Here is a 60,948-nt window from a genome sequence, read left to right on the forward strand (position 1 = left end):
CACTGCGTATGGCTGCTAAAGTGTGTTGGTGCACACTGTTTTGTATTATTATTATTATTATTATTATTATTAATAATAATAATAATTCTTATTATTATTATTAATTATTATCATACTGTTTCTGGTTTGTTTGTTTTTTGTAGTAGAGAAACAAAGAAAGGTTATATTTTCATTAGTTATTAAATGTAATTATTTGACTATGTATTACTTTCGGTGAATTACTCTTTAGACTATTAAAGGATATTTGATTTACTGTGTTTGCCCCCCAAAAAAACCCTGTCAAAGTGACTTCTCAACACATTTCTGGAGTTTTTACTGAAAGTCATGGCACAACAATGGTAGATATTTATTTTAGGGCTGTCTTTGAAATGAATAAAGATTTACTATTTTATTTCTGATGACAACACCCAGTTAAATACAAACTAAGCTTCACAGATTTGAGTTGAATCAGATCCCATTAGAACTGATAGATGGATGAAGTGACCTTTAACACGTCACCATGCTACCCTGTTCGTTTGATTAAAATCCCAAACAAATGCCTTTTTTGCACATTTTTTTTTTTTTTTCCAATTTCAAGACATTTTCAGCATGTATATGTATATGTTGACCCATTATTGTCACTTTTAACATCTTTTTACCATATTTCATGCCTATTTACACCAATTTAACCACATTAATGATTTGTCAAGCCTATTATTCACCGGTTTAAACTAATTGTTCCAATATTGACACTTTGAAACCTTTTTACCACATTTTCTGTCTGTTTTTGGAAACTTTAATTTTTCAGCTTTCAACCAATTTCTGTGGTTTTTAAAATCCCATTTTACCACCTTCTCCACCATTTATGTTCACTTTTAACCCATTTTATCTCTGATTAAAACAAGGATGTACATCTTTAAGATGACTATATACTATGGTGCAAGTAATAATAAACTACCTGGATAACAGTGGATGTTTTTCAGATAAATAAATAATAAATGTGTTTATCACAGATTCATAGAACAATGTACCATCATTTTGCTGACTTTATGGATGAACCCCAAAAATCTCTCCCCTTTATTCCCCCTTATTGATGAACCTGTCTCCACATGACTGTTCTTCAATGTTCATGTCTGTGTTCAACCACCTTCAGGTACAGTGGGGGTCCCCGGTCCCTGGAACCTGTATTTTGAGGGTCGTGGGCTGAAAAGGTTGAAAACCATTGCCTTAGACCATCTAATCTCTCTGTCTCTCCACTGTGATGAAAAAGATAATGACTTTTCATTAAGAGCTAAGCCCCGCCCCATCCTTTCATCACACTTCAAATTTCCCTCCTGCATACGCAGAGTTTGCGGGGGGCAGGGGGGGCAATACCCCCATCCCCCCCAAAGTGGTCAAAAGTTTTCATTACAGTTTTCCTAAATTCATTCAAATAAATTTTTTTTTTAATAAAATAGTTTTGATTCTAACATATTGCTGTTAGTTTCAAGGCACAGACGTTAGTTCTACCTCAGGTGTGTAGTATAAGTTTGCAGTGAAATGGTCCCAAACTTTTGAGACTTTAGGTTGGTTCTTCTTCTTTTGCGTAATTCTGGCTTTATTTTATCATGAATTTACAACATTGAACAACGCTTCAATGCAAATTTTTTGAGTCAACATTATCAATTATGTTACTAATCATGTTTGCATTATTGTGTTACACACTTTGTGGTTGGTGCGAATCTCGAGACAGTCTATATATTTAATTCTATTTTTTCTTTTGCCCCCCCGGCAAGATCCTCAAACTCTGCCTATGCCTTCCTGTCTGATTCTGTCTTTCTTTCTTTATTTATTTTCAAGGTTGAAGCTTTTCAGTCGCAAAAAAAGTCTGTTCTTCGATGTCTTTCCCCCCCACCCCCCACCCCCACTGTACTATTTATTCAGCCTTCATTTTTCTCCCCTTACATCTCTCTCTCTCTCTGTGCCGGCCTTCATCTCCCTCCTCCTCCTCCTCACTGCAGCTGGTGAGGCCCTTCCATTAGTCCTGACATGCAGTGGCACTGATTCTGTAAAGGTCGCGACCCCTCGCAGCAGGCTTGGCCAAGGCTTAGTCCTGCTCACTCTCACATCTGCCCGCAGTGTGCACAACTCGCCCGTTTTCCACCCAAACACACGCACGCACACACACACACCTGTGGCATGTAGGTGAAAAAAAAAGAGATGACAAAAATGTTGCGTGTGTGTGTGTGTGTGTGTGCGTGTGTGAAATCCGGTTTAATTGGACTGCAGCAGGCTTGGGAACGACCTGCACACACACTTTTTTTTCTATTTTTCTCACGCCTCTCTCACTTCATCTGGTTTCCCTAGAATAAATTACCCGACTACATAAGAAGTTGTATGATATAAACATTCATATCATTCATTTTAGTTTTTTTTTTATCTCAATTGAAATCATTTTATACAACTGTATGTTATGTTCATATATGACAGAGGGGGGCCACTTATATTACACCAGGGGCCACAAAAATGTGTTTGTTTGATCGAAGGGCCACATTATCAACATTGATAATAATGACCGATCTGAGCCTTAGTAGTTATTCTTGTGTATATTTCATGAAATATTTTGTATTTTTGTTATTCCATTGTACTTTTTTTTTTTTTTGTATATTTTTTAGCTATTTTTGTATAGATTTCTCAACGTTTATTGTATTATTTGGTATGTTTTTATTTTGTATATATTTCACTTATTTTTGTGTCAATGTCGACATTTTTGTTATTCCTTTACATATGTTTTTATTTGTCATTTTGTATATTTTTCATCCACTTTTGTGTACATTTCTTGACATTTTGTACATTTTATCTTTTTATGTTTTTCTTTTGAATTTTGTATATTTTTCAGCTATTTTTGTGTCAATTTCTTGTCATTTTATGTATTTTCGTTATCCCTTTGTATACGTTTTTATTTGACATTTTGTAATTTTTTTTTCAGTTATTTTTGTGTAGATTTTTTGTCAGTTTGTATAATTTTTTTTTTAAATTTATATATATATATAAATGTATAACCTTTCCAACTAAAAAGGAATATAAACAAATAAAAACTAAACTATAACAATAGGGTGTGCAGTAGATCCTGTCTTCTTTTTTAAATTAGAAATTAATAAAAGTTTAAGGTAACTTGATGTGGAATTAAACTTTTTCAAAGGTTAAAGCTACTGTACATATTTGCCTTTGATTGACACATCCTGTCATTTCCAGAAAATAATCACATCAAAATGCAATCTAAATTTTGGAAGAAAATTGGCCTGAAATTCAAAGACCAATCAACAATTCATGTGTTAAAATGCTGACATAGACGGTGAAACAATCAGGTGACAGAACGGCTGATTGCAAACTGTTTATTTCATCTCATGGTATTTTGAATGTTCACGAAAACTGATTTCAAACAGTTGATTCATATGAAAAACTAACGGGCATGACGTTCAGTTTAATCCGTCACATTTGCTGATGACACAGTTCTGTATGTTTGAAAGAAAACTACAGAAACAATTTGTTTTGATTAAAGTTTGACTGTTGAAGTCGAGTCTTGAACTGCGTGTGAGTTTGCTTTTCCTCTAAAGCAGAGATGGGAATGTATTTTTGCTGTGTTTTGTATATTTTTGTTATTTTGTGTGTATTGCTTATCATTTTGTGTATTTTTGTTTTCCCTTTGTATATATTTTTGCATTTTGTTTGTATTCAGTTATTTTTGTGTAGATTTCTTCACATTTTGTGAATTTTGTCATTCCTTTCCATATGTTTTTATTTAGCATTTTGTATATTTTTGTGTAGATTTGGTTTCATTTTGTGTACCATCTTTAATGCATAGTGCAGGTAAATTTTAAAGCAGACATCGAAAGTTAATCCTTGTGTAAATGTTTTTTTTTTTGTCCTTTTATGAATTTACGTGTGACTATTTTGTATGTAGGTTTTGCACATAAATTTGATAAACATCAACATGTTGAATTTTTTTATAGATAAAATAAGTTATTTTCTGTTTTACCTAAATTTACACGTAGCTTTAGTGTTCCGCGTTTATTTTGAACAGTTTTGTGTGTAAAATTGTTCTACATGAACATCTGAAATCGTCTCCAAATAAAAAAAATATCCATTTGTGTTCCTTTATGGCGCTGCTTCTTAAAGTGTGTGGTGCGCCCCCTTGTGGGGAATGAAGACATGACAGGTGGGGTGCGACAAACAGGAGGGACATTTTCTATTTCATGCCAGTTTTCTTCATTGAGAATAAAGATCATTAACGCTACAAAAGGCCTACACACAAAGAAAGTAATGACGAGAAGCCTAAAAATGTAGAAAAAATGAAAAGAGCATTAAATTACTAGACTTCATTAAATATGCGACCAGGAAAAAAAAGTAACGTGGAATGAAAGTTGAAAATCAATGATTTACGTCTGTGTGTGAAGTGGAGCAATAAACAAACTTTCAATAGCTGACTTTAAAAATGTACCGTGTTTCCTTTTTTGTTTTCTTAAGCTTTTTGTCACAGATTGTAGATAATGATTTTTTGGTTCTTGTAGTTTTTTTTACTGCTGCACTTTTACATTTGTTTTTTATGCAGGTATTCAGTTTAATTTAGTTTTTGTGTTTTTATTTATTCGTGCATGATGAAACATGATGTTACTTGTTCGCTGTTCGTTTCATTATTGCACTGAATCTCCTTTTTTCCCTTTTACATTGGTTTTCTATAATTAGTTTTGTTCAGTTTTTGATTTATTATGAAATATGAAGTTACTTGTTTCCTGTTAGTTTAATGAATTTTTTTTTGGGGGGGGGCGCGTAGGTGGGATAGGATCTCAGATTTAAACATTTCGATGAAAATATGGGGGCAATAGCTGCAAAGTTGAACAATTCTCTAGCCATTTTTTTTTAAACTTCTGAATCTTTTTTAGGTGAATAAAGATATGATGTTCTGAGGAAAACTCATTGTGAGGGGCTGATATGTCGTCACAGTAGGAAAACACCCACTAGCTCCTCCCACTCTGTCCTCATATTCCCATCTCCCAATAATCGTCTCCTCTTTTATCTCCCTGTTCTCTCGCCCTCCTTGTTGCTACTCACTGTAAACTGGCAACTTTTTTAGCGAGTGGGGGCCCCCTCCTTTTGTGGCGTTGACAAAGGAAGCCGATGCCCTCTCACAGTCTATGTTACAGACTGTCACATGAGGCGGACACTCTGGGACGGCCCAACGTTATCTACTGTGACAACTCCGATTACTTCCACGGCCTCCTATCTGATCAGCACATCCAATTCAATTAGTGCCAATTAGTCCTGGTACTCTGACCCCTGGTCCCCCCCCAACTCACCCTCCCTGCGCTCCTTCCTCACCCGCCCGCTGCGACTGCCCAGAAAAAGCTGAAAAGGTTTGAGCAACTCGCTCAACAACTTTGGATCGACCCAACTTCCCCCTCCAATTACCCTCACACATGCATGCACGCACGCACGCACGCACACACACACACACACACACACACACACACACGAACACACAATGACTCATTCACACATTCACAGTCTTTTGCACCAGCAGAGAATATCCAAAGTGACACATCACATAGAAAAGCAGAGTTTTTCCTTTACAGGGAAAAATCCCACAGGTTCCAATTTAGCAGCGACACAGATGGACGTGTATGAGCTTAAAATGCATCGCAAATATTAATAAACTTCCTGGATAACAGGGGATATTATTCAGATAATTAAATAAATGTGGTTATCAAATTTTTGAACAGCAATTCCAAACTTACACATTGGTTTTTTGAGCAAATGATCTGTGATTCGTTGATGTATGAGGCCTAACTCCTGGTTGGTTCTGGTCAGAGGGCCCTAAGCAGACCAGATACCATCGCACACTGATAGCATTCACCAAAGTCTCTGCATGAGGAGGCTCGGCTATGTTTTGACTACCGCTATCAGCAACATGCTGGAAGCTGGTTAACCTCTGAATCCCAGACCGGGATTTGGGTCTCAGTTACCAATACTGGTGGAAATGCTTGTTTATAACTTGAAAATTAGAGAATGAATGTTACGTTTCATGCAATCATGGAGGTTTGAAATGCTCCGTAGGCTTTTATGTGTGATTTATTTGGTTACTAACATAATACAAAAGCTTAGTTTCTGCAGTGCATTGATACGTTCAAACAAATTAAGCTTTTTTCCACCCACTAATCAAATTTCTGAGGTTTGAGATTTAATCCTTACCTCACTAAGTCATCCAAACATAACAGTTGGGATCGTTACAGATATAAAAATTATACAAAAATCTTATGTGGATAATTCTCTAGAGAATGCAAGAAAAAATTGCAACTTTTTTTTAATGGAGAACCTTTGTGTAAGGTCCACCCCTCCTTTGTCATGCTCACTCTTTCTCACCCCTCCCAACCCTCTCTGTGGGTCCCTGCACACCTGGCCTTCACAAATTAGGGCCCTGGAAAGCTAGCAAGCAGAGAGAGAGAAAAGCGGGATGTATGTGGTGCGAGAAGGCGGGGTGGGGGGAGGAGGGGGGGGGGGGGGGTGTTTGGTGGTGGGCTCGCTAAGCATTCCGATGGAGCAAAAAGTTAATGACGGCCCTTTTGTGTTGTGAGAAAGATGCCGGAGGAGAAGTGTTACAGGGAATAACCGCCTGTGCCAGTGAGCAGCGACAAAAGGGGGCCGCCCATCAGCGGCTCACAGACTTTTCTCTCCATATTTATATCGCTTACATGCTTGTTTTTTATTTGCGGGGCTGAAAAAATGTGCACTGGCTCGTCATCGGTTCAGGCAACCGAACAACGCCCGCCGACAATGAGCGCACTTTGTTTAGTTCAAAACAAAGCATGCAAGGGGAGCCCCGATGAGTTTGAGGCTTTAAAAGTGCGGAAAATTTAAAAATGCGAGCCAGTTTTCAATCATATCCCAATCCTCAGCTGCCTCGCCGGTCGCCTCCCTCTCGGGCAAGGCCGGACTAACATGCCCGCCTTCCCTGCAGGCCCTAATGCATGCTGACAGTTTCCCTCCGTAATTGGAGATCACACCCAGATGGATTCTTCCTTAATTTGGTGTTCAGGGGGCGGCTCAGGAGCAAAGAGGCACTAGTGGCGGTAGTGGTGGTGCGGGGGTGTAGTAGCTGTAGCGGTGGAGGTTGGGTTATGTTGGTTATAGATACAAGAGCAGTAAACACCCAAGGCTGCAGGTCCGACAGTTTGACCAGGCTTTTGTTCACACTTCTGTTGGAAACCAGAAAGGGCCCCGCCCACCACCTCCACAACCTCCACCACCTCCTACTCTCCTCCTCTCTGCTCTACTCGCTCTCTACACCAATCCCTCTGTTTTTGGTCGTGCCCAGAAAAGAGCACTGCGTGAGTCCCGGTGTGTGTGCGTGTGTGTGGGCGTCCATGGGTTTGTTATCCGTGGGCAGCATGAGGAAATGATCGCTTGTGTCCATGTGTGTCCCTTTTCTCCCCTTTTTTTCTCCGGCTAAACGGATTGCGGGAGAGCGAATGAAAGAAGCATGAATGGAGGCAAAGAAGTGAAGTGAAGTCCCTGAGGTTATAGGTTAGGATCTGGCCTGGAACCTTGGAGCATGTGTGGTCGTCTTGGCTCTTATTGGGAAGAAACACAAAAAGGGTGACAGAGCGGGTAGAGAGGGAAACCCCCCCACACCCCTCTGTTACTAATGAGGGCAACCTGCTGTGACCCCCAGCCAGGCCGAAGGGTCAAGGCGAGTCTGTGGGACGATTCCAGAGAAGAAACCTGAAATCTGTTTGATAACTCACGGTGTAGCAAAATCATTTCAGTCATTTTGGTTTGATTTGACTCATGGATTCATCTCATAATGCATCAAAACTAGTGAACATTCACTTCCATCTAAAGTCACATAGTCACCAAAGTTCAGATGTAACTTCAAGTTGCTCTCGACTAAAGTGGTTTATCAGATAAAGAGAGTGTGGGCCTCATAGATCAACCAAGATTTATTGTGTTTTCTCCCAAAGTGACTTTCCAACACATTTCTGGTGTTTTCACAGAATAGTTAAATGTCACAGAGTGAGGTGATGTCACCAGAAACAAACAAGAACAAAAACGGAGTTAAGCAAACACAAGAAAAGACAGTAAGAATGAAGTGAGAACACTTCTACATGCATCCGTTTACGGGTCTCCACATCCCACAATGCAATGTGCAAAACGTTTACGATGGAGATTAAAACAAACTATTGAGTGTAATGGTAGAATTATATGCACACTATAATTCTGAGCTTATAGACGTCAATATAGATCTTATTTAGGTATATTTCTCCCTCCCTTCATGTCAGAGCTCTGTTTCTCCAACGTTATGCTTTCCTTCATCAAGTTTACAAACACGTCTTGTTCTCGCAGAGATTCTCTCACTACCAGACAATCCCATCACAAAGCTCATGCAGGTGTCCCTTCCCCCTGTTATGTGATTAGCCAATAGCAGCCTTTCACCCCAGTTTTCCTTTTTCTACCCTAAAGGAAATCTGTGCTGTTACTGGGTGATTGACACTTTTTTCTTTTTCCTTAAGACATCTTCATCTCTACCCTTTTTTCATGCCAAAGCTCTGGAATAAAATCCACAAGAAGATATGTTGATCTATTTTGACTTTATTTCATCAGACATAGCGTATGCTCAAAGAATTTTATAACATGAGCAAATTATCTTTGATGTATTGATCTATGAGGCCTACATAGTCTTTATCTGCTTAAAAAAAGATTGTCTCCAGCAACTTTAATGAAATAAATATGGTAAAGAGGTTTTTAAATATATATACAGTATATAGGTTAAAGAAATATATTGTTGATGATTTATTTCAGAGATTTAAGGCATCTGTGTGCGTTACTTCTGCCAAATAAGGAAGTGGTGTGCACTCACGCCAAAGTAGGTTTGAAACAAACTAGAACACTTGTGAAAATTAAATAATTTATTTTCATTTTGGAATAGTAAAAAATCATATACACATCTATATATATAAAAAATACACAAAATCATTTTAGAAACAGTTCTGCTGATTTATATTTATTACAAGTACATTCACTGTTACGATTAAAGCTGTTTAGCTTTTTAGATGTTGTTTGGGAGCCCCCAGTTTGTATAACTAAATAGAGAAATTCCTAATCCATTTAATGGTTCATGAACTACTGATAGATTGATGGATTTATTTCAAACCTTTTATTGAGAGGTACCCGTCAATCATTCCCAGGATTCCTGACTTTGGAGTGCAACGATTTTGACTTACCGTAGTTCCGCCTCAAAAACACAAACCACAGCTGAATATGGACGTTGGTCGTGTTCTTATACTCCACATGGTTTTCTAGGTACAGTTGTGTGCGAAAGTCAGGGCACCCCTTTAAAAACAGCATATTTTATATATTTAAAAAGTTATATTCATATTTACTGTCTCTCTGGTATATGGGAAAAAAAAGACAATATTGTCAGGAAACATTAATGCATAGTTAAATTTTATTTTATAAATTGAACAAAATTACAAAAATGAAAAACATAATTTTGGCATGTGCAAAAGTCGGGGCACCCTACAGCATCAGTACCTTCAGTACTTAGTAACACCCCCTCTGGCAGATATCACAGCCTGTAAACGCTTCTTATAGCCAACAACAAGTCTCTGGATTCTATTATTTGGGATTTTTCCCCATTCTTCCTTGCAAGAGGCTTCCAGTTCTGCAATATTCCTAGGACGTCTTGCATGCACAGCTCTTTTAAGATCTACCCACAGATTTTCAATAATGTTTAAGTCGGGAGACTGTGAAGGCCATTCCAAAACCTTCAGCTTGCGTTTCTTGAAGTAGTCCATGGTGGATTTGGAGGTATGTTTAGGATCATTATCCTGTTGTAGAAGCCATCCTCTTTTCAGCTTTAGCTTTTTTACAGATGCTGTGATATTTGGCTCCAGAATTTGCTGGTATTTAATTGAATCCATTCTTCTCTCCACCCGAGCAATGTTTCCTGTCCCACTGGCTGCAACACAACCCCAAAGCATGATGGATCCACCCCCATATTTAACAGTTGGCAAGGTGTTCTTTTCATGAAATGCTGCTCCTTTTTTTCTCCAAACATACCTTTGCTTATTGTGGCCAAAGAGTTCTATTTTAACTTCATCAGTCCACAGCACTTGTTTCCAAAAGTCATCAGGCTTCTGTAGATGTTCTGTTGCATATTTTTGACGTTGTATTTTATGATGAGGTCGTAGATAAGGTTTTTTTCTACAGACTCTTCCATGAAGGTCTTGTTTGTGCAAGTATCGGCGCACAGTGGAAGGGTGCACCACCACTCCTGAGACTGCTAAATCTTCCTGGAGGTCTTTTGAAGTCAAATGTGGGTTTTGGTTTACCTTTCTGACCAGACTACGAGCTGTTCTCTCCGAGAGTTTCCTTGGTCTTCCAGATCTCTTCTTGACCTCCACAGTTCCCCTCACCTGCCATCTCTTAATTATGCCTCGCACTGTGGAAACTGCAAGCTGAAGGTTTTGGAATGGCCTTCACAGTCTCCCGACTTAAACATTATCGAAAATCTGTGGGTAGATCTTAAAAGAGCTGTGCATGCAAGACGTCCTAGGAATATTGCAGAACTGGAAGCCTTTTGCAAGGAAGAATGGGGAAAAATCCCAAATAATAGAATCCAGAGACTTGTTGTTGGCTATAAGCAGCGTTTACAAGCTGTGATATCTGCCAGAGGGGGTGTTACTAAGTACTGAAGGTACTGATGCTGTAGGGTGCCCCGACTTTTGCACATGCCAAAATTATGTTTTTCATTTTTGTAATTTTGTTCAATTTATAAAATAAAATGTAACTATGCATTAATGTTCCCTGACAATATTGTCTTTTTTTCCCATATACCAGAGAGACAGTAAATATGAATATAACTTTTTAAATATATAAAATATGCTGTTTTTAAAGGGGTGCCCTGACTTTCGCACACAACTGTATATAAGAGATGAATACAGCAAAGCTATTTTCTCCTCAGATCAGAATCAGAAATACTTTATTTATCCCAGGGGGAAATGACGCTCTGTTACAGAAAACTCAAGAAATATTACAAAAATAAAAATAAACGCAAAACAAAGAAATAAAGATAAAAAATAAAAACGTAGATAATTAAGAAAAATACTGTTAATTAATAAGGATAAAAAAAACGACATCGTCGTCCTATACGTCTAAGGCTACAAGTGTCATTAGAACTTAAGGAGCAAACCTGAGCAGTATTCATTTAGTTGACAAAACATGATACATTTTTAAGTGAAAATAACCAAACTGACTAAATTAAAAGATACTTGTGAACGGAAAGTATATGAAAATGTAATGTGATTTCTGTTGTTAACGGATAAAAACAAAAACGATGATTTCGTTACGTGACAAAATCCAATCAGACTTTGACTGAACCTAAATCAAAATTGAAGCATGTGATAAAGACCATGTCAAAACAAAAAACTGCTACCATCAGGTAACACCATAAAACCACTTTTGGTTTCTTGAAGCTCCATCAGGATCCGTTCTACTGTTTTAATCTGAGAGTGTGTTTGTGATTTGCCTAAAATCAGTCGTAGCCACTTTGTTGTTTTCTGCCTCTGCAGAAACAAAAAAGCTTTGTAGACACAGAGAAAGCGCTTAGCAACCACCAATTAAAACCTAATGAAATGAATGAAGACAAACATTGAATCACCTTCGACACAGACGTTCACAAAGAAAACCTCGTCCTCTGCGGCGTAATGACGAGGACAAAAGCAGAGGTTTGTATTTGTGAAATAGAAACTCCAGGACTTTAATAACCATTAAAGTCACAATTATCCCCAGCAGCCCATCAAATGAAACAAGTAATCTCAAGCTTTTCATGAGATACTCAAGACTCGTACATACAAGGACGATCACGCTCCTACTGAGACCATCTAAGGAAATCTCCAGCACTTTGGTCCCTCGTCTCCTTCTTTGAAGATGAATCCTGTCTCTATCACAGCTCCACGCACCTTTTAGTTGTAAATGACTCAGCCCTTTCCAAAGTCTGGGGATTTACCTTCAGAGGCTTCAGACGATAAGACGTGACAAGCTTTCCGCATTCATCAGATGAGAAGCTTTTGTGCAGCAAGTACATTACACCGCCAGAGCACCAGGGGGACACCGATACCTCGTGGAGTTTCTTTTCAAATGTTCACGTGTGTTGAAGGTGGTGAAACTTTCATCACTGTGGTATGTGCTACCACCTCAGAGAGATCCATTAGGCGCCATAAAGTAGTCTAAACCAGATCCTCCTACCTACGGAGTCAAGCTTTAGGGCTGCTGGTCAGATGCAAACTCAGGGTTTATTGTGTCAAAGGGTTTTGGGAAACAGACCTGAAGCTTGACTGGGATTCGGAGGTAAATGAGCCTTTAGCGTGTGTGCCCCAGTGAATCTGCTGCTCTTCTGTGTTCTCAGGGTAATGTATGTTGCTGATTGCGGTAGTCGTAACATAGCAGAGCCTCCTCAGGCAGAGGCCTTGGTGTACGATGGTATCTGGCCTGCTTAGGGCAGTCTCACCAGAACTGACCAAGAGAGAGTTCTGTATTTATATATCAGCTACATTCTACATCTCTACAACCGTGACTCAGCGAGTTAGAACTTTACAAGTTATCATATCTGTGGTGAAGATCCTTTAATAAACCTTTAATGTGCCACAGATTACTTTCATAACCACCAAGTTGTGTGTGTGTGTGTGTGTGTGTGTGTGTGTGTGTGTGTGTGTGTGTGTGTGTGTGTGTGTGTGTGTGTGTAAGCTTGATTATGCGTTCCCACAAAAATGTTGATTGTCCTCGACAAACGCGCCACCATTATTGTCATATCTGCAGTAGAATACAAAGTCATTCCTTTTAAGGAAATGAACCTGCAAAAATATCAAACAGCACCAAAAAAAACACAAGTTTCCCTCCATTTTAAGCTATAACTCCCCCTACTCCATGTTTGAGTAAAAAGGATCAAATGAGGATAAATACATATCTGTCATTAACCCGTGTTTAAATATCTTTAAAAGTCATGATTTTATAAATGTCAGGGTTGTCCTTACTCACTGCATCATCCGTTTTTCAGGTGCTGAAGCATTTCCGGGTCACTTGGACTCTCAGGAATGCAGCCGGGAATCTTTGGATGTTCGTAAGCTCGGTTCTTGTGTGAATCGTGTCAAAACATGCAGACGTCACTTAGTCCACAAGAGCTGAGCTGGGCTGAGAGATGCAGGGTTCTCTGCCTCCAAGGTCAGTGGACGATTAACCTCTGAGGGCGCAGCATATCCTCGCCCTATTACTTCCTCACATTATATGCTCTTCTAATGCACATAAAACTACTGCACAGAACTCCAAATTAAACCTTCTCTGAGTCACTATTACTATCATTTATGCTGGTTAATCAGATTCCATTGGGTTAATTATTTTGCTTGTAAATATGAAATATTTTTCATTTTATTAAATTGCAATGTTGGCTTAGCATTTTTTATACATTAGATTATTTTTGTCCAAAGTTGGTTTTTCCATATTTTTTCACAGAGGGCAGCCAAGTCTGATCCGAGGACCACGTTATAAAAATTCATGTCAGCGTTTAAATTGACACAGAAAGGAACAAAAGGTTTTTATATATTTAGATTTAGCGTTTAGTATAATTTTGTTGTTATTTTATGTTTTATGCATTTTCTTGTAGGTGTTTGTGGAGTCCGTGTTTTTTGTTTTCATTATTTTATTTTATTTTAGGTAAGCTTTGCTTTGGCTGATAATTTGTGTGGTTTGGGGGTTGATTTGTGCATTTTTAAAATTATTTTGTGTATTTATGTGATTGTTTGTGTGTTCTGCATCTTTTTTGTAGTTATTTGTGTAATGTTTGTTATTTTTTGTTTATTTGTGTTGGTATTTTGTGTATTTTTGAATCATTTTCTTTTTGTTTTGCTTTGTGTATCACACAAATGTGTGTATGTATTATTTGTCTTGTTCTGTGTATTATTGTGTTTTTGGGTCGTTTTGTGTATTTTTAAAATCATTTTCTGTATTTTTTCCATTCTTGTTTATCTGTATTTTTTGTAATAATCTATTTTTTTTGTTTTGTTTTGAGTTTTTTGTTGTTATTCGAGATGTGATTTTGTGTATTTTTGGGGTTGTTTTGTGTATTTGAAAATAACTGTGTATTTTATTCTTTGTTTGTATTTTTGTCATAATTTTCTATATTTTTTGTTGTATTTTATTTGAGTTGTCATTTTGTGTATCTTTGGAGTCATTTGGTGTATTGTGTTGCGTTTCATATTCCTAGATGGACAGGAACCGTGAAAATATCCCTAACATTTTTATTTCTAAAATATTCCTGGTCAGTTTCTTAAACCTATATTTAAATAACTGCATAATGTTTAATTGTGTACCAGGTTTGGTTTATAACATTTGCATTTTTCCCAATAATTTCCTATAATATTTCCCATATTTTCCTTGAGCACAAGCCTGGTAGGTGTTTTTTTTTTTTTTTTTAAACTAATTCTCTACTTCCTGTTCCTGTTGTGTTGACTCGTAGCCTTCCATGTCCATACAACCCTCCCAGTCAAATATAATCCGCACCCCTCCCACCATCCAAACTAAATGACCCTTGACCCTCCGCACCTCTTTGAAAGTCACATGACCACGCAGGTGTGGAGGGGTCTCTGCCCTGGTCGACCTCCAATTAGTGACCCTAATTAGTGAAGAGGCCCCCCGATGGGTCGCTGAGCCGCTTTAAAGGAGGCGGAGGTAGGGAGGGAGGAGGAGTGAGGGGGTGAGGGGGACTAGTCGGACAGTGCAGCATTCCTTAAGGTCTGTAGACCCTCCGCAAGGAAACGGGAAAGCAAGGCCGAGCAAAAAGGAGAGTTTATTTGTTGACCCACAACAAACAGCTGCTGAGTGTTGAAGTAGAATTGATCTGATGCTCAAAGACAGCGAGACGTCAGAAACCACAGGGTCACTGGAAACCTTATCTTTACCATAACAGTAATCTATGACTTCATGTGCATTAATGTGAACTCAGAGCACATAGTCTTCAACTAAATAAGTCATTCCATGGAACTTCAACAAATGGCCAACGCACTTCGACCTTAAAATGTTCCGTGATTACTCAGTAGGCAAACTGTACATTTTTGATTTGATCGGATCAAGACTTTTTGAGATATGGACAATTTAGTGTATGTTGATTTTCGCGTGTCCTTATTTTTCTTCCATTTTCAGCTTTCAATACCACAGGAACTACATCACACAGGAACCTACATTTTGGTGTACTAATAGAGCTCCACCTACTCTCTCAGAAAATACAAAAACATCTGCTATACATCCTATCTGGTGGACATGCCAGCCCCTCAAATTTGGAAAAAAAAAATTTGTCGAGGGTTTCGGGCTGGAACATGTTTTGGAACTACCTCCATTGTAGGTTTTGGGACGATGTCATAGATTTACTCACTGGTTTCTCCCTCAAAACCAGTGACTGAATGTCTATCAGGTTTACAAATTCACCAATATGTCCAATTTTCGCAATTTATCTCCTTTATTGTCCAGTATACGGTTGTAAATATAGCATCGACCAACAAATGGATCAACTATATTTATAACAAATTGCTTCATTTCCAATGAGAACAGGTGTATTGTAGATTATCTGACCTTACTTTGAAAATATCCTTAAACACAGTTAAAAAATATTGCTCACAATCGTGTACTGTCATTAGTTAGTGTGTTTTTACAACTGAATGGTCGTCATAATTTGGTTTGTGCAATGTTGGGGTGAAAACTGGACTCTGATTGTTCCAGCTGGAAATATTATGCAGAAGTCAAGGAAACATCAAAGCGATCAGCAGAAGCCTCTGAAGAAGACTGACTAGATCAAAGTCAATTTCCTGAAAAAAGTTCCAACAAAACTTTACATTTCAAGCAATGTCTGACTTGAAACAATTTTCAGTGACACAACAAATTATTTCAAGGCGTTTGGGGGTTGAATTTACTGCCAAGAATGAATTTTTCATTTTATTAAAGTCAGTCATCAAAAAATATATGATATTTAAATAGTTTTTTGGAGCATTCAAATAAATTTTAATAGTTTATAATGAAAATATTTGAGGGAAAAAGGGTTTGTTGCTTTCATTGAGCTAGATGGTTATTTATCAGCTGATTTAACCTACAAAGCAGGCCATCTTTCCCTGTGCTCTATGAGCGGTTTTTACAGATTACTATGTTCCTCTGCTGCTCCACAACAGGCCACCCATCTGGTCCCTTTTTCTGCAGCCCTCTCGCCTTCTCCTCGCTCACATAAAGGTGCCAATCACTCTAATTGGCTCCCTGTGGGTCGATTGTCCAGGGCCAGAGGACCGGCCCTCACCGTGAGTCTGTGCTAACACGGCCACGATACAGTGTGTGCTTAGTTAGCACAGCAAGATGGATGGATACAGAAAAAGAAAACATCAAAAAGAAAAGTGTCACATTAAAGGGTTGGATGTTGGCGTTAGGTGGGAAAACTGATTAATGCCATTTGTTGGAGAAAAATATGTTACAGGAACTATTGTGGGATAATATTATACCTTTTTTCTCTATTTGATTAAAAAAAAAAAATATTCTCCTCCCAAGAATTATTTATTCGGACAACTGTTCTTCAGGAAATCCACTTTGATCTCCAGACATGTTTCGACTGTCAACTGCCAGTCTTCTTCAGAGGCACCTGCTGATTGCTTTGATGTTTTCGTGACTTCCGCGTAATAAGTCCAACAAGTTCATTTTGTTTTCTTTTTGAATAATATGTTATGGTTTAATTTACTCAGACAACTTTTTTTCAGGAAATTTACTTTGATCTCCAGACATGTTTCGACTGTCAACTGCCAGTCTTCTTCAGAGGCGTCTGCTGATCACTTTGATGTTTTCGTGACTTCCGCATAATAATTCCAGAAAGTTATACTAAGCAAAACAAGCAATCACAACTTTCAGCTCCTTTTGGATAAATTCAATTCAACTTTATTTATGTAGCACAAATTACAACAAAGTCAAACTCAAAGCGCTTAAAATAAACATGTTTAATGTATCTTTTTTTTTTTTTTTAAAAAAAGGTAATATAAATAAACCATATTTCATTTAATATTTAAATTAACTTATTGAAGCATTTAGCTTCCTTTCAGAACCAGGAACTTGCTATCACTTGGTTCTCAAACTTTTTTTTGTTGCATCGTTTTTGATGAATAGCAACAAAATAAAACAATTAACCGTTATAGAAAAACAAATAACAAAAACAACCAATGATTATTCTTCAAAACTCATAAAAACCTATGAAATGTGCAATGTCAAAACTATAGATTTTCAGTACTTTGGGTAATCTTGGCGGCAGGTTTAGAATTATTTTTAAATATCAGTTTAAATATCAAACTTTTAAATTAACCCTAACCCTAACCCTAACACAAACTGCTGTAAAATAGGTCAACCGGATGTAGACGTGTTTACATCAGGCCCTAACAGGCACTTCTATCATTAACAAGTGCATATTGGTTTGCCACTTGCATTTTTTAGATTTTGGAAATGTTTATGCATTTATTGAATTCAGCCACCTAAAACCCAACTCAAAACCATAAAAATATTTCAGGCCAATCATCCCAAAACGTGCATAATTCTCATTTATGTGATTCCAAACTAATTTTCAAAACCAAAAATTGAAAGATTTTCACGTACATACTTATTAAAAATGAAAAATCAGAGCTTACCTGCATGTCACAGTTAGAGGCTGAAGTGCTGCCTTCACAGGTGTCTGAGCTGCTGATTGGCTGATTACCTACAGGTGTGCAAAGACCCTCCCCCTTTGTCTCCTCCCACTCCGTTGGTTTATTTGTTTGCTTTGTTGCTGTAACTCCACACTTTGGGAAATGGCTGGCTTAGAAAAATAATTAGGTTTATTTGAAAAGCTGACCTGAAAGCAGATAATATTTAAAATGGTGAAATGTGCACAAAACAAGCTGTTTTACAGTTTAACTCATATCAGAAGCAGGCGTCACCTTTCTCTACAAATATAGGCTAATAATAAAAAAAATTTTTGTCACAAATGGTTGGTTTTGCTCACAAAATTTTTTTACACACTTATTTTAAAGGTATATTTGCTACATTAAAAAAAAAAATGTAGCTATTTTAATCTTCTTTTTTCTGATCTGGTCAAACGTGAGCATGAAGACATTGAGTGGTTTTAATATCAATGTTTTTAGACCCTTCCATCCATTGATTCTCTTTTAATTCCACCTCCATCCTATATCTATATAAGTCATTCACTCACAGCTGCACCTGACGTCCTTGGATAGAATAAAGTCTCAGAGGGAAGACGACATCAGGCGGGAGGCGGTAGATCTCCAAGGACTGTTGGGATTTAATCCTGTGAGTTCACTCTTCATCTCTGTGGTCTTACACTATGCAACATCTGGCCTCGCCAACGTCAGACTGGCTGAAATCTATGAAAATGGTGATCCGACATGATGTGAAGGATGCCGTCAATAAATAGATAAATTACAGAGTAGCTTGATAATAATTTAAAAAAGGAAAAAGAGAGACAGAAACATGTTAAAAGAAAAAGGGGGAAAAAAGAAAAACAGATTGAAAAATAAAGAAAAACGGTTAAAAGGGGAAAAACAGCATAAAGTATTATACAACAAAAAAGGAGGAGGAGGAGGAGGAAGGAAGAAGAAGGAAGAAGAAGGAAGAAGAAGAAGAAGAAATAATGACGAAAACTGCTTAAAAAAGGTCTAAAAAAAGGATGTAAACAGGTCAAAAAAGAAAAAGAAAGAAAAAATAGAAAACAAACTGATTAAAAAATAATAAAAAAAAAAAAACAGTATACAAAATTTTAAAACATCAAAAAGAAGAACAAACGATCAAAAAAGAGAAGGAAAAAATAGAAAAAAACAATTAAAAAAAAAAAGAAGAAGAAGAAGAAGAAGAAGAAGAAGAAGAAGAAGAAGAAGAAGAAGAAGAAGAAGAAGAAGAAGAAGAAGAAGAAGACCATTTTAAAAACAGGTAAAAAAAAAAAGAAAAAAAAAGAAGATAAGGATAAGTCCCCCGCAAAAATTAAAAAAACATGTTAAAAAAAAAGGAAAATGTTTTTTCTACCTATTTCTTAGTTCGGGTTCTGTTTTTTATATATATATACTTTTTATTACAACTTTTTTGTGCCATCTCAATATTCACCTTAAACCAATTTAAACTAAACAATATTTGGGGGCTTGTCCGCATCTCTATTACACACAGTATTTAAGCCTGACTTTGTAGTTTTGGTAACTCTTGCAGCCCCGCCTTTCTTTTTTTTTTTTCTCCACTTTTCTTTACGTCATAGGGTTTGGTTACGTTTCAGATTTCATTTATCCCCTACGTGTGATTGTAAATTTCATGTTTATTGAGGAATCTGACAAAACATGTATAATTTTCTGAGTCTGTTACACAGTTTGTGAACTTATGTACTGTATGTACGTGTAATAAAACCCTTAATAGAAACATAAGATGTAAGAGTTGACTTTTATCTCTGCCGTTTGCTTTTCTGCTTTAATTAAGGATCAGATTCTTCATTTCCAGACAAAATCAAGCTGTATTTTCCAACCACAAGGGCAACTCAGTCCAGCCTGAGCCTTTATTCAAATTACAAACGGCACCTTCACTCGTTCACTGCTTCAGAACCAGCAGAGGCCAAGGATTTTAATAACCCACACCATTAGTGGCACATTGAATAGAAAGCGCGCAGATATGCAGATGCCAGCCGCGTTTAGTGGCAGTAAAAAAAAAATGGTTGCTGGAAATTTAGCTTAATTTGAAAAATCAGTGAAAGAAAAGGAAAAAAAAAAAAAACCTTGTTACGACGTGTGAAAGCATAAAACCGTGAGCAAATTACATAGACATTTATTTATATGCATGAATAAAAATACATATACATATTGTACAATATGTTGGCTGAGCGTGAAAACACAGCTCCGTCAGCCCACGGACAGAAGACGCCTCTTTAAATAAGTGCAAAATGTTAATGAGACAAAGAAACGTAAAGCATATATAAAGTCTTTTTTTTTCCTTCCAAAGTTTCTTCCACTTTTTTTTTTATTTTTAATTAATTTCCTGTTAAAAATCATCACACATGAAGAAGCAGACATGGAGAGAACTTGTGCAAAGACCCATTTATAGATATTTATATATAAATTTATATCTATGTACATACAGTTTGTTCATCAAAGGCTGGTGCCATTAGATTGACCTTGAGTTTTTTTTTTTTTTTTTTAACTGCTCTAAGAAAAAAGAAGTGGGGGCCCGTCCAGGACCTTGGCTGTGCGTAACAACGACAACAAGAACAACAACAAAAAAAGCAAGAAGCTTAGAAATAAAAAGGGACGTTTTCGTAACGTTGATATCAACCAGATGAGTGCAATGTGACTGAAGAAAAGAGAAATCATCATCTGAAAGAAGAAAACTAAACTGCAGAAGAACTGAAGGCTTTGTTCAAAGAATACAAGGCTTTGATATTTCTTTCTCTTTTGAAGTGACGTATCCGACTGTCTCCCTTCAGTCCAATGAGAAGAAAAACCCAACCAGTGCTTGATGTCAAGTGAAAACCAGAGAGAACTATTAACACTGGCTTTGTGTGACATCGGTTGAGAAAAGGAACTGAAAATGAGCAGGTTTTTACCATCAAGACAGTCCCCGACTTTACAAACATCCCATTATACAAACACACCAGCTGGTGGTGTTTCGTCACGTATACACTCAGAGCTCGGTCGAAGCACATTTAAACACATCCAAGAATGAGCGGACACTGTCTACTACAGCAGAATACAACAAGGTAACAATATCAACACAACATGGAACCTACAAACATATTGACTCACCGACGGACCCCGATGGAAATGACGCTGTTCGTTACTTTAATTCAGTCAGAAATAGACAGGGTCATGTCTGCAAGGTACAAAATAAAGCTACACCAGGGAAGTCCAACTCAATTTACTTCGGGGGCTTTGTACGACCTTGTTTAATGACCAAAAAAAAAAACACAGATTTTTGTGCGGTAATCGATTTCAACATTTTTGTACTTGAGAGTAGAAGAAATCTCTGTAATTCACAAATATAAGCTACTTCAGGGTCTCATACTTCAGAAGTCAAGCAAGTTGGTGACATTTTTTCATGTAAATGAAGAAATTATCAAAGAGAAATTGTAGGATTTTAGAAGAAAGAAAAAAACAGTTCTTGGAAACAAAATTTTAAGCAATCAAGTAACTATTAGAAAATGGGAAATGACAAGCCCCCGTATAGGAAGTGACATTATTTTTGTGACTTTGGAAAGACTGGGTTTCTAGTACCAAACTTTATGGTGATTGACATTATGATTGTAAATGTTGGTGGTAAAAACTACAACAAACAAAATCCATTGACAAGTAATTCAACTTACAACCTGAATTGGAACACTGTTTAGTCGTGTAACAAATCTTTTCGAAAAGGCGCATTTTAAACCACTGACATAGTTAGTGTCAAACAGAGAAATATTTGACAATTGTGTCAAAAGATTTTGTTTAATTAGTGGATCTTTTGGATTATTTGAAGTGTTTTAAGCGCACCATCAAGTGAAAAGAACAGGAAATGTTTACCAGATAGGTTAGTAAGTAATATTTAGATTTTTGAGCAGCCTTCGGGGACATTCTGTGTTTTTTTATTTTGAATTTAAACATAAATATAAATGAGTGGCTCATGTAAATGACAGATATAGCTTATAATAAACAAAGGAAAAACCAAATACTGAGTTACGACCTTAATAACACAAATCGCAATTCATGAACGCAGTTTTTTTTAATCTCTTAAATATCAAGCTTAAAAGTTGGCTTTGGGGGCCTTTAGAGGCTTTTTGGGCCCTATGCAAGTGCACAGTCCACCTATAGCCAGAAACGCCAATGGTAACGTCGTAGAAACTACCTTAGCATATACGTTTCATTTGAGTAAGAATTTTCTATTAAAATTGTTTTAAATCAAGTTACTTGTCACCAAAGTGATGTTTTTTTTAAAAAAAAAAATGAATTAAATGGCAAAACATTATGCAAAGTTGCTCATTTTTGAAGAGTAGTAACACAATTTGGTCTTTTTTTTTTTTAATATTTTGACATTCTGAAGAAGATTTTGCTGTTTTTGCTGAAACATTATTGCAAAGTCTTCTATGGGATGATGTTTTTTGGGTCGAACCAGCAGCTTAATACTGTTAGCAAACAAATTTGTGGAACTAATGAAGAATTGTCTTATGATGTCCTTTCTTAAATGGTCATAAAATTGTGTGATTCAATTTTTGGACAATTTGTCTTTGACGACGCCTTTTTGAATCCAAATTATTTCTAAATAGAGAATAGTTGCAAATCCTGCATGTGGATGATAAATGTAAACATTGAAGCAGTGAGAGTAGGTGGTTGTAGCTACAGCTACAGCAGGCCTCCTGACCTCTCAGCTCCATCACTCCGCTCAATATTTGATGCCACGGTCTGTGAATTATAGATGGTGCTTATAAAAAATAATACAGCGTTCAACAACAAGCTCAGGTGCATCGCTGCAAAGTGGATAACTCGGTCAGGGACTAAACACAACAGCAACAAAAATCAGCAGTCGTCCGCCGCCCGCTACAAGGGTGTAAAAAGGCCCTGGCGAGTCAACGGGGCGGAGACGTTTCATTGGCCGAGGTCGAAACCTCCCCATAAGAAAACGCATCTGGAGCGCGGCTGTTTCCAATGTTTCCCATTGATGTCACCGGATTGTCCGATTCTTCTTTTTTTCTTAATGCACCGCCTTCAGAGAACGTGAATAAAGAAGGCTGCGTGGAGGAATGAGGCCTTCTGTTTGGAGGCATCTCGCATTGAATGGATCGAAAGGGGGGAAACAGACTTCCCCGTGACACCAGTTAATAGAGGGCAAACTGGTGTGAATGGCAGGTTCTCTGAGGCGATAGATGATTTTCTTTGGACAACAAGGAAACCTGAACAAGCATCTCATTGCGGAATTGTCAGCTAATCCATTCGTTAATACAAAAGTACTATTTTCAAACACGTCGAGGTCAAATTGTCTTTGATCAGCCGATTAAAAAAAAGAAAGAAACCCTGCCTGAGGTAAAACCGTAGCCACTTTCTTCATTTGATCTCAATAACAAGTTAATGAAACAGCTTGAAAAACGACGAAGAGAGACGGGAGGATGTCTGAAAACCTGCGAACGTAAAGTGCTTTCAACGAAGGTCAACCAGCGAGAAAAGGAGGGGCAAAATGTCACTGCAGAGGATTTGAAAATCAAAGGTGAAAACATGAAAAAGGACACATTATCTCTTGTGATCCCGCATCTTAGTACACCCTGAAAGAATGACATTCAGATTATAAACATTGCAACTCAAAGGGATGGAAAAGTTACAAAGAAAAACTCAAACATCAAGTAAACTCACTGACTTGAGGTGATTTTTTACTGGTGTCGAGTTAAAAGCGTGCTATGAGTGCTATTTTCGGACGATCCGTTATTTTCATTGTTATTCATTCAAATGCTTCAAATAAAAATCAAGTGCACATAACTGTGTAAAATCCCTGTTTAGTAACTTCACCTTGAAGAAAATCATACGCTAATCTTACGCATCTCAATCGATGGAGGTATCACAATGAAGGCTGTTGTTAACATAATCAATGTCAACTGAAATGCTTTGAAGTCAGCTGGAAATGTTTAAAAAATAAAAAGAAGTACAATCAATGTTTTGAGGAGAATACATTAATCACAGAGATGTCACATCGCAAAGGCGGAGCCAGGTGGTAGCCAACGGTAACTATAGCTTTCGCTCCTCCTCTTTTTTCCGCAGAACTGGTTCCGTTGTCCAACATTTTCACCCGGAGGTAATTCAAAGGCACAACTTTCCATTAATCACCAAAATGTTCTGCTTTTCCACCCAAATTTCGTCTGTGGTAGTTTTCTCAACAGAACGATATTTGCCCCCTAGCCAGGTGTTTCGACACCTTAAGAATTCCGCTCACTACGTGACTCACTACGCAAGTAACAACAGTGGGTCAAGGAACTCACCAAAAATTAGTCAGGAGCGCCTGGAACTCTTTGTCCTTCCCCCATTTGATTGCGTTGTTGGTTGAAGCCTTGTTCCACACTGTATTACTGCTTCGTCCAATCAGACGTTAGCTCTATGAACCCAATTATGTTTTTGCTGGTGTTACTAAACGTAATGGACGGATTTTGATGAAATCTTCTAGGAAATATCCAAAATGGGAAAGAGAAAAAGAGATTAGATCTCAGGGAGGATCCAGATCAGTATCCGGAAACTCAGCGTTGAAGTGACAATGCATTTGGGGGACTGCTATGACAAGGCGGAGGTCTGCGCCACCTAGTTTTAAAATTATTTCCCAAATGTTGGATTCAATTACAAAATTCACACTTCTGGTTTCAGCGCAGATAGTTCAGAGGAAATTTTGGACAGTGGAATAGCACCAATAAATAAGGAAGTTGCCATTATGTTAGATTTAAAGTTGGTGTCCCCTATGTGAGCGATGCACACCCTGAAAACGGCCTGGCTCCACCCCTGCTGACAGCTAACAGTTGATTAGCATTTCTATTCTCCTAAATGCTATGAAACAAAACCCGAAAAGGGACACGGATATATTTTTTAAATACATGAGTTTTATGTGCTTGCGTGAAACTTTTACACAGAAAGTTGTTCGTAAATGTACTGCAGAAAAGCATAAATGTGAGACTTTTAACAAACATGTTTGTATATTTTGCTGTTATGTTTACCACTCAATGGAAAAAATACAGAAGCTGAAGTGACGCACGAGTAAACTTTGGTCACGTGTATGTACAATATGTTGTTTACATACTTGAGTTAAGGAGTTTTTTGGGCGCATGTAAAAGCTTCAAGCGAGCACGTACAACATTTTTTAAACTCCCATGTCCCTTTATGAGTCACAAAGCTATAAGATATGAAGGCTGTTGGTATTTGAGTATGAAAATAAAGTTGAGAACTTGATGTCTTTCTATGGAGCTGTGTTGAGAAAATAGTACATAACCCAGCGCGAGTTCTCAACGTGTCCGTAAACTGTCATTTGAGGAAAAACCTGGGCTTATTTGTCTAACCTTGACCTGCGTTTGTACATCGAAGGGTGCAGACGTGGCAACCCTCCACCCCCAAGTTAAAATGCTTTGGCAGAGCCCCACCATCGCCCGGTTGTGTTCACTGACATTAAACTGTCGGATCCAGATATGTGATTCTGCACCGTTTGTCCAGATCCTACCACACGTCGATTTATACACAAACACAAACAAATAAAGACTTTACAAAAGCTACAGTTGGACACCAAACAGACTGATATTAAAATGCTACGATTCTTCTTTCTCTTTTTTTTTTTTTTGCGTTTCTATAGTGATAGCACATGAACTAAAATCAAACATGGCCACTGGTACGTCCATAGAAATGTGTACATACTGCTTGTTTTTGAAATGCCATTCTTCTCATTCAGACTCTGATCTGAACTAAGTATGTCAAGTATTATTTTTTTTTAATGTTCCTGAACAGTAAATGTAGGCCTGTATTAAAGTCACACACGTACGCACAAACTCACAGGACAAATAAAAAGAAACCGCCACAAAGCGAGCGGCGATAAAAACATCTGTCTGTCGGGGTTATCGACAATTTACGAGTTTTTGTTTTACGATGAGAGTCACAGTGTCACGCTCTTGCCACATCAAGTTCGCTTCAAAAGTTAGTTTGAGTGCCAGAAATGCTGTAGACAGCAGAGTCTGTTGGACCCTTTTTCCTGGTCCGGGATCTTTCATCAAGAATACAAAGAGTGACAGACCACTTAAGAAACCGTCTTCTTCCCACCTAGATCAGTCTCCTTCCTGTCCAATCGCATGTACGGCTCGAAGGCCGAAGACCCGCAGCCGTAAGCCGACGTCAGTTCATGATGAGCGCCCCCAAGCAGCGGCATGGAGAAGCACAGGGTGTGCGGCGGTGGAACCCCCAACCGCGGCGAGTGTGGGGCGCCGGCCAGTGACGGCAGGGACAACCCGAACGCACCGCCTGGTAGGGAGGTGGGAGGAGTGCTGCTGCTGATCCCCGGAGACGAAGAGGAGCCCCCGCCCGGGCTGCACAGCAGGGAGCCGTTGGCCGGGTGAGACGGTGGCCCCAGGAGGGGGTTTGGAGGGGGGGCGGGGCCTGACAGGAGGCGGCCCTGTTCCAGGAGGCGCAGGATGTTGCAGGTGGCCAAAGACTCTGAGGACGAGGAGGAACGCTTGTCCGAATCCTTGGTGGTGTCCTTCTTCTGTTTGGTCCTGCGGTTCTGGAACCAAACTTTGACCTGTGGCGACAAAAACAGTAAAAAAAAAAACATTTAGTGAGGAAATCACAGAAAAAGCCTCTAAAATAAAGAAGACTCCTCTGAGTAAGACAATTCTTTCGCACTCTAAATCATTGTTTTAACTTGACTTGTTGTTTGTACTCAATAGGCCAGTGGTTCTCAAACCTTTTTGGCTCAAGTACCCCTTTTTTCTTATTTCTGAACCCATAAAAAAAAACCGAGAGCATCATGATGAAATGAATGAGTGATAACACGTTTTAAAGAATCTCATGTTGTAAATAAGTGGAAAGAAACAGTATTCAGTGTCTGAATACTGTTATTTCTATAGTTTTTATGATTGTGGTCATCTCCAGCCTGGAGTGGGACCAAGTCTGACCCTTGTGTTTTCAGTTCATGTTCTAATCAAGATTATTATGATGTTCATTTTTAACTAAAACCCCATATTTTTAATGCTTTCATTTGTTAATTTTCCAATCTCTCCCTCTCTGAAGTACCCCCTGTAGTGCCATCACGTTCCCCCATTTGGCGAAGTGGATCAAAGTGTATTTCCTAAGTAACAGTTCTCTGAATAAATGAAACCTTAACATACTATTACAAAAAGAAGACAAAAATAATCTTGATGGAATTACTACGCGGAAGTCAAGGAAACTTCAAAGGACACATCAAAGCGATTAGCAGATGCCTTCGACGAAGACTGGCAGTTGACAGTTGAAACATGTCAGGAGATCAAAGTGGATTTCCTAAAGTAACAGTTGTCTGAATAACTGAAACCTTAATGTATTATTACAAAAAGAATACAAAAATGATCTTGCTGGAATTACTACGAGAAACAGCAACAGTTTATTCCCATGCAGCTCTGACTTATTATCTCAACCCTAACGAGTGTTTGAAGTAGAAAACGTCTCGTGTAAATTCTTGCAAAGACGCTCCATTGCACAAACTCTTCCCCTTCTCACACTCTCTTTACAAGTCCCAAAGTTGGTTGTGTTACAGTGTGTGTGTGTGTGTGTGTGTGTGTGTCTGACTTCTCTGTGACCCATTTTCTTTGATGCACACACACACACACAGTGTTGCATGATCGCTGATTATGGAGCTGACAGCGGTGAGAGCACGCAACATCTTTGCGCTACACCCAGCGTACACGCATAAGTCCCTGCAGAACAGGTGGAGACGCTGTAAACCACGTGTCAAACTCAAGGCCCAGGGCCTAATTCAGGCCCTTCAGAATGTCCGATTTGGCCCGCAGGAGAAAGTTCAATTGACAGAAAACATGAATCATTGTGTAAATCAGCGGTTCTCAACCTTGGGGTCGGAACCCCATTTGGGGTTGCAAGAACCTGGGAGGGTTTTAACAATTTGCCCTCATTTTTGCTTATTTTTTTTACCCTTTTTCTGCAACTACACCAAACTTGCCATATTTTAACCTATTTTCATCACTTTTTCTTGCCATATTTTTGCTACATTACTCCCATTTTTGTCACTTCTTTTAAACCCTTTCCACCACTTTTCCCACCTATTGTTACATATGTTGACCCATTATTGTCACTTTTAACCTCTTTTGACTATTTAATGCGTACTTTTGCCAATTTAACCACATCCACCATCTGCCATGCCCATCATTTGCCAATTTAAAGTAATTGTTGCTAATTTTTTCTTAAGCCAAAATTGACACTTTGTACCATTTTTATCCCTTTTCTGTCTGTTTTTGGACACTTTAATTAGCAATTTTTAACCAATTTCTGTGGTTTTTAAAATCCCATTTCAGCACCTTTTCCACCATTTTTCGTCACTTTTATAGCATTTTATTTCTGATTAAAACATGGATTTACATCTTTAAGATGACTATATACTATGGCCCAAATAATAATAAACTTCCTGTATAACAGTGGATATTATTCAGATAAATAAATAAATGAATAAATAAATAAATAATAAATGTGTTTATCACAGATTCATAGAACAATGGACCATCATTTTGCTGACTTTATGGATGGACCCCAAAAATCTCTCCTTTTTATTCCCCCTTATAGATGGTCCTGTCTACACATGACTGTCCTTCAATGTTCATGTCTGTGTTCAACCACCTTCAAGTACAGTGGGGGTCCCTGGTTTCTGGAACCTTTATTTTCAGGGTTAGGGGCTGAGAAGGTTGTCACTAATTGCTTAGATATTGTTGATGCCTTACATACTTTATGTCTAATTTACAACTGGAGGTGAACTTGGGCACATTAATGTTAACATTTTTTGTTTTCCTACCTAAATCCTGCGGACCACTTGTAATCAAACTGGTCCGTATTTGGCCCCTGGAACTAAAATGAGTTTGAGACCCCTGCTGTAATCAGCTATGTCTGCATGTGTGAATGTTTACACCTAAAAATATGTTTTTTTTAAATAAAAAGAAGACGGAGAGTCAAAAAAGCAATGAAAGTCTGTTTAAAACCTTGATTTTACAACTAAACCCAACAAGAGTCGTGACCTCCTGTGCATCTTCATCCGAAGTCATGACAGCAAAACCAAAAACGTTTTCCCTACACAAGCCGTCACGCCATGACAAAAGCTCGCTGAACTCTGCATGTCCTTGTCGGCCATGTTTAATTGATGTAACGCAGCGTGACTTCAATGTATAGCGTGTTGGAAGATTTGGGGCTTTGATTGGAGGCCACGGCGAGGTCACAGGATATCGCTGCACGGAGAGAATCCGCTGAGATGAATCACACACATGAAAAATGCATCTCCTCCTGACCGAGATACGAGCAGCGAGGCCCCGCGTTTCTCTGCGGATTGGACGCATCTCACAGCGTCGCATGCCAGGAGTCGACCAATCAGCAGCCGCCGTTAACCGCTGTGTGCTGCTGACAGGGAGAACACAAACTAACAGGGGTCCGTGGTCTTTCTACGGCCCTGATTAAAACACTGGGATACAAAGATGGTCTGAAAATAGAAATGTTGTCTGATATGTACACTAGAGAAAGATAAATACCTCCAGAAAGGTCATTTTTGTCTTCTTTTTGAATATGTTTTTACTATAGAACATGTGTCAAATTCACGGTCCAGGGGCCAAATCCGGCCCTTTGGAGCATCCAATTTGGCCCGCAGGAGAAAGTAAAACATACAGAGAAAACATGAATCATTGTGTAAATGAAACTCAACCACATTTGCAGGTGCTGACAGTTCTCCCAGTGCTTATATCGCATGATTGCAGTCATTTTATTGTTATATAGTTGGAAAAATTCAAAATTCTTACAAAATGTTTCAATTTTTCTCAAATTATCATAGTATATATAATTGGTTACAAGATCTAGGAAATTTAAAGTGAATATCATGTTGGGGCTGATATCTATCTCTTATTGCTTGGATATTGTCAGTTCCTCACATATTTTGTATTTTATGTATATGTAGAAGTAAAAACAAGAGCACAATAATGTTGAAATTACTCGTTTTCCCACATAAAACCTGTGGCCCACTTGATATCAAACTGCTCCGTATTTGGCCCCTGAACCAAAATGAGTTTGACACACCTGCTGTACAATATTTACTTTGATCTTCTGACATCTTTCGACTAAACATCAAAACATGTCAGTAGATCAAAGTAAATTTCCTAAAGAAAGAGTTGTCTGAATAAATTAAACTTCAACATATAATTCAAAAACAAAACAAAAAAACTTGCTGGAATTATTATGCCTCTGAAGAAGACTGGCAGCTGACAGTCAAAACACGTCAGGGAGTCAAAGTAACTTTCCTGAACAAAAAATTGTCTGAATAATATACTTATATACAAAAAAATCATCATTGGCAGGCCCAAACAACAAACTCCTAAACTTGCAAAAAAAATATTTAAAAATGTTTGTAATTTGACACCAGCCTCACTGTTGTGGGAGCTCCGGCTCTTCCTGCAGCTGATGTGATTAGGTTGTGGATTTACATACATTCAATGAGTGGCCTTGGAGCCACATGCGGCTCTCAGTCTAATTTCATGCGGCTCCCAAATCAAACGTGCAAATATTACAGGTAAATACACAAAATATATAACACACAAAATTACAGCAACAATAGACAAACTGACTTTAACACACGACAACTACTAAATGAAACAAAAATGACAGAAAAAATAACTCATAAGGTCTATTTTTGGTTAAGTATTGTCAAAATCGGTGAAATGTTTTTGAAGTAATCGTACTAGCTAAGAAAGAAAAAAATAAATAAATAAATAGACCCCAGTGAAAACAGAAAAAAACAAAGAAATTATGCAAAAAAAAATGTAAACATTCAAAGATAGAGCAGTGCTAGAATAAGCTTCTCTTTGATCTATTCTACAAATAAATGAATAAATAAGACAACTATGACTCTTTTCAACAGTACATCCAATGGTTTCTACCAATAGAGGTTTACAATTGTAGCGATCAGTCACTTAATCCCTGATAAATGCAGATTGGCAACTGAAGACTTAAAAGGGGAAACTCCTGTAACAGCAGAATGGTGTAAGCCTCTAAACAGCTGCTAGCTTACATTAATATCAATGTAAAACGAGACTCTCTGATGAAACCACAGGTTTGGGATTTTAGAAGTTGCAGGTTTGAAATGCCAGTCTGGTGTTTGTGTTTCCCAAAGTGAGTGTTTTGTGCCTAAATTGGCACCGCGGAGCTCCATAATAGGCTTTTTCTATCCCTGTAATTTCTTTAAAAGCAACGCCGAGGGAGCAAATCACAGGAAAAGCGCTTGGAAAAATTTCTCGGAGGCTCAAAGTTGAGAATCCGTCAAAAGGTTTTAATTTGAATTTGATGTCCTACAGTTTTTCCAGTCGGAGCACGAAGGCGCGTGGCCTTCTCTTCTTTTGAGGTTTTGATTGTGTGTCATTTAATAAAAGCCACAAATGGTACAAAAAGAAAAGAAAAAGAAAGAAAGTGTCTCGGGGTCAGCGGTGAATGGTTGGTCATGTTGCTGGGATTCACGGCGGTAGAAAAGAAAAACACGGCGACAAAAGAAGTGACCGCGGCTCACAAAGGCAAGGCAGACGTTTCCAGGAGGGAGTGGGTGTAGAGCAGATAAAGTGAAGGCTATGGGGACACGAAGCCGTCACCAGGTGTGTGTGTGTGTGTGTGGAATAACATGAGCGCTCTTTAACGGGAAGGTCAACTTAGAAATATCAACAGTTTTTATTACTGTGTTGTGTTAGGCTTTAAAAGGCCTGCTAATAGCAATTATTTCACAAGTTCCTGAAAGTCGAAAAACATGCCTGTTGTGTTGATTGGAACTGAAATGTGTTCATCTGTGGTTGTTAGTCCTACGATCTATCCTTGCCTTTGATTTTCCGTAATTGCACAAAATTGACCGAAATTACAGAAAACACCTCTAGAAATGGCTTTTTTTTTTTTTTTAAAAAAAAAAACAAAATCAAGCAGGAATTGCAATATGACTTGACGATACCATGCATTTACACAAAATATTTTATCTATTCAGACAGCTGTTTTTCAAGTAATTTACTTTGATCTCCTGACATGTTTCCACTGTCAACTGCCAGTCTTATTCAGAGGCGTCTGCTTGTCGCTTTGAACAGCTGCCTTCCCTGTCCTCCTCACACCTGTTAAACTCAAGGCCAGGAGGATAAATTTGGCTCTTTAAAGCCTTCAAACCAGCCCTCACAATACAGTTGTAAAATTATTGAGATGCACGCCTTGACTTGAAGATGATCAGATGCCTCTGAAGAAGACAGGCAGTTAACAGTCAAAACATGTCAGGAGATCCAAGTAAATTCCCTGGCAAATGTGTGTATTATTCAGAAAGAAGACAAAAAGAAATTGTGTTAAGGTTTCTATTATTCAGACAACTGTTCCTAGGAAATCCACTTTGACCTCCTGACAAGTTTTGACTGCCAGTCTTCGTCAGAGGTGTCTGCTGATTACTTTTGATGTTTCCTTTGAAGTATCCTTGACTTCCACTAGTAATTTCAGCAAGATTTTGTCAAGGAAGTCAAGGAAACCTCAAAGGAAACTTCAAAGCAATCAGCAGATGCCTCTGACAAAGACTGGCGGGTGACAGTCTAAACATGTCAAGAGATCAAAGTGGGTTAAGTAAAAGTTGTCTGAATAAATAAAACTTTAACATACTTTTCAAAAAGAAGACAAAAACAATCTTGCTCGAATTACAAAATGAACTTGCTGGAATTATTACGCGGGATTCAAGGACATCAAATCAATCAGCAGATGCCTCTGAAGAAGACTGGCAGATGACAGTTGAAACATGTCAGGAGATCAAAGTGGGTTTCCTATGTAAAAGCTGTCTGAATAAATAAAACTTTAACATACTTTTCAAAAAGAAGACAAAAAGAATCTTGCTGGAATTACAAAATGAACTTGCTGGAATTATTACGCGGAAGTCAAGGACATCAAAGCGATCAGCAGATGCCTCTGTAGAAGACTGGTAGTTGACAGTCGAAACATGTCAGGAGATCAAAGTAAATTTCCTGAAAAATGTGTTTGAATAAATGAAACCATAACATTATCCTAGTTCTGTAAACAGAGCTTCTCTTCTCTTTTGGAAATAAAACTTCAGCAGAGTTAATCTGAGCCACTATATCACTCAGCCGGGGAGAATGAGAACATATAGTTTCAGCCACTGACCACGACACAATTAATGAGATCTGAGAGGATCCCATGAGCTCAGAAAGAATACTGACACCAGAAGAGAAGCCACTGGGCAGCAGATTGTGGAGGAACGGGATAAGATGGAGGGATTGACGGAGGCTTTTTGTCCTCGTTTCTGACGTCACACCCCATAAAAGGCTTGTCTTTATCCCAGAGCCGTGTGTGTGGCTCCGCCCTCTTCTTCAGGTTTTTGTTACGCTTTTAGAGAAAAAGGTGAGGATGAGGAGGGAACTGTTTCTGGGTGTTTTACAGGGGTTTTATTTGAGGGTGGAGAGTGATAAGAAGAGAAGAAGGCAAAGCTCCCTCTGGAACATCTACACTATCGGATGTAAATCCTTTTTAATGGGATCCAGGGTTCAAAGCTAGGGCAGAGATTACTGTGAATCTGGCCTGATCTGCATTTGCCTCAGGCTCACCCTTTGCACCCTGCCTGGTGCACTCTGGCCTATAGGGCCCTCTTTGGGCCCCAGAACCTTTTCTGAGCACCGTCAGTGGATCTAAATAACCAAACATCTGCTAATAAATGGATTGCATGACTTAGAGATTTATGGTCATGATATCAGTCCAATTCTTTAAAAAAAAAAAAAAAAATCAAACCTGTTTGTGTGCAAGTGCTAATATAGCATGAATGCTAATAAATACAGCAGATGCATGAATGAGAACAATAGCCTTTAAAACTATTGTTCTAAAACAGTTTAGATTCAGAGTTGATTTAAAATATTTCAAAATGCAGTAAAAAAAAAAAAAAAAGTTAATTTTGAGGATTTTTCAGAATATAAAGTGATTGTTACAATATTATAAACAAAGAAGAAGCAGAAGAAAAAAGAAAAAATATAGAACAACAACAACAACAATAAAATAAGAGGAATAAGAAGTGAAATAAGTGGAATAAAAATAAGAAGAATAAAATAAGAAGAATCAGAAAAAAGGAAGAAAAAGGAGAAAAATACAGGTAATGAGAAAAATTTAAATAATAATAATAAGAAGAATATATGTAATAATAATAACAAGAAGAATATATGTAAGAAGAAGAAGAAGACAAAAAAATGAAAAAAGAACAAAACAATTGTAATAAAAAAGAAGATGAAGAAGAAGAAGAAGAAGGTGGTCTTGGGTTCAAGCCTCAGGGTGGTCAGTTGTGTCCTTTCTGAGTGTAGTTTGCATGTTCTCTCTCTGGCCTGTAGGACTGAATGAGAGTGTGTGAGTTATTGTGTTGGTCTAAGAGCTGAGGACAGAAACGAGCAGACCCCCGATAAACGAGCAGACCCCCACGACCCTGAGCTGGACGAAGAGAATCAGAAGACGAACATGAATGATAAACAATCGTTTACCGGACTCTGTAAACACTGCATGGACAACATGAGGGAAGGGGTATAAACACAAATCAAGGATGGGGTACAGTCAAGGTCAGGGGTAAATGAAGAGGCCGGCATGCATGAACACACAGAGGCCCGTCGGAGAGAAACCAGCCAATCAGAGGGCGGCGAGGCCTAGCCGTGTGCAGCTGTGACCGTAGTGAGAGGAAAACTGGGCTAGAGGTAGAAAGGTTAAGCCAGATCAAGGTCCTGTGGCAGATCAAGTGGGCATCCATATGTGTGTTCACTAACTCATCTAAGCTGCACCGCGTACGCCGTTCACACTGGAAAAAAAACAAAGAAAGTACTTTTTTTTCTGTCTATATCATAGAAAACAGATTTAACCCCCCCCCCCTTTGTATCTTTTTAATCACTTGACCTTTGTGCTCTACTTAAAAGCCATAAAGCTGAACTGACCTGAGCTAGCCATGATGGAGAGCATTAACTAAAACATCATAAACCTAAACCGCCCTCCGCTCCGACTGCCCCATAATGCAAAGTGAAATGCAGGATTGTGCGCGGTTAAAGTCTTTAAGAAGGACACCTGATGACTCTTTCACACTTTTCATGACCTCGCCGTTAGCTTGGCGCCCCCAACGTGACCCCGATCAAAAACCGCCCTGATCCAAGGCATGTGATGAACGCAGAATGAAAACGCTTTGCAGGGGACGTGGTACCAGGTACCTTGGGTTCAACATTGGAGACTCAACCTATGTGTCGTATAGCAAGTCATGCTAGCTTCCAGTTAACTGTACTGCCAGTTAGCTGTACTGCCAGTTAGCTTTACTGCCAGTTAGCTTTACTGCCAGTTAGCTGTACTGCTAGTTAGCTGCCAGTTAGCTGCCAGTTAGCTGTACTGCCAGTTAGCTGTACTGCCAGTTAGCTGTACTGCCAGTTAGCTTTACTGCCAGTTAGCTGTACTGCTAGTTAGCTGCCAGTTAGCTGTACTGCCAGTTAGCTGTACTGCTAGTTAGCTGCCAGTTAGCTGCCAGTTAGCTTGACCAATCAGGGGAAAATTACGCCTTAATTAGGGTGACCATATTTTGACTTCCAAAAAAGAGGACACTAGGGCCGAACCCAACAGTATTCGATATTTTCTGAATTTTCTTGTAACCGCAAAATACAATAAAGAAGATAAATATGTTATTGTCCATAAGGTTTAAAAATAAATGTATCTCTTTATAACAAAGACTTCAGGTCAATCACATGTATTGTGCCTTTTTACAATTGGTTCTTGAAAAATATAAACCTTCTTAAAATCTCTCAATAATTTGAAACAATATGAGAAACATCACCTTCTAGAAAATAAAACTACAACAAAGAACGTGGTGCTTACAGAACATCAAATAATCATTAAATATACACTTCAATAAATAACCTTTTCAAATAAATCCACTGCTATTTGGTCACTTGTAATCTTTCTTTCTCTTGGACTTTGGTCCTCATGTGTGATGATTTTGTCAAAACAAAGCGGTATCTTTAAATATTTCTTACGTAAACTTGTGTCATTGACTTATGATTAACTGTAGAGATTACAACTCCATCTCAGGACTGTTGGTTTATGTGTTTTAAATAAAGTTTGTAGGTCTTGAAAGGCCGTTAAAAAAAAAAAAAAACATCTGATTAATTATGTCGGCTGATGCGTTCAGGGATGATGGAAGTCAAATAGGAAACATTTGCTGTGTTTGAAATGTCAAACTCCGTACTCCACACTACAATGAGTATACAGTATATACTGTCTACTACATACTATAAGTATGATTAGGATGATGAGCATCCCCACTGAAGTATACTTCCAAGTCTCCCAAGATGCATTTGGATTTTGGAACCTACAATGACAAAAACGTGAAGCACACTGAGAAAACTAACTTCAAAACAAGAGCCCTATTTACAAAAGTGTTAAAAAGTCAAGAAGATACGCTTTTATTTTGAAAACGGGATGTTTGATTTTTAGCTTGAAGCCGGTGTCACGGACTGAGTTTGCCTCATACTGAGATCGATTATGAGCATGCGCACTACCGGAAAATACATTTTTGCTAGTTCCGCTGTCATTTATGCTACTTCCGCCGTGCTGACAATCTCAGTCAACAACTTGAGTTTAGTAATAGTGTCACATGCAGCATTCTCAATACGAACAGGAATAGTTTATTCTCCAAAAAAAACATGATTATAATATACATTGTAATAAATGTTACTATACAATAATACACTGTTGTACTCATATATATATATATATTAGCAATCTGATCATGACAGTCATATATTTTTGTTTTATTATTGGTCGATTTTTTATTGATGGTCGACTGATGTGATGTTTTAAGCATTATTTTAAAATCAGTACAGTAATCTTTGTATGACATTGCGCATGGCATTTCCAGCACGAGTACATCTCAGTACGTAGCAGTCACTTACTGAGATTGTTAGATAATCTCGGTACGGAGGAAAACTCAGTACGTGACACCGGTCCCAGGACCATTTTACGTTCCTCTCACAATGCATCATGGGGCGGTTGAGTATGAGATGAGATGAGTTTATTTGTCATTGCACATGTTACAAAGCAACGAAATCACATTTCAGTTTCATCCCGTCCAAGAAAACATGAAAAGACAATCATAAACATGGGAGCACAGGAGCGGGAGAACTGTGGTTCGCCACCAGGGCGGCGCCCCTTATTCAGATGAGAAATGGGATAACAAACGATGGGGAGGAAGAAGAGATAAAAAAAAGGCAAAAACCAAACTAGGCCCTTGTATTATGACTAGTGTGCGAACCGTGCATACTTAAAATATGTCCCCATATAGTGTACATCGGGGTATTTCTACATACTCAGAATATTATCATAATATCTAATGCTTGACGTCAGACTTAGTATGAGTAGTACGTTAGTATGACGTTTCCAACACAGCCTTTGTGTTGTTTTATGTGATCTTCCTCCTCTTCTTCTTTTTTAATCTTCTTCTCTGTCTACATCCTCTGCCCTCTCGCTCTCATCCTGCCTTATCTTACATCATCTACTTTACGCTACCTCGAAACTTGCCGCTCTATCATCATGGACATTATCATCATCATCACAATTCATGCTGACCTCTAAACCTATGGAAGCCTCTCAGTCCAGGTTCAGTCAGGGGTTAACACTGTCTTATGGAGTCGCTGGTAGATATGGCAGCTTAATCCTCCTTAGTGCAGCAACACTTGGGACTTTTATGAGGCCCACCTCTCTCTGTGTGTGTGTGTGTGTGTGTGTTCTCATCCCTAACACATCGAACCCCTATGGGCACATTGTAACTATTAACAAGCGCTGCCTCCAAAAGAAAAACCAACAGCAGGGGTTTGGATGATTTCCTTCACTTTCCTCACGTGTCACCCTAGCAGACAAACCACATTACCCATCATCCTTAGCAAGAAAAAAAATCCAGAGAAGTCACATGTTCTCTCATTTAACCCTCACACCTTCAGCACCAAACTCCGCCTGCTTTTATCAATCCACTAAAACCTTGGTTCCCAAAGTGGGGTACGGGTACTCCCAGGGGAACGCAAATTGTCATAGGGGGTACGTGAATACATATTTAAAACACTGACAACATTGGAAACTAGAATATAAATAAAGCAGTTCATGTTAATAGGTTAATGCTAATGCTCGGCAAATGCTAGGTTATGCTATTGCTAGACTAATGATAATGCTATGTTAAAGCTAATACTAAGTAAATATTAATGCTAAGATAATGCTATTGCTAGGTCAATGCTATTGCTAGGCTAATGATAATGCTAGGTTAAAACTAATACGAGGTCAATATTAATGGTAGGCTAATGCTAATGCTAGGTTAATGTTATTTCTAGGTTATTGCTAGGTTAATGCTAATGCTAGATCATGCTAATGCTAGCTAATGCCAATGATAAGCTATGCAGTGTGACGTGGGCCGGCATCTGCATCCTCATTTGTATTTTTTTTAGGAATTTCAAATATTTTTTTTAAAGTAAAATAAATAAGAGAAAATAAAAAATAAGGAAATATTAAATGAGAAAATAAACAAATTACATAATTTACACAAAACAAAGTATTTAAAAAAAAAGTTAAATAAAGTTGTTAAATAAAGTTTGTTTTTTTTAAGTAAAAAAAAAAGAAAAGAAAAAATAAGGAAATATTAAATGAGAAAATAAAAAAATTAGATAAATTACACAAAACAAAAACAAAAACTTAAATATTTGAAAAGCAGAATACATTGTAAATCACAAAATTAAATAGAATTCTGGTTCATTTTTCCCTTCTGATGTATCAAACACATGCAGTGAATTCACACTGCCTCAGCTTTTTTTATTTTTTTCTTGGCTTATGTCACACACGGACACCACGCCATGTTGTGCAGTTGTTGTGTAGCTGTTGTGTAGTTGTTGTGTGTCCACTTTACAGTGAATCTCCTCCTTGTTGTCATTGTTTAGGACCCAGACACTCACTGTCTGGTCCTGTGTCTGGTGCAGAGGAACAGAGGTGACGTTTTACAGATGTGTGACAGACAGAGCTCAGATTGTCTAAGCAGGAGGAAGACAGACAGACTGACACACACACACACACACACACCACACACACACACACACACACACTGGTAGTCTTTGTGTTCCTGTAAACACTCCCCCTTTTTCTCACTGTTGTTTTAAATCCACGCAATCGGCTCAAAACTTAAACTCTGGTCTATTTCTGACAGTTGGGACAAAAGCAGTAAAGTTGTATAAATCAAATCATTTGATGGGCTGACCTGAAGGACACGGTGGCGGTTACATCATGAAGTTCTGGTTCCACAGAGCTCACAGTCAACAGAGTCTATTTCATTCAGCGAGGTCCAGAAATCCAGTCAAACATGCAGAAAAGTGCAACAAAAAGGCCTTTGAGGCTCTTTTTGCAGCTAAATATGTGACAGTGAAACATATTACATTACATTCAGACCCCAAGCTGGAAATAAACTGTCTCTTTTCTGATACTTAAAATACTGAATACATCTAAATGTTAATCAATGAAGAGCAAAAAGTTGTTCAACAATGTAAATTAAACTGATTAAAGGTACTTAGATTTGAATGAAGTCATTTTCCATTAAATTGCATTTGTTGTTATTTTCTTAATTTGTCTTAAAAACAACAGACATGCTCATGGAAGCTGTTTTAACATGTGTACAATGCTATTTCAGTGCTAATGTGTACTGTTGTTTTGTTCTAATTCAGTGACAATTTTTTTATTTGGCATTTTATTTCGAACAAAATTGATTGAAAACAAGGTTGTTGTTTTTTTCATTGTTTTTATAAAGATTTGCGTGTGTGTGTGTGTATACCTGTGGGTGTGCGTATACGTGTGTGTATACATGTGTACATTTAAGTGTGTGTGCGTGTACGTGTGTGTGTGTATACGTGTGTAAATTTACGTGTGTGTGCATATACCTGTGTGTGTGCGTATAAGTGTGTGTATACGTGTGCGTGTACATGTGTGTGCATATACGTGTGTATGTATGCCTGTGTGTGTGCGTGTATCTGTGTGTGTGCATATACGTATGCGTGGATACATGTGTGTACGTATACTTGTGTGTGTGCGTATATGTGTGTGTGCGTGTATCTGTGTGTGTGTGTATACATGTGTGTGTGCGTGTACGTGTGTGTATACATGTGTGTACGTATACTTGTGTGTGTGCGTATATGTGTGTGTGCGTGTATCTGTGTGTGTGTATACGTGTGTGTGTGCGTGTACGTGTGTGTGTGTATACGTGTGTGTGCGTGTATCTGTGTGTGTGTGTGTATACGTGTGTGTGTGCGTGTACGTGTGTGTGTATACATGTGTACGTATGCCTGTGTGTGTGCGTGTATCTGTGTGTGTGTGTGTGTGTGTATACGTGTGTGTGCGTGTACGTGTGTGTGGATACATGTTTGTACGTATGCCTGTGTGTGTGCGCGTATGCCTGTGTGTGTGCGCGTGTTCCTGTGTGTGTGCGTGTACGTGTGTGTGTATACAGTACATGTGTGTACGTATGCCTGTGTGTGTGCGTGTACCTGTGTGTGGGTGTATACGTGTGGGTGTATACGTGTGTATGCCTATACGTGTGTGTGTGCATGTACGTGTGTGAGAGTGTGTGAATTTTTCCAACTCTACAAATTCTCCTGAAGGTTTTCCAGGAGCATCGTATTATAAAGAATTTGGATTTCCCTGCTTTAAGTAGTTCACATTGGGTCACCCGGTTTTTATTCTTAGTGCCTGCTTTTCTGCTTCTGGCACCTTGTTAATACGACTGATTCATAAATGATTTCAGACGCACAAAAGAGGCTTTGGAGGAATGTCAAGGATCTCCACGTGAACCTCCGTACCACACAGGAAAGTGAAGGGAAAGAAAAAGAAGAAGAAGAAGAAGAAGAAGAAAAAGAAACAAGAGGACTTTTCTCAGAGAACCACCAAACTGGGACTGAACATCTATGGGACCAGGAAAGAGAATCAAACTTTTTTTTAGCGATATTTCTCCTGGAATCAATATTTATGTTATTTATGCATTCATTTATTTTATGTAGTATAGTGCACTATCATGTGCAGTTGAAATAAATGCTGAAAGACTTGTGATGTGCATTGTTTATTGGAACTATAACTTGTATATACACATCACTGCTACTATTGTCTATACAATATAAATAGGCTGTTGCTATTGGTCCGGTCCCAAACCTCAGACAATCCTGACTATAGTTCCGACACTTGCTGTGCACATCCGTCCGCATGCGCAGTAAGCCGAAGGTAGCTGGTAGTTCCATCACTGCCAGAGCCGTATCCTTCGAGCTATAGTTCTGTCAGTTTTATTTTAGCCCTAATCCTCCATAACTCTATCCCTATAGCCTGTTTCTTTTTTTTTGGATATGTATTTTTAAAGGTGGAATTTGCCGTGTTAAATATGTTAAAATGAAAAAAAATTCAAACCCACACCAAGGGAAGGAAGAATCTTTGAGTCTAGCGCCTTACACCACTCGGCACTGCACATGTGCACAGGAAGTGCCGGAACTATAGTCAAGTTTTTCTGAGGTTATACAGAACTATAGACATTTTGATATAGTATATATAATGTGTGATGTCCACTTGTACAAGGGTTCTCAACCTTGCGATTGAGAGACACTGGGAGCGGGTTGCCAGATCTCTTCAAGAAACGAAGAATAATTTTTGAGCCCATTTTTGCTTATTTTTACAATTTTTCTGCAACTACGCCAAACTTGCTGTATTTTAACTTATTTTCATCACTTTTTCTTGCCATATTTTTAATGCGTTTTTGCTACATTACTCCCATTTCTGCAAGTTTTCCCATTTCAAGACATTTTCAGCATTTATAAACCCTTTCCACCACTTTTCTGCACCTAATGTTGCACATGTTGACCCATTATTGTCATTTTTAACCTCTTTTCACCATATTCCATGCTTATTTTTGCCATTTTAACCACAGTCACAATTTGTCATGTCCATTATTTGTCAATTTAAACAAATTGTTCTAATATTGACCCTTTTTAACTTCTTTTTCTGTCTGTTTTTGGCCACTCTAATTTGCAACTTTGCCATTTCACCAACTATTCCACCATTTTTTGTCGCTTTTGACCCATTTTAATTTTGTTTAAAACAAAGATTTACATCTAAACATTACATTTAAACCATATTAGAAAGAAAAAGGCCTTTTGATAGACATATGGTAGTTTTAGACAAAGTTTTATAGTTCTTTGAATTCAGCTAAAGGAAAATGGGAGTAAAAACAACAGTGTTGCATCCATAGCAAACGTTCCCACCTTATATATATATATATATATATATATATATATATATATATATATATATATATATATGTGTGTGTGTGTGTGTGTGTTAGGGTTGGGGCGATATGCTTTCACCACAACTTGATTTTATCATGATAATTACATTTTTTTAAGTTTTACGTGAAAGCAGTGTTGTAAATGTCTACGTAAACGTACTACTCATATAAGTCTGACCTTACCGTACCTGTATGTAGTGCGTTCACATTCGATAGTATGACAAGATTGAGTACGTGAAAAATATGCAGATGTATACTATATGGGGACATTTTTTAAGGATGCACGCGAGTCATACTCAACCGTCCCATGATGCATTGAGAGCGGAATGTAAAATCAAGCTAAAAATCAAACATCTCCTTTTTTTAAAATAGAAGCATCTCTTTTTGTCTTTCATTCGTTTTTTTAACGCTTTTGGAAATAGGGCTCTTATTTTGAAGTTTACCAAAAGTTTTGTCAGTAGCACAATGGGCGGGTCTCGGAAAATCTCCAAAATTTCAGAATGAAATGTGTCTACGTGAGTTTTATGGATGAAATGAGCACATGTTGATATTCTACTTGGTCACTTTCTCACTTAAAATGTTTTCAGAACTTTCAAAGTAAAGGTGGAGAATCAACAGAGATATTTAGCCTTGTTGCGTTCCAAATGCTTCTTGGGAAGTATCATACTTATAGTATATAGTAGACAGTATATACTCATTGAGTTTGCAGTGTATAGTACGGATTGTGCCGTTTCCAACACAGCCATCGTCGTGGTCCCTGTATATACTTTTATTGTGAAACTCCCTGGACGCCTTCGTTTAAAAAGCTCTTTTACCTTCATCAAGCTGGTGGACTTAGAAAAATCTTCCAGGATTCTTGCACAATTTAAATATAAAAGGAAGTCATATCTAATTGTTGCCTTTCAAATAACAGTGATTTTTTACAACTTTCTTTCCCATCCCACAGCTGATAGAAAACGTTGAGTCCAGAAATGCAACAAAAAAACATTATTTGACCCTGAGTCTTTAGAGGTGAAGCTTTGGTTCCTATTGTGGTGAAAATAACAGCCTCAACACCTCCACAGGAGTGTATGATAAAAGCTCTGCAAAGTCCAGGAGGAGAAAGGGAAGAACAACAGAAAGACATGAATGTGTTGGAAAATGTGCAGAAAAGTAACAGACGTGCACCTTCACACACACAGCAATGCATACACACACATATACTGTATATATACAATATATGAGTTTCACTGCAAGAAAGCCAGAGAATTGAAGCCCAAGGGTAGTTTGCACTTTCTCCCCGTGGTCCAAAAACTGTTAAATACAAGCATAAACTTTAAAATTGAGATAAAGTTTTTTTGTTTTTAATGGTTTTTATCAGTCATGTACAACATTTTTATGATTATATACATTTTCCGCTGACTTAAAACATTTCAACATATTTATTTAAATCAAAAAATGAACAAAATTAGGGCTTTGACATGTTTTTTGTTTTTTTTTTTAATTTAAAGCACGAAATTAAAGCTGTAGTTTGTTTTGTTTTTCAACCAATCAACTTCATACAACGACATCAGCCAAATAAATATAAAAATTATGAAACTATAGAGCATTTTTTTGCAGAAAAAAGAAGAAAAACTTGTTTTGGTCAAAAGAAGTTACAACAAAATAGTAAGACATGTATTCACTTTTATTTAAGGTTTTCCAATAACGGCAACATTTTAGGGAATGAAACTAACTTGGTCAAAGGGTGGAGGGTTGGAGATTATATATAAATGAATAAATAAATAAATATCCCAGCAAAAAAAGTAATGGATCTGAAGCATGAGGGTAGTTTGCATGTTCTCTCTGCAGTCCAAAAACTGTTAAATACAAGCAACAACTTTAAAATTTAGATAAATTAGAAAAAATCATTTTAAGTATAATAATAATAATAATAATAATAATAATAATAATAATAATAATAATAATAATAATGTACAATTTTAAAAAAATGTCAACATACTTCTTTAAACAATGAACAAAATTAGGACTTCAGCGTGTTTTTTAAAGTTTAAAACACAAAATTAAAGCTGCATTTTGTTTTGTTTTTCAACCAAACAATCTAATACAATGACATCAGCCAAATAAATATATAAATTATGAAAATATAGAGCATTTTCTTAACAATAAAGAAAAAGAAAAAAATGTGTTTTGGTCAACAACAAAAAAAAAGGGAAAACATTTATTCCTGATTCACTTTTATTTAAGGTTTCCTCAATACGTGTGCGCTTGCATGAACATTTTAGGGGATGAAACTAACTTTCTCAAAGTTGGAGACTTTGGCTTTTATCTGTCATCGTAAGTATATTATAATGATAATATGCATTTGCCCACAATTGTCAGCACAATTGTTTTTAAAAACATCAACAAAATGAGGACTTCAACGTGTTTTTTGAAGTTTAAAACACAAAATCAAAGCGGTTTTGTATTTCAACCAAATAATTCAAACCCAAATTATCAAACTGGTGACCATTTTTCTTTCAATATATGAAAAAAATAAACAAAAAATGTTTTGGTCAAAGAAGGTTACAACAAAGATACAGTAACATTTTTTATTCCTGATTCACTTTTATTCAAGGTTTTCCACCCTGTGAAAGTATTTAAGTGTTAAAAAAAAAAAAAAACATCATAATGTAATTCATTCGAAGCAAATAATTCCCACGAGATAAAATTTTCCAAATAAAGCTAAACTCATTCAAATCCAATTATGACCAGGGTTTCAAATTTTTTTTTTATAACGTTGTCTCTTAACGTTTTTATCCATTTATGTTTTTTGTGGATTTTTATGAAGTTTCTTCGCTCGAAAGTTTGTTCTCTCTGTGCGTTTGCGCCGTTGCGCCTCGTTTGCGTGCGCAACGCAGTTTGAATAACTGACCAACTAATTGGAGTTACAACATGGGTCAATGAGCAAATCCCCACACATTGTTGAAGAAAAACACTTCACGTTAACACTTGCAGATAAAGAAGAGGCTTGGAGCTAATGAAATAAAATAAAAATATTTAAACTTTAAAAAAAATGTACGAGTTGTTAAAATATAAAATAAAAAAAAAATATTTAAACAATAAATTAATTAATTAATATAAAAAATATAATACAATAAAATACTATAAAAAATATAATACAATAAAATACTATATAAAACAATACAAAATAAATTATTTATGATATTAATAATAAAATATTCAAACATTAAATAAATTAATTAGTATAAAATGAAATAAAAAAATATGAAACATTAAAATTGAATTCAATTAAACAAATCTAAAAGAAAATAAATGAAAATATAAAGTTATATGAAACAAAAAAAAATATATATGTATTTTTCGGTGATTTTAACATGTCTAATATTTCTTTTTTTTTTTTTTTTTTTTTTAAACACAAAGTTATATTAATATCTTTCTAACAAAAAATGCTTATTTTTTCCAGTCGACAGTTTTCTAAGGCGTCTATAACATTTCGATAATAAAACATTCCTATAATTAGACCCAAAGTGTTTGAATAAGTGTGGTTTTAAAGGAAATCAGAACAAAAACTAATCTAGAGATCCGTAGTGAGCTTCTTCGGGCCTCTGGGCCTTTTATTACTTCAATCAATATGGAAAACTTTGAAAACTTTCCTCAAACTTAATAAATATTGCATCGGGGCTATATTTATTGCCATTTAATGAACGGAAGAAGGGATAAATGGATATTTTTGTATAAATAGAGCTGCTTTTAAGTCCCGCGGTCTTTAATTGGCGTCAATGAAAACCCAAACAAATCCAAACAGCTCTATAAGGCCCTAAAAGTCCCCATGTTTTCTTCATAATGGCCTTGAATTGCGCATATATTTAAAAACAGCGCATCTGGCACAAACAGAAAGAAAAGCTCCACTTAATGCGAACTAAAAGCCTCCCGCTCGGGCCTTTAAATAAATAGCTGCTTGAATTGCACGCATGTAAAGACGTTTCCCAGTATTTTACGTCTTTCTTTTTCTTTTTTAATCATTTATATTTTGTTGTTAGTGAAGGACAGGCGCGTTTTCAGAAGCTTCTATTCAATCCAAAGCTGTGCTGCCCACCGTCAGCAGGAAGCATGAGGCCTTCATCCATTAACACCCCTGGAGTCAGCACTAATGAGGGCCACAGTGGCTGCTCTGTGCTTCACACACACACACACACACACACACACACACACACACACACACACACACACACACACACACACACACACACACACACACACACACACACACACACTGTGTGTGTGTGTGCGTTTTGCTGTCCCCGTTGCGCGCAATGATCGTGCGTAAAGCTGAATGCAGCAACAGGTTGTCATGCAGCCTGAAAAGCTAATTATCAGACCTGAAAAGTTCATTATAAGCATAATTATCTAAACATTTTCACTCCATTCAACACTTCAAATGTTTATCACCGTTCATCACTAATTCTTTTTCTTTCTTTCTTTAATTGTCTCTCTAGAAGTTTACTGCGATTTATTTTAGCTTCTTTTTTTCCTCATTTTTCTTTTGCAACATTAGGTACAGTTACTGAAGTGAATTATTTAAGTAAGACTATCTCTTTAATTCGCAGCCTTCAGTTTTTGGCTTTGGAGCCGCAACAGGTGCTTTTACGCACGTTAAAATCACCCCGAAGCTGCACATAGTTGAAAATATAGCCAATAATTGTGACAGTTTGTTTAATTTAAACAATATAATTGCGATGGTGTTTTTAATCATTGTTACTGTTATTATTTCCAAATTGATAAGGTCTTCTCACTGCGCGTCTGAGAGCAGAGCTTGTGCGTGAAGTTCATGTTTTTGGGGTGTTTTACGCACGAACGGTGACTTTAAATGACGTAAAACACACCCTAAAAGATGCAAAACCATTTTGTCAACTTAGTGGATTTATCTTCACGTTTCTAAATTAAAAACACAACATTATAAAGTTTACGCGCGGGTCAAACTTGTTACTGTTCCTTAATGGCGCATATGTAACAGATCACTTCACAAACAGCCCATTTCCACTTTTCCAGCAAGTGTTTGGACAACTGGTCACATTTAAGAAGTTTAACATGTGCGTAAAGTAGCCTTATTTGTTTCCAAATAACTCGTTTTGTAACCATAATTACGCACGGCGCTTATACAGTTTCTCCTTGTTGCTCATCTGGGCCAAAATACTAATGGTTTTGGGGGGTTTCTGAATGGTCATTAAACTTGTTGTGAAACACGTTAACTCAATTATTCTGGTTTTATTTGGAAACTTGGCCTCGAGGGCCAATAAAACATCCCCAGCGCTTTATGCGCGCATGTAATTGATCCATAATATTTAGTCATGTTTGAAAGTGAACTCTGGGGTTTTGATGTGAAAGTTTATCACATAATTTACAAAAGCCCTTTTTTATTTGCAATGATTGAATTTTGAATACTTCTACAGTGACGACGTGCAGATAAAGCGTGAATTTACTACCACGTGGTGAGAGCATGAGGCCAACGTGTACAAACCGCTTATTCTATTTTAAACAGTGACGTGTATAAAGACCTAAAACATACAGTAAAACAGTTATTATTATTATTTTACATCTTTGGACCAAAATCAGGCCAGATTTATGTTGTGTGTTTCAGTCAAATAGAGGATTAAATGCAAGTCATACGCATTATTTCTAACGTCCAAATTAAGTCGTAGCTTTTTAAGTTATTGCCTTTTAAAATTCATTGTCATTATATATATATATATATATATATATATATATATATATATATATATATATATATATATATATATATATACACTAGTATACCATATATTTACTTGTATACCAAGATATCATATCTTTTTACTCTATTATCGTTTTACTAATAATTATTTGTAATAACTATTTATGTTAGAATCTATATTCTTATTATATTTCCATTTTCAAGCTATGATATAAATATAATCTGTATATTTATTTACAAATAAACATAGTAATAATATTTATACTGTTACATTGATAGTTTTTCTTCTTTATTAAACATTATTATTATATTGTTATTATATTATAATAATAATATACTACTATTAACTTAATGCAGATTTTTTGTTAACTTAACACTTAATGAATGTTCTCCAATTTAATAGTTTTATTGTTGTGTTGTAGTGTCATATTTTTCTAGTTTTTATCTAATTGTTATTATATCTTCAAATGATCACATTATTATTATGATTATTATTATTATTATTATTATTATTATTATTATTATTATATTTTTACATTTTATTAGTGATACTTTTATTCAACTTAATACGTTTCTCCTATATATTGTTGCATTGCAGTGTCTTATTTTTCTACAATAATTTCATTAGTATTATATCTTCAAAAATTCACATTATCATTATTACTGTTATTGTGTTTTATTGTTATTAAAGTCTTTTGAATTACTTTGGTTAGGTTATAAATATCTATTGTGGGGGCTTCATGGAAAATTTGAATGAAGCGCGCGCTGGCCATGAACTAGTGACGTCACACGTTGAAAAATGCGCGAGTGCGTGTTTTATTGGCGTAAACATGTTTTGCTTTAAATGTGTCAGAGAGAGAGAGAGAGAGAGAGAGAGAGAGAGAGAGAGAGAGAGGCCTGTGCTGCTGGCTCTCATACAAAAATTAACCTTTATTAGCATGTGTTATGTAGCATTAGCCAGTGATGAGCAGCTGCTGGAAAAATAATGAGCTTTAACGCTGTCGAAATGAGAGAAAACAGCCTGCATGTGTTGGTCTATTGATGTTGTCTAACATGCAGGCTGGGGATCAATAAAAGGCCGCACAGTTCTCCTGTAGCGGGCCTGAGCACTGCTTTATTTCTGTTTCATTCATTTTCTAAACTGACCTTGTTTTTCTATCAGATCAGTGGACGTGTGTACCGTTAGCGTGACGTCACCGTTACGTATTAATCAATTAATAATAAGACTGTTTTGTTCAATAAGGTACATGGATAAGGGACACACTTTAAGGCAGGCATGGGCCACCAGAGGCCCGCGGTCTAATATTGTGTATAGCACACAAAGGTAGGCGCACAAAATGACAAAAAATAAAAAATAAAATACACAAAATGAGTACATGAATTCACAAAAATAACAGAAAGATATTAAAAATGACAACAAAAACAAAATAAGAAAACAAAAACAGACAAAAGGAGAATTGTTTTTACTAAATAACACCAGAAATACAAAAGTGAAAGAAATATATACGAAATGACAAAAAAAAAAACACACACACACACAAAATGATATAAAATATATATTTAATAGCAAAAAACAACAACAAAATCACAAAAAATAATAGAAAAATCTATGACATGACACCAAAAACACTCAAAACAACAACTAAAAACATACAAAAATGAAAATGAAAATCAAAAATTGATGTTTAAAAACAAACAAAAAAATGAAAGAAAAATAAACTAAAGGACACAAAAATACACTAAATGATAGAAAAATTATACTCAATGACACAAAAACAACAAAAATCACACAAAATGACAGAAAACTTAAATAGATGACACAAAACACAACAAAAACATTCATAATGAAAGAAAAATAAGACACAAACACTCACAAAATAATAGAAAAATGTTCTCATGACACAAAAGACACACAAGTCAACAACAAAAATATACAAAATGATTTTAAAAAAAATTGTACAAAATAGCATTAAAATGACAAATAAACACACAAAATAATATACTCAATGACACCAAAAATACACAAAATGGGAGAAAAATAAACAAAACAACACCAAAATCACACAAAAGGACAATAAAATAAAACCTACAAAACTACAACCGAAAAATACAAAAATGAACAGTAATATTGTTCAGATTGTTTAGATGCTAAATTGAAATTCTGACGTGAATTTTCCTAATGTGGCCCTCAGATCAGACAGTCAAACTTTTGTGGCCCCTGCTGTGATCAAAGTCGCACGTCTCAGCCCTAAATGCGGTGGTTCTCAAACACAGGGCTGGGGCTCCAAAGAAGCTCACTCCGGGAAAAGGTAGGGTCCTCCACGCTATATGAATCTGAACAGTCTGAGACTCAGAGACCAGCAGAGTTGGAACCTCTGATACTTTCATATAAAAACACGACATGATAACTCTGTATAATAATAATAATAATAATAACAATAATATTAATAATAATAATACCTTTTAATAAAAGCACCTTTCTTGACACCCAAGGACATTTTCCACAATAAGAATCAATAAAAAAATGCTAGCAAACAAAAATCTGAATGTTCTTGAACATCCATGTGAAAATCATAGCCACTGGTGTTTTGCTTCATCTGGTGCCCATTATAAATAGTGACTAAATAACCCTTCACTTTTCAGCGTAACATGACAGCTGCACGTAAACTGCATGTCGACGTTGGCTCGTATTTCTCAAATCAACTCACGTTTTCATGTTATTGCAACTAATTGAATTACTTGCATCATAAAACACGCGCGCTGCCATAATTGATTATAGCCACTTGCAGCTGCTTTACAGTGCAGCTCACATTCATATACTCACAGCTGCTGGAAAGCATTGTTTTGAAAACACAATCAAGACTGCTATACCATTAGTGCCACCACAGGAAGTCAGACATCAGGTAAAACAGACACCAAACGAGCTATAACACCACAATTCAATCCGAACCAAGGCTGTGTTTGAAATGTCATACCAACGTACAACTCATATTGTCTGACCTCCAAATCAGTATGTAGTGCGTTCACGTTACATAGTATGAAAAGGTTGAGTATGCAAGAATTACCCAGATGTAGACGATATGAGGAAATTTATTCAGTATGGATGGTGGGCACACTAGTCATACTCAACCGCCCCATGATGCATTGCGAGCGGAATGTAAAATGGTCCTGGGACCGGTGTTAACGTACTGAGTTTACCTCCGTACTGAGATTATAACCCTAACCTACCCCTAACCTAATCCAATAAATAAATAAAACACGTGTCCTTTCACTTTGAAAACAAAAATGAACAAAAATGAATTATAATTTTTTTAGCAAAAATTAATTTACCAGTAGTGCATATGTGCGAGCATTTATGCACATATACAATCTCAGTATGATGAGAACTCAGTATATGACATGGGGCTTCAAGCTTAAAGTCAAACATCTCCTTTTTAAAATAAAAGCATGGCTCCTTGTCTTCCATTAGTTTTTTTTTAAAGTTTTCGTAAATAGGGCTTTTGTTTTGAAGTTAACCGGAAGTTTTGTCAATAGTAAATGGCGGACAATATCGGAATCTCCAAAATGTCGGAATGAAATGTGTTTCTGTGAGTTTTAATGGATCAAATGAGCAAATGTTGATATTCTACTTGGTCACTTTCTCAAAGGTGGAGAATCAACAGAGATATTTAGCCTCAGTGTGTTTCAGGTTTTTGTCGTTGTAGGTTCCCAAATGCATCTTGGGAAACTTGGAAGGATACTTTATCCTAATTATGCTTCATTGTGACTTCATTTTGATTTCCAAAGAAGAGGTCACTCGGGCCGACCTCGGTATACTCAAAAGTACTTGACATTTTCTTGAATCTACCTTGTAATGGATAGTATACAGTAGACAGTATATACTCATTGAATTTGTAGTATATAGTATGCAGTGTGAGATTTCAAAACACAGTCATAATGGTGTGTCATTGGCTGATACTTGCTTTTGATATATTTTTAAGGCAGTGGCTTTTCGCACGGTTGCAGTATCAATACACCGACATTCTATCCATACGCAGCGCCCCTATTTGGCCAGTTTAGGTCACGTGATAGGTCAGTCATTGGCTAGTTTAGGTCGCGTGACTAAGACTAAACCTTACCCTAGACCTAACCCTAAAAATTGTTGTGATATTTGGTTACAACCTAAACCTAACCTTAACCTAAACCCTATACGCTACGTACTTGTACTTTGGTAACCGTACCAATAGCACCGGGGATTGTCTGTACGGCAACCGTACAAATAGACACTTTCTATTTTTAATGATTGTTTACAAATTTGATTTAATCAAAAAAGTTCCAGATAATATGGTCAAATATCTGTGACAAAAGAAATCATGAGAGGGTTTGGTTTCATGTTTTTGATGAACTTGTCATCCCATGTGTCACCAAAGGAGGTGTGGCTTAGAAGGAGTTTGTATACAGTTGATAAAGACGTACTCAGCTAGTAGTTCAAGAACAGATTGAAGATGCGTCAAACATGCCACAGTTTTCCAAAATCTCTGTTCTGGTTGGGTTTTGACGCCCCCCGGCTACAGCTGGCGCTCTCTTACCTGCGTCTCGGAGAGGTTGAGTTGCCTGGCGAGCTCGGTGCGCTCCCGTCCAACCACGTACTGGCACCGCTGGAACTCCAGCTCCAGCCGGTACAGCTGCTCGGCCGTGAAGGAGGTCCGAGTTCGCTTGGGCCGGTCCAGGTCCAGGCCTTTAGGCAGCACAATCTCCCTGATGGTGCCTTTGGCGTCTGTCCACAGGTGGAAAACAAAGAGAAAATGTGTCAGTTTGTGGAATTATCAGGTTATTAAAGCAATGGTTCCACATTGGGAGCAACTTTTGGCTTCAGTGACTTGCCAAAAGACTTTCATTTGTAACCAGGAATAAACCTGCCAACCTTCTGTTTGAAGGGCAGCCATGGTCGCACCAATAACCAAACTCAAGCTAACAGAAAGATTCAAAGCCCACCGTGGAAAACTCTAAATATCTCCCATTGTCCTTAGACCAGGGGTTCTCAACCTTGGGGTCAGGACCCCATTTGTGGTTGCGAGACACTGATAGGGGGTCGCCAGATGCCTTCAAGAAACTTTTTCTTTTAACAATTAGAGCCCATTTTTGCTTGTTTTTATCCTTTTTGCCATATTTTAATTTTTTTTCTTCACTTTTTCTTTTAACGCATTTTTGCGACAATACTCCCATTTCCACCACTTCTCCATCAAATTTCTATGCCTTTTCTGCAATTTTTTTTTTACTTTCAAGACATTTTCAGCACTTATAAACTCTTTCCACCACTTTTCCCACCTGATGTCACACATGTTGCCCCTTTATTGTCACTTTTAACCTCTTTTCACCATATTTCATGCTTATTTTTGCCAATTTAACAACATTCACAATTTGTTACACCCATTAATTGCCTCATTTGTGCCACTTTTAAGCCAATGTTGACACTTTGAACCCTTTTTACCACTTTTTCTGTCTGTTTTCTGCCACTCTAATGTGCTACTTTTAACCAATTTCTGTGGTTTTTAAAATCCCATTTAATCACCTTTACCACCATTTTGTCACTTTTAATCCATTTTATTTCTGATTAAAACAAGGATTTACATCTTTAAGATGACAATGGCGCAAATAATGGTAAACTTCCTGGATAACAGTGGATATTATTCAGATAAATAAATAAATGTGTTTATCACAGATTCATAGAACAATGGACCATCATTTTGCTGACTTTATGGATGAACCCCAAAAATGTCTCCCCTTTATTCCCCCTTATAGATGAACCTGTCTCCACATGACTGTTCTTCAATGTTCATGTCTGTGTTCAAACACCTTCAGCTACCGTGGGGGTCCCTGGTCTCTGGAACCTTTATTTTGGGGGTTGCGAGCTGAAAAGTTTGACAACCACTGCCTTTAGACAATTCAAGCGCTTTTTTCCACACCAAGTGACTCAGGTGTGAAAAAGATGTAATATTCATGAGCAAAGCTATGGGCTAATGGCTTTGGAGTGGGAAAAGTGGTCGGATGTTATTTTTAAAAGCAGTGGGAGGAAAACGCACACAAAGGCTCAGTTGTCAGCATTTTACACACAAAACAAAGCTAATACTGCACATACAAATACAAATATAGATATGATGGATTTCTCAGCCTTAGAGTTAAAAAGCATTAATAGAATCACTTAAAAGGTTTACGGAAACAGATTAGGGCCAGTTTTGATGGAGAAACGAAATTTGGACAAATCAAGAATAAAGTCAAAATGTGGAGAATAAAGTTTTTCAACATCAATCTCTATATTTAAACTTTATTCTCTATAATGTCAATAATAAAGGTGAAATTTTGTTGAACTCAAAATACAATATCGTGATGAAAGTCGAAGGTCTGCTTATGGTGAATTGGCCCTAGTCCGCTTCCGTAGAATTTACTTTATTAGCAAATCTTCGACTTTAATCACAATATTGTATTTTGAGTTCATTTTCGAAATTGGGACTTTAAGTCTTTTTTTTTTTTTTACTTTAATCTCGAAATTTCCACTTTATTCTCAACTTTACGACTTTATTCTTGATTTTCCTTAATATATTTTCTCCATCAAAATTCAAAATTGGCCCTCATCCTCTTCCGTAAAGGTTAAATATCAGTCAATAGAAGCGAAATCGGATTATGTTTCGATGAACCAAAAGTAGCTCGAGAAGCCGCAGATTCTCACCATGAGCCTAAACGGGTTCGTGCGTCATTGCGCGCACGAGTTTACTGGAACTTTAAGCTTGTGTCCCTTCTTTTCTCTTTTACTGCATGGAAGAAAAAACACTGTTGTGCAGAGGATTTGTCTTACATTCAGTTTTTTCCTCTTTATTACATTTGTACTTCTCACCTGAATATACGGAAACAAACTCATTCAAATGTTTTCCGTTTTTTAATTATATGTAAATGTGTGCTGCTTAGTATATTTGGTCCATATTTGGTATTTTGTGGCCCTTTATCGTGTTTAATATGGGCGAGTAGGTCAGACATGAACACCTCTTTTGTCCAACTCATTAAAAATGCAATATAATAAAATATGAAGAGCTGTTTATTAAATATGAAACAAAACCGATTTAACCGGACAGGCGCTCAGTAAAAGAAAAGATAAACACACGAAGAATGCGTAAAAATACAGGAGGCGTCGCTATTTTTAAACGGATCTCTAAAGTGTCTGTTTGGGAAAAACACTTCAACTTTGCTTGTTTTCAATATCCTTGAGTTCATAAAGAGACATAGATTAAATCTTACAGAGAGCGAGACAACTATTATTTTTTTTTCTTCCAGGAAAACACACAAAACTGAAAAGATTACTCAAAAAAAAAAACACACACACACATTTTGACAACAAAAATACAAAAAAAAATTAATTAATTAATTAATTGAAAAATATTGAAAACAACAACACGAATACACAAAAAGGTCGCCAGGAACAATTTGACAACGTAAAACAAAAAAATGACGGAAAAATAGACAAAACAACAGCAAACATATATAACAAAATGACTGGAAAACACACAAATTGACGGAAAAATAGACAAAACAGCAGAAAAAATACACAAAATGATTCCAAAAACACACATGACAACAAAAGTACACAAGATGACTGACAATAATATGAATGGCAACAAGAATAAAACAAAACAAAACAAAAAAATGATTCCAGAAACACTATTTGACAACTGCCTCCGCGCGTAATAATGAGCTCTGCATCTTTTTCTTCGGGCTGATTTATTCCTCACAGACACATTTATCCATGTGTTTTATTTACATATACAAACAGGGCGAAGCCTCGCGGAGATGAATTAAAGCTTAAACCCGTGGAAACATTTCCAGGAGGAGGAGGAGGAGGAGTGGAGACCCGCTGACCTCCCGGTGACCCCGGCCACGCTGCGTTAACACACACACACACACACACACACACACACACACACACACACACACACACACACACACACACACACACACACACACACACACACACACACACACACACACACACACACCGATCATCCTGAAAAAACACACATTTAGTCACGTTTGATGACCAAAAATGGCTAAATCTAAATAAAAAATAAATAAATAAATGAATAAAAAACGGTGCGTAAAGGCCCAGAATTGGTCAAATACGGAATATTCAGCTTTTCCCCTCCTATTTAAAATACACATTCAGTGACAAAAAAAAACCCCGCGTAAATATTAAAAGAACGGTGCGTAATTTATATCTAATAACGCATATGTCAACAAACAAAGTCATATTGTGTAAAATAAAGTCCCAGAATTGGACAAATACAGAGTATTCTGCTGTTTATTCGCATTTAAACTTCAAAAGACTAAATTCTCATCTTCTGCCAACAGATGTGTCCACATTTCTATCACTCCTCCGCCATGTGGTCGATGACTGTTTATAAAGCCTGCACACAATCACCAATAGAGAAACACAGTTACACCTCTGCGCGTAAATGTGCAAAGAAAAAAAAGGTAAGATTGTGACAGTTGTTTGGCTTTTTTATTCGATAATATCTGAATGAAGGCGAGGCCTGCGGGCTTCAGTTGTTCTTAGAAAGCACAGAGGTTAACGATAACTCACTGCTCCAAAATATATCATTAAATTCATTTTTTAAACCCCGCAAGGTTTATATTCTGCAAAAAATCCCCTCATGCAATAAAACGCCTATAAAATCGCACCAGAGAAGCATTTTTCTAGCTTTTTTTCCCCACACTAAAAGCAAACTGCATGTGTTAAGATCTAAAAATGTAAGAAAATTTTTATAATTATGACTAAATACGCAATTTTATGATAAGTAAAATACATATTTTACATGTGGCATGTTTAAAATATTAGAATTTGGGTTGGTCGTATATAGTTTGCTGCTGGTTTATACATTTACAGTCTCAAACTCCGTCTTTTCCTTAATGTCTTAGTTGCAAAAAATTATTTAAATCTATTTTTACACATTTATTTTTTCCTACAGGTTTTTATGTGTGACGACAATTTTTATTCAATGTTTTATACAGCCATTTTTATGTCAATCATTAATTATTATAATAATAGTTATTCGCTGTATCCTAAATTTACACTCGGTGTAAAAGAGCTTAAAACAATTTTTTTCTAAATCCTTCTAACTTGGAGACTAATATCAGATTTTATTGGATTCTCTAAGAGTTTCGCAAACCTGGCACGACAAAGCAGAAGGGCGTGGACTCATGAGATCAACTGGTGTATAAACCTTTTTTAATGTATTTATTTACTTATATATATATTTAAAAAAATTACGTTTTTTCTTGAAAAAAAAAACAAATATTTGTATCTTATCTAAACACACACACACACACACACACACACACACACACACACACACACACACACACACACACACACACACACACACACACACACACACACACACACACTCAAACACACGCGCACACCTAGTGCCATTATGGTTCCTATTGTTTCCTTTTCCCCTGATGGCTCTGTTCTTCTTTTTTCTTTTACACATATATAAATATAATGTGAACAAACTGGGATTATTTGCGTTTCTTTATATTTTTATTCTGAAATAAACTCAAATAAACTCAAAGTAGTGCCATTATGGTCCCTAATGTTTTATTTTACCCTGTTGGCTCTCTTCTTCTTCTGCTTTTTTTTTTTTTTTCAAGACATAAATAAATATAATATAATATGACTGTGTTTATTGCATTTCTTTGCATTTTACCTCTGAAATAAACAAACAAAAAAATCTAACTCAATTCAACAAAAACGAGGAAAATATTGCATCGAAACATTAAATTGAAAACGTGGGCCTCAATCACTTATCGCACTTATTAATTTTTCATACTTTGCAGGGAACAAAGAGGAGGCCTCAGCTTATCAACAGTAATCAATAAAAGCTATGATTTCTAATATGTTGCCCTCTAAAAATGTGTTTAATAAACATATATATATATATATATATATATATATATTATTTTGTATTATTATTATGTTTTTTAATTAATATTAAAGCGTTCCATTTATTTATTTATGGTGATTTTTATAGGCCGTTTGATTGACTTTTATTGTGAAGAGACTTTTACGCGCAGGTGAAACACACTTATTTGTTGTTGTTGCTTAAACACACACACACACACACACACACACACCTCTCACTAGGATCCTCCGGCAGTAGTCCGGGTCCACTCCCAGAAGTTTGTCGTGTCCGTCTTCGCTGGAGGAGGTCGGGGTAGACGCGGACGTCCCCGAGGTGTCGGTGGAGCTCTGCACCGGGGACCGGCTCCCGATCTCGGCTCGGCACTTGCTCTCCATCCGGTCCGGGCACAGCGCGTTGTTGGGTCCTGCACAGCGGTGGCTCCCATCGCCCATCGTGGCCTGGTCGAACATCTAAGCCTAGGACCTGTGAGATGATGATGATGATGATGATGATGATGTTCTGCGTCACTGCTGCTGCTGCTCTAGATGTTCTCCTGCAGGGACGCGGACCACAGCATGCCCCGGAGCTCACCACCGCCACCACCCAAAAAAAATAGTAGATCCACTCACAGAAGCAAAGAGAGATCCTGCAGGTAAATGAGCTTCAGGTGTCTCAGCATGACGGACAGACGTCCAGCAGCAGTCCCGAACCAATCGGTGCAGCTTCAACTTTAACACCCGAGGACTGTGTTCATGTTTTACTACCGAGGAGTTTTAGTGCATGGAGGAGAACATGCATTGTGCACCAAATAATTGCAAAAAAAAAAAAAAAAAAAAGATCTGGAGGAGGATCTGAGCAAAGTTCCTGCAGATCTTTGCAGTGAGAAGATCCCCCTGAAGGAGGGAGCAGCTTCCACACCGAGGAAGAGGAAGAGGAGGAAGAGGAGTGTCTGCTGCTCCTTAAAGTTCACCCACAACCGTCCACCCTGCCACCGACCGCGGAGATGTTGGGGCTGTGCTCATTATTTGTGGCTCCACGGTGACACTCCACAGCAGCAGCAAAAAAAAAAAAAAAAAAAAAAAAGGCTGCATACGTCACTTCCTGTAGTAGCTCATTGGTGGAGGCTGTGACAGGAGGATGAGCCGCAGAAGCATGAGATGATGGCTGAGGAATGAATAACATGCACTATTTAGGAGGCAGAAAAAAAACACACGGAAAATGTCTTTAAAAACTTTAATTTGGTGGATTAAATTATCAACCATATGTCTAATATATATATTTATGACATTATTAAGTAAAAACATGCGGGGATGAGTCTCTTTTGTTCAGTAAATTGACCTTAAACTGCAATAATTTAACAATAAAGTATGACTCTTAGCTTTCTTCTTTAGTTCTTTGTTGTTTTACATTATATTATTTCTATTATCAAAGAATTCCACTTGTTTTATTTGTTAATGGTGATGTTCATAGGCAGTTTGGTTGACTTTTATTGGACGTGAAACAGGGCTGAGACACTTTTTTTTGGCACAAAATAGAACTCAAACTGAAATAATTTAACCGTAATATTTAGTGACTTTTTACTAAATTTCTTTCTTTCTATGTTGTTTTATATTATATATTTTTTCCTTTCTGTCTTTGTTGCTTTACATTCTTTTTTTTTTTTTTTTTTAACTTTTTATTTACATTGTAATATTATTTTAATTATTAAAGCTTTTTATTTGTTTTATTTTTACTAATTGTTTATGGTGACGTTTAAAGGCTGTTTGGTTAACTTTTATTGTGAAGGGGTGTGAAACAGGCATTAGTCCCTTTAGTTCCCAAAATAGACCTCAAACTGAAATAATTTATTAATAATTTAATATGTGATTTTTAAAAAAAAGAAAAGTATGAATTCTAATATATTTCTTTCTTTATATGTTGTTTTACATTATACTATTATTTCTTACTTTCTCTCATCTTATGGACGTTTTTATTTTTTCCCTGCTGTTTGTGTCTTAATAAGGGGGTGGAGCTTCCCGGGCCACTCCTGGCATCTGATTGGTCGCCTCTGCTGATTGACAGCTCAGCCTAGAACCTTTAGAAAGATGCGAGCTGGGAAAAAAATAAGCAATCAAACGTAAATCGATCGGTTGAAGACATCATTTGGAGGTAAGATGTAGGTTTTCACACGAGTGATCATTGTTGTTTTAAAGTGTCGAGAAACCACACTGTTGTTAGAGCCTGTGAGATCTTTATTTTCCTTTACAATAATAGTTTCTTATGGGGTAATTTTGATGAAAAACAGACGTTAAACCGAAACAAGTCATTGCTAGCTTACAAAATATGTGTAATACATTGTAAATGTTCATATAAATCTAGAGTTTCCAAGGTTTTAAGTAAAGAAGGCCTCAAAAAAGAACATTTACATTACACTCCTCCTCCCTCTGTGTCCTCCTGCCCGTGTGTGTGTGCGTGTGTGTGTGTGTGTGTGTGTGTGTGTGTGTGTGTGTACTTTGTTGTGACTGTGAGATAATTTGTGCTGCTTTGCAGGTGAAACATCTCTGCAAACACACAGGGCGGGAAGAAAAGAGCAGCAGCATTATATAATTATAGTTTTTGCTCCCTGTTTGTGTGTGTGTGTGTGTGTGTGTGTGTGTGTGTGTGTGTGTGTGTGTGCGTGTGTGTGTGTGTGTCTGTTTTCTTATCTTCACCATCCCAGGTTTGGTAATTGCTGCACACACACACACACACACACACACACACACACACACACACACACACACACACACACACACAGAGCCCATGGGTCGTTACTCCTTTCAGCCCATGGGCCTAATCTCACACAGGATGAATAGAAACTGTCAATCAGAGGCTGCACTCAGAGGCGAGACAAGAGACGACTGATTGCTACACACACACAAATACACACACACACACAACGAAGGGCCCTTCACTATATATTTCTGGTATATTTATATATATATATATATATATATATATATATATTAGTTTTTTTCATCTTGCTTCATATTGCTTTATTTGGTTTCGATGTTTTTCCCCATCTTTGACTCAAAATTACTATATTTACACTGATGTGTGGTGGTGAAAATCCTCGAAATATTACCCTGGGGGGGGGGTTTATTATTATTAAGCTCCTGAATGAGGTGAAATAAATGTGGATTTACAGTTGAGATCAGTCTC

At 37.1% G+C, this 60,948-nt stretch overlaps 1 protein-coding gene across 1 annotated transcript; it reads right to left on the reverse strand.

The window, feature by feature from the left end:
• Positions 1-24,333: 24,333 nt before the first annotated feature.
• On the reverse strand, positions 24,334-58,521 carry vax2 (ventral anterior homeobox 2). Its single transcript, XM_028474725.1, has 3 exons — positions 58,001-58,521; positions 52,405-52,592; positions 24,334-26,322 (listed from the first exon to the last, which is right to left on the reverse strand). Exons 1-3 carry the CDS (start codon positions 58,236-58,238, stop codon positions 25,825-25,827), a joined length of 924 nt encoding a protein of 307 aa, XP_028330526.1. The 5' UTR covers positions 58,239-58,521; the 3' UTR covers positions 24,334-25,824.
• Between the last annotated feature and the right edge of the window lie 2,427 nt (positions 58,522-60,948).

This window comes from Gouania willdenowi, chromosome 18, assembly GCF_900634775.1.
Source record: "Gouania willdenowi chromosome 18, fGouWil2.1, whole genome shotgun sequence".
NCBI lineage: Eukaryota > Metazoa > Chordata > Actinopteri > Blenniiformes > Gobiesocidae > Gouania > Gouania willdenowi.

Excerpts from the sequence above, each read along its gene's own strand:
- vax2 (XM_028474725.1), bottom strand. The coding sequence starts at position 58,238 with ATGTTCGACCAGGCCACGATGGGCGATGGGAGCCACCGCTGTGCAGGA. Across the intron at positions 52,593-58,000 it reads CCGGAGGATCCTAGTGAGAG|ACGCCAAAGGCACCATCAGG; the intron begins GTGTGTGTGTGT and ends ACCTGTGGACAG. Across the intron at positions 26,323-52,404 it reads TCAACCTCTCCGAGACGCAG|GTCAAAGTTTGGTTCCAGAA; the intron begins GTAAGAGAGCGC and ends TTGTCGCCACAG.